General features: G+C 37.4%; 1 protein-coding gene and 1 long non-coding RNA gene across 3 annotated transcripts in view; both read left to right on the forward strand.

The window, feature by feature from the left end:
- Positions 1-392: 392 nt before the first annotated feature.
- On the forward strand, positions 393-34867 carry LOC101003017 (hyaluronidase PH-20). Of its 2 annotated transcripts, XM_009203805.4 has the most exons (6): positions 393-569; positions 22495-22579; positions 24657-24767; positions 28127-29286; positions 29756-29845; positions 34300-34867. In XM_009203805.4, exons 4-6 carry the CDS (start codon positions 28306-28308, stop codon positions 34786-34788), a joined length of 1560 nt encoding a protein of 519 aa, XP_009202069.3. In that variant the 5' UTR covers positions 393-569; positions 22495-22579; positions 24657-24767; positions 28127-28305; the 3' UTR covers positions 34789-34867. The 2 variants fall into 2 exon arrangements, with proteins under 2 accessions (XP_009202069.3, XP_009202070.3); XM_009203806.4 differs by lacking the exon at positions 22495-22579.
- A 34543-nt stretch (positions 34868-69410) lies between these two features.
- Positions 69411-72089, forward strand: part of LOC116272475 — a 13689-nt gene continuing 11010 nt past the window's right edge. Inside the window, exon 1 of the long non-coding RNA XR_004181155.1 lies at positions 69411-70449. This is a non-coding gene — a long non-coding RNA (uncharacterized LOC116272475). The remainder of the gene's footprint in view (positions 70450-72089) is intronic.

Genomic DNA, 72089 nt, shown 5'->3' on the forward strand with positions numbered 1-72089 from the left:
ACAGGAATAAAAACTAATTCAGGTTTGCTCATGCTATACAGATGTTGACATAAGCAATAATTATATTGTTTAGTTGACATGACCAAGGTTTGAGAAACTCGTGCAAGGGTGGTGTCAGGTTTGTGTGAAACCTATGAAGAAAAGAATGAGGTTAATATGAAAGAGGCAGCATTTGAAAGAAAGCCCATAGTGGAGGATCAGAGAGAGAATAGGATAGATTGAGACAAGTAATCTCCAGTGAGCTTCTCAATAAATGGGAGGTTTTGTTGAAAAAGATCCTCCCTTTACTCCCCCCACACACCAGGAAGGAGAGAAACTTAAAGGGGGAAAATAGATGAAAGCAAAGTTTTTTGATCTGTGATCTTGAGGAAAGCTGTTTGCTTTGTGGTGTCATCTTGCTTCTAGAGCCTTGACTCTGAAATCCTTACTATGAGGTCACCTGTAGGGATGGTCTTTCAGTTGTCCTGAGAGTGATGACTGGCTCTACCTTGATGTGGCTCACATGAATTCAGACAGTGTGATAGCAGTGTAGGTGGTTAGCAGTACTTCATAAAGTCCTTCCTAACAAGGTAATAGTACACACTTTTTCTAAAAATCTTGATGTATACCTGATCTCCTGGTTGAAAGAGATGGTTTAATGGATTTTTTCCTATAAGTTCTTTTTATGTCTAGATTTTTATGTTCCACTTGCCCTGATGATTGAGGATGGTATGAAGTAAGAAATTTTAATGAGTAATCCAGAGATTTGGGGAGTCAGTTGTTTATTTCTACTGAAAAATGAGTTTCTTGGTCTGATTCAATCTATAAAGAAATGCCAAGATGAGGAATAACCTCAGTTGTTAATTTCTTTACCACTATCATGGTGTCACTTGAACCTGGGAGACAGAGGTTGCAGTGAGCCGAGATTGCGCCACTGCACTCCTGCCTTGGTTACAGAATGAGACTCTGTCTCAAAAAAAAAAAAAAAGGTGTTACAATGGAGGAATTGGTTAATAGGGCCTGTGTACAGGTGGTCTGCTACTGTGTTGAGAGGTGCGGTGTCTTATTAAGTCATAAAAGAATGGACACAGAATGGGGGAATGGGGAATGTGGAGGTAAAGAAGGGAACCTAATATAAGAATACTGAATTTGCCAACTAAGGTACCAGTTGTGACTACTTCATGCAGGAATGGGGACATGCCTGATGCCATAGAGTCTAATTGACTTGAGAATGCGGGAGGAAAATAAAAACTCAGGACCCCAATTCACCATGCCAAAAGGAAAAAAAAATTAAACTGAAATGTGAGTTGCGCAAGAAACTGCCTTTTCTTTTGTTCCTAAGCAGATAGTTAGAGATAAAATGTTAAATAACTCAATAGGTAGTTACTCTGTGTTCACCTTATCTTATGTAAAGTGCAGATTTACTGAGCGCTGGATGAATACGTAATTGACTATTCCCTACCTACTTCTTTTCCCTTGCAACATGTGGATTATCATACCCTCCTTTTTTCCACAATGGCCTGCCTTTCCCCTTTAAATACTGAGGCCCTCAAATTCATTTTTGGAAAAAGGCGTGGACCACAGACTGTTTCTGTGATTCCATGTTTATTTCTTCTGGGCATATGCTTAACTTTGGCAAAATAACCTTCTAAATTGATTGAGACCTGTCTCTGATACTTTCTTGTTTACAAGAAATATAGTATAGGATACCTGTTGATGAAAAGAGTCAAACTGTAAAATATTTGAAGAGATTTATTCTGAGCCAAATATGAGTGATCATGGCCAGTGACACAGTCCTCAGGAGGTCCTGAGAACATGTGTCCAAGGTAGTTGGGGTGTAGCAGGACAAACCACAGACAAAACCCCCCAGACACTGAGTTAAAGAAGGAAGGGCTTTATTCAGCCAGGAGCTTTGGCAAGACTCATGTCTCCAAAAACTGAGCTCCCCGAGTGAGTAATTCCTATCTCTTTTAAGGGCTTACAACTCTAAGGGGGTCCACGTGAGGGGGTCATGATTGATTGAGCAAGCAGTGGGTATGTGACTGGGTGCTGAAACAGAACAGGACAGGGATTTTCACAGTGCTTTTTCACATAATGTCTGGAATCTATAGATAACATAACCAGTTAGGTCAGGGGTCAATCTTTAACCACCCAGGGCATGACGCCGGGCTGTCTGCCTGTGGATTTCATTTCTGCCTTTTAGTTTTTACTTTTTCTTTCTTTGGAGGCAGAAATTGGGCATAAGACAATATGAGGGGTGGTCTCCTCCCTTATTTATACAGCTTGGTTTTACGTATTTTAGGAAGGCATGAGACATTAATCAAATACGTTTAAGAAATACATTGGTTTGGTTTAGAAAGGCAGGACAACTCAAAGTGGGGGCTTCCAGCCTGTAGGTAAATTTAAATATTTTCTGGCTGACAATTGGTTGAGGTTGTCTGAAGACCTGGGATCGACAGAGAGGAATGTTCAGGTTAAAGATAAAGGATTATGGACACCAAGTTTTATTGTGCAGAGGAAGCTCTTAGATAGCAGATTTTAAAGAGACCAGGTTGTAAATAGTTTTTTTAATAGGACTTAAAAGTGTGCCTGGCTCTTAGTTGATTATCTCCTGGATCTGGGAAGGAAGAAAGGAAAACAAAAGGGAAAGGGATTCTCTATAGAATGTGGATTCTTCCCACAAGACACTTTGCAGGGCAATTTTAAGGTATGGCAAGGAAATATATCTTGGGGTTAAACATTTTTTTTCCTTGTCTCATAATGTTATGCCAGAGTCAGATTGAAAAGTAAGCCACAATATATATGGTCCAATAAAACCCAACTGATGAGAATTTACAGTTTGTAGGGCATGACTCCCTAGACCCCTTAGGTAGAAATTTGGGTAAGAAAAAAATCAGAGCTTAGTCCTCATATCCAAGAGGCAAGAGGTTGTTCTGAATACCCCAAACAATCCTATTCTTTTCATGGTAGTATAGGTGAAACAGTTTGCCAAAGTTGGGTAAGCCAAGAGCTGGCTATGTGAGAAGTGCTCATTTTCAGGCTTTGCAGTTCAATGGCTCCAAGAGCCAGGAAATGAACTCTGAAGTAGCATCGGGAGGAGGGCATCTATAGAGGTTTAGCATGGGCAGCAAAAGCAGGAATTCATTGGTGACAATAGTTAGCTGCCCCTAGGAATTTATGCAGCTGCTTTTTGTTTTCGGGAGAGAGATGGGCAAGGCTGATTCAAGGCATTTTGTGCTATTTTCAGTGCCCTGAGATATCTCATGTCCTAAGCAGGTAACAGTTGTTTGCATCCACTGATGTTTAGATATGAAGGATTTAAGGCCTCATTCAGCTAGTTATTTTAGGAGAATGAGGGAGTCTATAAGATCACTCTGTTTAGTTTGGCTATAAAGAAAGAGGTTATTAATGTATTGAAAAAGAGTGAAGCCTTGAGTAAAAGCTACAGGGTGGAGATTGGTTTTACGGACTTAGAAAAATATTGAGGGGAACTCATAATATCTATGAGGTATGCATCTATGTTGATTGTCTTCCTCTAAACATAAGTGCAAAGACAAATTTTGAGTCCCAGAGTAATGGAATTAAAAAGAAAGCTGACCAGAGGTTAATTACTATAAACCAGACTGCATCAGCAGGAATTGAGGTCAGAATAGTGGCTGGATTAGGAATTATGGGGTGATGGGGCATTATAAGAGTTTATGACTCTCAGATCTTGTACAAATCTAAGATGGGATTTGATTCCCATCTAAATCAAATTTTACTTTTATTATTGGCAAGATTAGGGTATTGCAGGGTAAGAAGGTATAAGAAAACCCTGCTATAAAATAGTCGATTATAGGTTCAATTCCTTATTTTTCATCTTGAAAGAGAGAGTATTGGGCTACTTATAGGAAAGGTTTATTACTCTTCCAGGTAACGCCCATTGACTGTGCACTCAGTAGCTATCCAATCTCATTTATATGTGAGGCCCAAATACTAAGTGGGATATCTTTTAGGACTGCATCCTCTTCAGAAGATTTTAAATTGATATGGGTTTCCATTAGGGAAGGTAGGAAGCTTGAGGTTTGGTCTGAAGGTAGGAAAATAAAAAACATCTTTATAATTATACTCTATGGTGGCGTTAAATTTACATAACAAACCTCTGCCTAAAAGGTTTGCCAGTAAGAAGTCAGAAACTAGAAAGGTGTGATGGATGTTAAGAGGGCCTACAAATATTGGGTGGCCTAAGATGTAGGCAATGAAACAGGCTTCCCTGGAGTTCCAACAGCTGAATAGAATTAGAGGTGATAGATAGAGATGAATACTTTGAGCCAGTAGTAGAGAAAGTCACGTCAGTGTCAATTTAAAAATTCAGTTCTTGATCTTCTATTTTAAGGATGGAGGATATGCTTCCTCTCTCAGAAAGAGGAAAATGGATCCTCTGAGGAAGTTGGGGTCAGGAGAGATTGTTTAAGCTTTCCTTTCTTTTAAGTGCAGGACAATTGTTTTTTTCAATGTCTGGCTTTGTATATAGTACCTGCAAACATCTTGAAATGAATAGGGGAGGCTCTGGGGCTGGTAAGAAAAATGGGTGGGACTTGAGTTGCCCCTAGAGTCATAGGTGTGTTTTTATAAAGACTAAATTTGCAAGGCAAGGACAGTTGATGTTAATTTTTCCCCCCTCCTCTTTTCCTGCAAGCCTTTTTTCAACAAATGGGGTAGAAGCTTCAATCATAATGTTGAAGAGATTGTCCTGCCCAGACAAAAAAGCTACTGTGGATTTGCTTCCTTATTCCAGACAGAGGATTTCCAATAAAGGTGGAAATAATAAGATTTTTCTGTTCTGGGGCTTTGAGGTTAAATGCAGCATGCCTTTGGAAAGTCTGTATACAACATTCCACAAAAATCTTGGCATCCTTTTCTTTCTGAGTGTACTTTTCAACCTTAGACCAATTCACTTTGGTGGGAAAGGTCTCTACAATCACTTTTATGAGGCCCTAAATATCAGCTGCCAGCTGAGTCATTTCCTCGTCATTTGCAGGCAGGCCTGGGAGAAGTTCTGGCTACCTGTTTTCTTTATGTGTGTTTGCTGCTGGGGAGAGGTAGTTGTCCCTAGGGGGTTGTCTGGCTTGTCTGGTAACCACAGTATCACCCTGGGTAGGAAGAGCCAATCAAAATCCCTAGGAGGGGAGTTGTATATTGTCACTAACTTTTCTAACTTCTCTCTAAGTTTGACAGGATCTTCTGAAAGGTGTGTATTTTGGGGGTGGGGTGGGGTGTGGTATAAAACGACTTTTTATTTTAAAAGATCTGCTGCTGTCCAGAGGACATGAATTCTTTGCTGTGGGCACTAAGGATACATCCACAAAAGGAATTTCATGGGAAGACTTGCAGCTGATGGGATCTGATTATATCGACCCAGAAAGTAGATGGAATTATAAGGGACAATGAAATGAGCCCTGCTGTGTATCCCTGAGGCCTCTGACAAAGTTATTTTCTGACTATCAGCATTTACATAAGTAACCTGTATTCCCTGGCCTGGAGATTAGGCCAGAGTGCTTTCTGCTATTCTTGCAGGGAAAAAGAATTTAAAGAAGGAAGCTGGGTGTTTAGGGACTTTTTTTTTTTTTTTCTTAGAAGTCAGAGGAGCTTCAGGGATTATAGGAATTTGCTTAGGAGTCTGGGCTGGATTTGAGGGAGAGAAACATAAGTCAGGGTCTGGAGATTCAAAATACCTTCTGGAAGGTTAGGGATATGGAATTGAGAATAAAGAAGAGCACAGTTGCAGGGGAAAGGAACATGTACAGTAGATGTGGATTTTTAACTTTTGTTCTAAGCCTAATTTCTGTTCTTAATCTTGAGGGAATCTCTAAGCCTAGCCATAATGCTCTTTTTTGTCCTACTTCCGATTTCAACTTCCCGTAGGTACCAAAAAATCATTTGTTTAGGATGAGATTTCTCTAAAAATCTTTTCTAAAAGTTTTTCTAAATCCATGAATTCATCATGTAGCCATTGCAAATAGGATCTCCAAGCATATATCCACTCTAACAGCAACTCAATCCAATAAATCTTTTCATGAAAAAACCTGGAGGTAACTTTCTAGGCTTAGAATACATTTTTATCATGAATTCAAGAGGTATCCCCAAGAGGTGCAGAAGATACACTCCCAAAAATAGCCTAAGAAAGCAAAAACCCTCATTGTCACAGGCAGTAAGAATAATGTTTGTGAAAATTAGTGTCTCTGGTGTGCTACACAAGTGAGATGCATCCAATTACAGACTCTCTAATCTGTGAGATTGGACAGGTGATGCTGGATGGGACTTCCCGCACTGGCAAAGCAATAAGGGTAGAGACAACAAAGACTCCGTATAGAGTGGGACCTTGAGAGCAAATGAGACATAGGATTTACTGGGGGAACTTACATACAAGGATGGTCTGGTCATGGAGAGCTGGACAGGACAACTGCTCCCATTTGTAAAAAGCATGCAGATTATGTAACATTTTTACTTAGCACCTGCCACCTAGCAAGCTCCATCTAACCCAAAGCAAAGGGCCTTGATTCCCTGTATAGCCTATATTCTAAGGGATGGGTCAGGGGTTCAGATGTCCTTCCTAGCTAAGGAGTGAAACTCTGGGTTGGCTACTCCTGGATTCTTAGACTACAAGGTCATTGTCAGGGTGTTCTTAAGTCATAACTTTCAAGTACATCTGTCATACTGACCCCTCATTAAAACAAACTCTCCTGAAAGCTGGCATGGTTGGACAATGAAAATGCTGCTTACACACTTCATGTTGTTGGGACTCAGAAAGTAATACCCCATAATGAAGGCCTCAGAAGCAAAAGTTTTTATCTGACCTTCTTCTGCCCTCCTGTCTCTCAGTCCCATTTGCCTCCAAGGCTAGCCATAAAAACTAGAATTTCTCTTCCCCTGAACAGGTCATAGATATCAGAACCCCTTTTACCCAAGTCAGCCATAAAACCTAAAAATATTACTCTAACTTTCCCTCTGTCTTTCTATATAAAAACTGGCCATAAAGGAATTATGTGACCTACCTTGTTTGACTGTAGGTCATAAGACCCCCATTCCAGAGAGATTCCTGTCCCTTACCTAGAAGGAAGGAATGCATGCACAGAGAGGCCAAGAAAAATCTAGACAGGTAGGCCTGGCTGGACTTCTCTCCCTCAGTCTATTAGCATTAGATCCTACCCTTTTTGTCCAGTCATATTACTATATGGCTGTTCATACTTTGCTGAACTGAAGCGTAAAAATAGACAATTTCCCCTCTATCCTTGGGACTCCATTCTGAAGGCTCCTGTATGTACACGTTAAATAGATTTGCATGCTTTTTTTCCAATTAATCTGCTTTTGTCCAATTGATTTTTCAGCATACCCTCCAATGTCTAGGGTTCCTAGCCTTATGGTAGCCACTTGATGCATCCCTGATAACCTGTACCCATCAGCTGGCAGAAACCAAAGAGCATATCCTCACTGGTTACAAGCCGAGATCTCAGAACATAAAAAGTGATGAAAGGAGAATCTCATCTTTTTTTAAAAATTGATGACCCACAGCAAAGTTTGTCCAAACACCTGCCCAATGAGGACAGTAAACCCATCAGTCTAAAAAGCCAGTTTTAACAACATGCCTTATAGGACATATGCCTGTGATTCTCTTCCATATGAAAAATTACACAAAAGACAGAGACATAGGAAAACAATGACCATCTCTGGGAGGGAAAGGATGAATTAAAACCAAGAGTACTTCAAATAAAAATCACAAGGAGTCCAGGTTGAAAATGTCCAGGTTGATGTGGTAAAAATGTTTACCTTTTGCTAACTTTGCTGGGTGCTCCCAAGATCTCAGTGGTAACCTCTGGAGTGTGCACGGTGTCCCAACCAATGATATCTCACTCTCATTGCCAGAACCCACTTGCATTCTGGGCTCCTCGGCTATGGGATCAGTCCAATCCCAAATTGGGGCAGCCACATCAAGTGGTATCTATGGCTAGGAGGGCTCAGCTAGTATGTGGAAGACCCTCACCTACTTCATTGTGCTCCCTTGGATGGGAGTGAAGATGATAATTGTCTTCTTGAAGTTGCATCATGGAGAGCACAGGAGACCTGAGTTGATTCCTTACCCCCATCTCTGCATTAGATCCAAGTCTTTTTCTTGAGGAGATGGTAACCATACTCTATTTCATAACCTTCATGTGAATCTGTTTCTAACTGCCTATGAAGATGAATAAAGAGAACCTGAACCATTACAAATCTACTGGGAACCACAGAACTGGTTTGAACCATTACTCTGCACATGGACCAGAAAAAGTGTACAAGACCCTAATCTCACCTTCTTTATTTGTATATAATGATGACCAGTAAACTGATTTGCCATCTCTTTGCTTGTGGCAAAATGTAGCTTAAAGAAATTAAATTTTGATTGGTCACACGCAAAAAAATCATAAGTATCTATATCCAAAGAACTAGTTGACACAAATGGTTTCTCCTGCTAATCTGAATTTGAAAAGGGAAAGACAAGGATAGTCTCTTGCCATTTTCTTTTGACCAGACTCTACAGGCAGAGATTAGGAGGTTGATGTGGTAAAAATGTTTACCTTTTGCTAACATTGCTGAGTGCTCCCAAGATCTCAATGGTAGCCTCTGGAGTGTGCAGGGTGTCCCAGCCAATGATATCCCATTCTCATTGCCAGAACTGTAGGGAAAGAAAAGTAACTTTCCTCTACTCCTGAAGTTCTGTGGGTGAGGCTCATGAATTGAACTGACAAAAACACAGATTAACAGGAGAATAGCAAACAATTTTAAAAATATTATTTATTATATATAATAAAGGTATTTCTTATTCTATCCTACCTATTTTATTCTATCCTATTCTACACTATTATAGTCTATTTTATGGGCTTTTTAAAAGTCTTATTACAAGCAATTAAATTTACTTCATGACTCACTAATAGGTTGTGACCTTCAATCTGGAAAAAATGCTAGGTATAGGCTTACTTAATATCACTTTCTTGTATTACTGTGTTCTCAATTACTCTCTGTTGTGCTTCAAATGAATTGCACTACTTAAGTGAAATTTAGTTGTGGCTTTGCTGTAAGACCAACGGGTTCATATGCTTGCTGCACAGTAACAGTGCAATACACTGAGACAGCAGTGTTTGCAGCAGAGAAAGAGTTTATTGATTGCAGGGCAGCCAGGTGAGGAGATGGGAGGAGACTCTCAAATCCATCTCTTCAAGGATTTCTGGGATGAGGTTTTTAAGGGGATTGTAGAGGACAATGGGCTGGAAGATTGGGGTTATTGATTGGTCGGGGTAAGAGGGATGAAGTCATTAGGATGTGAAAACTGTATTATTTGGAAAAAGGAGACGAGTTAGCTCCTCATGTGGTCCCTAGACCAACTGACATCAGTAGTTTCACTGGTATGCAGGACTTAAAATACATCTCAAAGGGAAAACTTACATTTAATAATGTTCAAGTTGTCATGTTAGAGCAGTTAGGGGGAACTACAATCTTTAACAGTCTATGTGATTCTGGAGCAACAGGGAAACACTGTTGGGAAGTGGGTCAGAGAGCAAGCTAACATAACGTTTAATGCTGAGTGTGCTGCAGGCTTGGTTTATCTTAGTTCTCCCCCTCCCTTCTTCCCTGATACATTTTATAAACTTTATGAGAATGCTTTCACTCTGTAATGCTCTTTCTAAATAGACTTTAGCCACAGATGGTCTCAGAGTGGAGGGGCTGACTGAATTCTGCTGTGGAAGTGTTGTTTTACCTTTCCAATTTCCCTTTTAATGAGAAGCATGTGATCTCTGTGGAGGCAAAACACCAGCAGTGTCTCAGTTTATTGGTGGAGATAAAGGGACAATTGTAAATACATCTTGCTCTGAGTTTCTACAATTCGAAATGAATTTTGCTATGTATAACCCTTCCTCTTCCCACCTCACCTTTCTTATTAACCACATTCTTTACAGAAGACTTAGATTATTGTTATTACCCCCAAGCATCTCTGTATTGTCTAAATCAGTATCCATGGCAAATATTTCTTTAATGTTCTTAGGGTAAGGGTTTACAATGTGTAAATTTTTATACAGATACCCCTATTTGAGTTATATATATATTGGTTTTTATGGCTCCCAAAATGTCAAAAAGAATCCTCTCCATACCTATTACAGTTATCTTTCTTGTAGTTTGGAATAAATGCAAATGAGCCATAATAAGCAAGATTTAATAATATTGGTAGTCCAGGGGAAATAACACTACACTTTAGATTTACATAGTTTCTTAAAAAAACACGTCAGGTCGGGTGCGGTGGCTTACGCCTGTAATCCCAGCACTTTGGAAGGCCCAGGCGGGCGGATCATGAGATCAGGAGATTGAGAGCATCCTGGGTAACACCATGAAACCCTGTCTCTACTAAAAATACAAAAAATTATCCGGGCATGGTGGTGGGTGTCTCTAGTCCCAGCTACTCGGGAGGCTGAGGCAGGAGAATGGCGAGAATCCGGGAGGGAGAGCTTGCAGTGAGCCGAGATCACGCCACTGCACTCCAGCCTGGGCGACAGAGTGAGACTCTGTCTCAAAAAAAAAAAACCATACACTTCATACGTATCATTTTACTCATTATCCCAACATTCCTGGAATTTAGACAGATTTAGGAATTACTGATGTATTTTTAAAGAGTTAAGTGATGCTTAAAGATTGAATAATTTGGATCTTTCAGCTGTTTCTTAATAGAACTACAAATGGAAATAAAGCCTCAATTCTTTTCTGGATCTGAGTTCCTTAGTCTTTTTAGACACGTGTTTCATCAGCTTCCACCTCCCATAGGCAAATGGAGGACAGTAAAGACAGAAAGTAAAAGGTAAAAAGTGGATGTGAGAAGACAGGAAAAAAAGTCATTGTCAAGAAAGACATTAATAAATGTTTCTAGCGTTGTTTTGTGGCACAAGTATATTCTAATCTTGTACTATATCACATTAGTTAGAAAGAATGGTGGCAATTGGTGCTGGGAAGATATTTGATTATGTAAGACTTTAGTCATAGTTTTGCTATCACAAAATGTGCTTTTTTTTTTTTTTTTTTTTCTTAAAGAGATGGAGTTTCACTGTGTTGCCCAGGCTAGAGTGCAGTGGCTGTTCACAGGCATGATATTGGCACAGTACAGCCTCAAACTCCTGGCCTCAAGTGATTCTCTGGCCTCAGCTTTCCAAGCAGCTGGAACTACAGACACATACCACCATGCCTGGCTGTACAAAATGTGCATTCTTAAGGTAGACTTCAGGACATAGCTTTTTAGGAAGATAAATAAAAAGCCACTTAACACTCTGACAAGATTTTTAAACAAGTCATCTATCCCAAGGAAAAATTCAGTCTGCATCCTAAGTGCTCCATGTAGAGGCCTGATATCTCTGTAGGCATCAGATACCTTAAATAGATAACAGGAAAAATACTTGTTGCATTATCTTTTGAAGATGAGCTAATATAGATTTATTGGCATTTACCTTCAGCATTGGTTAATATGCTTAGTTACAATTGATGAGATTGGGTCCCTATTACCTTTGGACAAAGGTGTTTTCTGTTTGTGTCTGACTATAGTGACTATTTGGATCTTTAATACAATCCCATATGCAGAAGATTTAGTAACTATGACTTTGGCAAATCATAGAAATAAATCCCAAAAGTCATCTGACTGGTCGAGAGAAGAGAAACACTGGTTATTGCTAATAGACAGTTAATTGCAAACCCATAGCCCTCATTATGGTTATTATACTTTTGTGAACATCATTGTGCAATGCACCAGTAGTAATAAAGGTGTTTGTCATTCTTCTTAAACTTTAGCCTAACTTGGTACCGAGCCTTTTGCCTTAGTGCTAGGCAGCTGAACCACTGTAATCATAGAACCGGGATTGGTCCTAGGTTTTTTTTTATAGTGGGATGTTGGGTTGACTGAAAGTCAAGTATCACTGATCTCAGCCTGGGGTTTGACAAGAGACATTTGACAGACAGCATCCTCAGCAAAGCTATTATGTTTTTAATTAGCATCTTGCATTTAGATGCTCTTCAAGTCTTTTTTGAGATGGAGTCTCGCTCTGTCGCCCAGGCTGGAGTGCAGTGGCGAGATCTCGGCTCACTGCAAACTCCGCCTCCCGGGTTCTTGCCATTCTCCTGCCTCAGCCTCCCAAGTATCTGGGACTACAGGTGCCCACCACCATGCCCGTCTAATTTTTTGTATTTTTAGTAGAGATGAGATTTCACCCTGTTAGCCAGGATGGTCTCCATCTCCTGATGTCGTGATCCGCCCGCCTCAGCCTCCCAAAATGCTGGGATTACAGGCGTGAGCCACCATGCCCGGCCTCAAGCCTTTATTCAATTACTTCATTTCAGTCATATTTGAGTGCGTCAGCCTTATGCTTGCCTGCGAAAGACATGCTAGTCTTCTGAATAATGCTTGTGTTCTGTGGCTTCTGGATGACATACTTGGTTTTTCTTTGAATATTTTGACTTTAAGTTTCATCATCAGCCATAATTTTACTTAAACTCAAAGGACATCAAATTCATTTAGTTAATTAACTAATTATGCACAAGAGGAGAGACAATGATATTCTGCTAATCAAACTCTAATCAGGCTCATTTGTGCATTATTTTTGTCTAAGTTTCAAACTCTGGGCTTGGGTGTCCTTCCATTTGGAGTCCAGTTCTAGCAAGAACCTGCAAGTCAGTTTAGCAGGAATTCCCCATCTTCTATTTCAGATTACTCTTGGGGGTTCCTCATCCTCCATCATCCCCCAGGAGATGTCTGATCACCCCCAGCAGCCTTCAGTAAGAATACTGTTAGGTTGTTTTCACCAGAACCTGCCTTACCTGAGATCTTTCCTCTTAGTAATTTTCTATCCTGCTGATCCCCACCCTGCCTTTTGGCTACAAATTATCGCTTTTCCTTGTTGTTTTTGGAATTGAGCCCAGGATTATACTGAGGTTTTGTTTCCCCTATTGCAATTGTTTTTTTCTGAATTAAATCTGTTTTTACTGCTGTAATTACTGCTTAGTTCTCTTTTTTTTGTTTTTCCTTTGGCTTCTGATTGGTGGATTTAGTTTGTGTTTGAACATCTTCATTTTAAAGTGTCACCATTGGTCATAATTTTGAGTCTAGTGAAATTTAAAGTATATCAAGTTCATTTATATAATTTACTAACTAACTCATTTAGCACGCATCGATTGAGTACCAATTGATGAGTGGCTCTGAAAGTTTAACAATAAACTAATCCTAATATTAAAGGTGTATTATATATATTCTTTAATAAGCTCTGAAACCTACAAAGATATTTTGGACATAAAATGTTATTCACATTTTTTCCCCAAGGGAATTATCTTCCAAGAATAAGATGAATTATTTTCTTATTTTTAATACAGCATAATTAGTATTGACTTATCATACTTTTTTTGTTTTTTTAATTTAAGAGATGGGACCTCACTCTGTCATCCAGGCTGGGGTGTGGTGGTGCAATCCCAACTCACTGCAGCTTTAAATTCCTGGCTTAGAATGATTCGCCAACCATAACCTCCCCAGTAGCTGGTACTACAGGTTCACACCACCATGCCCAGCTAACTTTTTTATTTTCTATTTTTTGTAAAGATGGGGGTCTTCCTATGTTGCCCAGACTGGCCTCAAACTCCTGGCCTCAAGTGATCCTTCCGCCTTGGCATCTCAAATCTCTGGAATTACAGCCATGAGCCATGGTGGTGCTTAGACCTATAATGCATTTTAAAAATGTGAAAGTACTAATATTTCTTATAATACATCAATAATACTGAGTCATTGCTGAAGGATTCAATATTTCCAATTCATGTTTAATCAGACTGTGATTTTTCTAGTCTCTTAGATATATTAATTCCTAATTACACCATTACAATAGGACAAGTTTGCTGTACAAATTGGACATGTGTGAATTATATCTCTATGTTTCCAAATAGTAATTAAATAAAATTTTATTTTGGGAACTGCTCTTGAAGGATTTCATCATTTTATTCTTCTTTTTCTCCCTCCCCTCTTTCTTCCCATCTTAAGGAAAAGAAGCAGGATTCTGTAAACCAAAAGGTATCTGAGACAGGTCTCAAAACATTTAGCAAGTTTATTTTTCTAAGGCTGTGGACACACCTGTGATGCAGCCTCAGGAGGTCCTGACGTGTTCCCAAGTTGGTCCGGGTACAGCTTGCTTTTACACATTTTAAGGAGAAGTGAGACATTACTCAGTATGTGTAAGATGTACATTGGTTTGGTCTGGCAGGGCGGGACCACTCGAGGTGGGAGCCACCAGGTCATAAGTAGATAAGAGACAAAAGGTGGCATTCTTTTGAGTCCTTGATCAGCTTTCCATTGAATATACAATTTAGTCTGACTCAGTGAATCTGCATTTTTACGTAAACAATAGGGCAGAGGAAGCAATCAGATATGCATGTCTCAGGTGAGCCTCAGTGGGATGACTTTGAATTCTGTCTGTCCTTTGTTCATGAGGAATTCCCTTGTGGGCAAATTGTGAGGGAAGTATGTAGCTTTTTATCTTTGTAGCTAGCTCATTTAGGAATAAAATGGGAAGCAGTTTGCCTGACATAGTTCCTAGGTTGACTTTTTCCTTGACTTAGTGATTTGGGCCTCCCAAGTTTTATTTTTCTTTCACATTTTCCCCTTTTCTTTTAAAAGTCTTTCAGAAAAAGCATTTTAGAAGAAAATGGGCCCCTCGTGTCAGGTTATGTCTCATCCCTTGTGGTTAGGACAGTTTATTCGTAGACAGGTAGGTCCCACGTTATTAGGAAAGCTCATTTTTAGCAAGTTGTGAAATCTCACGTTTTACAGAAAGAATATAGGGAGAGGAAGGGAGAAAAACAAAGAAGTGAGCAATACTGGAAAATTGATATAGGCATTATTACTCTGAACTTTGTGAATCAGTAGGCTGGTGTGAAAGTGGTTTATGTATGTAAATAGGTTCCTGTCATTTTCTTCTAAAGTTTAATTTGTCTAGCTTCAGTCTGCAGGACTTTAAGAAAGCACAGCTTAATTTTTAGTGATTTCAAATCAGGAAAAATGGGGAAAAAAAGGAATAGAAGAAAAAAGAGAATGGATTATTTTGTAGACCAGTAGTCAGGAAAAATTTTAGAATTCAGTCCAAACTGTAAGTTCAGTCCAAATAATAAAAATTGAAAAATATTTGGCAAGACTAGAATCTAACAACAGGTGTACTATAGTTATTTATTTACTGCCTGAGAGACCTTTTTTCTAAAGTGTAGCTTAAAACAAAGGTCTCTGAGATAGTTTGAAACATATTTTTTCTTTCTCCAGTCCTATTTTCACTAAAGACAAGTCATAAGAAAAATTCAGTTGCAAAGTAAGTTTTAGTCTTATTATATTTGGCCGTAAAGGCCTGACAGTATATGCATAAAATCGGCAAGAATAATTGTTTCTTTTTTTAAAAAATTGGCTTTGCTGAAACTTTATTCCATAGGGAATCTCAGATTTGACTTTAATGCCTTAAGCCCAGCCTGTGCCTGCAAATACCTGTATTAATGGAGTGAATTCCTCACCTCTAGGTCCCAAGGAATCTTGGGGCTCCTGGGACTGTCAGAAAGTGACATTCTTTACTTGCCATAGATCAGGAACCTGTACAGGGACTGCGTAGACAAGATAGAAGACCAGCTTTCTGAAGGGACTTTTATTGCTCTTTAATTCAACTTTGATTCCTTAAAGGAGTCTGTATCTGAAAGAATTCAATTCCAGTAAAAAAAACCTTGGTAAAATAACTAGTGTCTACAATTATGTCCTGTTACAAAAGAAAACAGATTCTTATTATACTTATGCAAATAACTATATTGCTATAAGTTAAGCATACTTGCAACTGGTTTCCAAATTTTGGAGAAATCACGTAGAGAGGAATATGCTCCAAATTTTGTTTATAGGCATGTACTTTACTCAATTACTAAAAGCTGTAAATATTTCAAAAGAAAAATTTTTCTTACCTCTGATAAATGAAGGATCAGTAACATTTTAAGCAAAAAGTAATAAAAGGATTTATTTCAGTCTTCCATGGGGTTTAGTCTATGCAGTTAACTCCTGTTCTGCTTGATATTCATGAACACTTCAACTTTCCTTAGGAATCTTGGAAGTTTTTCCTCTATTCTAGTGTCACAATCTTCAAAGTTATCAGAAATCTGCCTTCAAGAGCACCTGTCAGAATCCTGTGCTGGTTATAATGTCACCTTTTGAAAAAGATAAAAATAAAACTGGATGACAAAAGTCTTAGAACAGTCATAGTTAAATACACAATTTACAAGAAAATTGGTTACTTCTGTGAAATACAACAATTTCACATAATAATCATAATTATTACTGATAACATATGCTTAGATGTATTAGAAGCACAGGAATTTCATACAACTCCAGAACACACACTAATAACACATTTATATAAATATAATTCAAAGAAGGTTAAACATTGTTTCATATTTGACAATGCTTCCTGTATGATTTTATTATATCAAATAAACCAAATATCTCTTATAAACTTTAGGGAACTAATATCAATAAATTTACGAGGACCAAAATTAGAATTTGATTTTGGAAAGTTTTTCAAATATAAAATGTTTAGAACACTTGATATCACAAAATAGGATTACAGTCATTATAAAGTAAGTCATTTATTTAGCCAAAATGATAACTCAAAGATTAAAAAAACAAAAGCAGAAACCTTTGTCTTCGAGAGAGGAGATTTAATTTCCCAAACAATAAGCCTTAATGAAGACAGAAGGAGGTCAATTAAATATGTCTCTCAAATCTTATAAACTGCCTATAAAAATTTAATTATCTTGACCATAAGATATGATTTCCATAAGCCTTTTTGTAACCTTTATAATCTTTTATTAAGAAGTGGGTTAATGCTCCAAGAAAACCTTGTTGGCCAGGTGCTATGGCTCACACCTGTAATCCCAGCACTTTGGGAAGCCAAGGCGGGTGGATCACGAGGTCAGGAGATCAAGACCATCCTGGCTAACATGGTGCAACCCCATCTCTACTAAAAATACAAAAAATCAGCTGGGCATGGTGGCAGATGCCTGTAGTCCCAGCTACTCGGGAGGCTGAGGCAGGAGAATGGTGTGAACCCAGGAGGCGGAGCTTGCAGTGAGCCAAGATCACACCACTGCACTCCAGTCTGGGCGACAGAGTGAGACTCTGTCTCAAAAAAAATAAAAAAATAAAAAAATAAGAAAATCTTGTTAATCTAACACAGGGGTCCGTATTCTGGTCTTGCCTCAGCATGCCTTCAACATTAATGGTTAATTTATAGAGAAACTGAACTTATTTTCTCTCAAAATCAGCCCTTATGATCTCACATGCCTAGCTCTTCTGCTATAGTCCCTGGGACTTGAATTGAATAGTTTTAGTTTCTGGCCCTGTGTCTCATGAACACAGTTTATTTTGATTGGCATCTTCTACTGGGTCTGAAGATGAGGCTTTAACTGCTGTCAGTGTTTAAGATTTAGCAAGATTTGGGGTCCTTTTTTGAGTCAGAAGTCAAAGCCCTGTACTCAATGACACAAGGACTGTAAAAGCACATGCAGAAAGTTACAGGGATGTAATAACCTTAATTAAATAAAAATTTAATCTCAGTTTTTTCCTAAGCAAACCCAAACTTAATAATAATGACAGAGAAATTTTTTTGATAAAATGTAAAATCTGTTTGTTAGGCCCAGTTACCAAAAGGCAAAAAAAAAAAGACCTTCTGCAATGTGACTGCTGTTCATTTAGACAATCTTCATGTCAGATCTAATGAGAATGGTACTTGAATTAATTAGACATAGGAGGTGTGTCCTGAGCAGTTTAAAGCCAAGAGCACAGAATATTATGTTGGAAGAAAACATTTCCTTTAGACCTTCAAGATAAAACATTATTAGCATCAGGACAAAACAATTATGACCCAAAGAAAAAACTTACAGTAGTTGAAAATGAATTGAAGGACAGAATTATTATTTCAGTCCATTTAAAAGGGGAGAGAGACCTGAAAACACCGAGACGCAGTAAAAGTTGAACTTTGCATAAAAAAATTTATAAAGTCTTGTGATTTTATTGAGTAAAGCAGTACCTTAAGAAAATCTCATTATTCCAACCAATTATTTAGTGTGTAAGGTGGGGTTTTAAAAATATTAAATATAGACAACTTGATCATATAAAAGTTTTTTCTTTTCATAAACCCTCTTATTATGACTTACACAGACCATTCATGACATGCTTGAACATGGTTGTCCTGAACACCCTTCTTTCTTTAACAACCAGTCATTTTATTCTAGGACAAAAATTTAGTATATAAGATTGTTTTGCATGTAAAATTATTTTTCTTTAAGCTTTCTTACCAAAAATACTACTTTATTTCTTTAACTTTCTTTACATCTCTCTTTTTTCCAGGTTAGTTTTACCTCATTTTATACATAATCTTTAAAATAGCTTTGAATTAGACAAAAAGTATTCATCTTTGAACAAGAACACATTTTTTTTTTTTTTAGAAGGAATGTTTTCCTACTCTACATACTTTTTAATTGGAAAATACCCATTTAATAAAATATCTATTATTTAATTTAATATAACTTTAGGTTCTAAATTATGATATTTATCTACAAGTATTTATCCCATTACATCTACCCAATTATTTTATTTTAATAGTTTACCTGGGTTATTTATGAAAACTGTGATAGTAATCATTTAAGGTTATTTCCCTGTCATCATTTTACAGCATGTGAATTTCAGGAGTTTACCTAAGTAAGAACCTTAAGATTAAATATGTGGTAATTTTACTAAGTAATTCAAGATTTAGCTGTTTTCATTAAACCAATATTAGCATCTTATTTATAAAAAATTATAAAAGCAAAGATCATTCCATTTTGGGCTGAGTTTATCATTTAATTACCCTTATGCCAATGTTGACACCTTATGAAAGGGATAAGGGATAAGTATGAAATCTCTTGACCAATAAATGCAAACAAAAATATACACTGACAATTTTTAAGACATTTCTAATATTACTTACTAATAATTTTAAAACTAGCTTATGAAAGGTTTTACTTAAGTCATGTGAACTTGAAAAGCATTTGGACTTATTTTCTCATTTATAAGTACTCCTTAACTTTAAACCCAATTTGGTAACTTGTGGCCAAAAACGTAACAAAGTATGTGTACATACACACAAACACACTTACACACTCACACACACAAAGATCCTACAGCTTTTACTTCAGAAATCTAGCCATGAGATATTAATAGAAACCCATTGGTTTGCAAAACAATAACAAAAATGTTTGTATGTGAACAGTGGATTTTATCTCAGTAGGAAAGTAACAGCAGACAAAGCAGGCAGGAAAAAAAAAACAGAGATAGAGAATTTAGGAACTTTATAGCTGCAGGTTGACCTTAGGGCTCTGAATTTTCCTTGACATAATTTGCCTGTAAGTATAAAATGTGCACAAGAACAGTCCTAATGTGTAACCAGCTTGAGTATTAGAAAACCTAGCATGCCCTTCCATTTATACTGCCCCTTGCAAGTAGAGACATCATAAAACCAAACAGGGTGCCTGAGAGGAGGTCATCCTCCTTGTCTTTCCTTTCTTAGATGATTTGTTTCCCACATTTTTTCTTAAAAGGAGGAACTTAGCTGTGACCTAAGGTTTGGCATGGGGGAGTCCAAGTGTGCTGGTTGTAGGCGGGACTCCACATTGTACCACTGCTGAGTCGTTTCTGCCCTCTTATTGTTGTAGTTTCTGTCTTCAGAGGTCTAGCACCTCTGGGAGAGCTCGAAGTGTGAAGCGGTCAACTTCCATATGCACTTACTGGATGAGCCTTTTTAAACTAACTTTGTTGGTGGTTCCCTATAAGGCCACTACATGTCACAGGGGGTTAACCCCTAGACACTCCAACTTGGCCCCTGGTACCCAGGGGTGCTTTTTGGCTAGGAACTTGAGAGAGCAAAATGCCCTTTCTCTTCAGAGCTGAGAAAACTCAGTCTCTCATTTATCAATGACAATGACAGTTCAGGTTCTCACGGAAAAGCACAGTCAAGCCAATTTAGATTAATTTTGGGAGTAAAGGTAATGAAAAAGATTCTTCAGAATGCACCTCTGAATTAGAATTAGGATCCTAAACACCAACTTCCTAGGAGGAAAAAAAAAAAAATCAGTGAAGACCACTTCCTGTAACTGTCCTCAGCCAGCTTTAACTTTGTTAGCTTTTGTCCACCATTACACATGCCAAGGTCAAATCCTTTCACAGTACAAGGTAATCTTTGGTACCCTCCAAAGCCAAAGAGGTCAGGTAATGCAAATACAGGAAAGTAGACCTTTAGACCTAGGAAGAATCTGCCCATGACTTTTGAAACTCTACGAAGAAAGCAGAACACCCCAAAAAGGGGCAAGTGGTGCCCATGTTCTGAGTTCTTCTAGGGGTTTGAATCATTAGAAGCTTCTTTAGATTTTTCCTGGTATTGAAGATAGTGAAAGGAGAGGAAGGAATGGGGTGAAGAAAAGTAAACGAAAGAACAGTTGTTTTTTTAAGAAAGGGAACAAACACAGAAACCAAGCACTTTTTTCCCCCCTCTCTTTTGCAGTTATGAGGAATTTTAGCCAATCCATACAGGTCTTGTTCCCCATAATTTGGAATTCTCATTCAGATTTGACCAAGTCAGGTAGAGTTGGTCAACTCTGAGACCAGAGAGAAAGACCAGAACAAACAACAAAAAACCCCACAGTATCATTACTGAGCACTCTAATGGTAAGGAGAATTAAGACCAGCTGACTGTTAATCATAACTTTATCCAAGACAAAATCCCAATTCAGCTACTTACCTAGGAGTGGGTCTCAGGCTGAAGACAGCTCTCTACCATCCTAGAAGCAGGAAAAAATTCAAACTGGCCTTCCCTGTTGGAAAGCGAGCTCAAACTCCAGACATGAGTTACCTGCCTTCCATTGTCATGAAAGCAGAAAAACTTGCCTTCCTTGTTGGAAGAAAGTAAAACTCAGAAAAAGAGTTGTACAGCAAAATAAAGTTTAGATGTCAACCCAATTTTGGGTGATTGGGGATTCTCTGGAGGGAGGGAAGCTTCCAGGCCTCAGCAAATTGTCCTGTTGGTTGGAGCCATAAAAATTCAAGCTGGTACCAAGCCAGTTGGAGATTTGTCAAAGGTCAGGGGCCACCTCCATGTAGAGTCCCTTCCACTGATCACCAAATTGTAAACCAAAAGGTATCTGAGATATGTCATAATACATTTAGAAAGTCTATTTTGCAAAGGTTAAGGACATGCCTATGACATAGTTTCAGGAGGTCCTGACAAATGTCGCCAAGTTGGTTAGGGTACAGCTTGCTTTTATGCATTTTAAAGTGACATGAGACATCAGTCAATATGTGTAAGATGTACATGGGTTTGGTCCAGCAGGACAGGACAACTTGAAGTGGGGGGTTTCCAGATTGTAAGTAGATAAGAGACAAAAGGTTGCATTCTTTTGAGTCCTTGATCAGCCTTCCACTGAATACAAAATTTAGTCTGGTTCAGTGAATCTGCATTTTTATATAAACAATAAGGTAGAGGAAGCAATCAGATATGCATGTCTCAGGTGAGCCTCAGTGGGATGACTCTGAATTCTGTCTGTCCTTTGTCCAGGAAGCATTTTCTTGTGGGCAAATTGTGAGGTGGGTGTGTAGCTTTTTAAACTTTGTAGCTAGCTTATTTAGGAATAAAATGGGAAGCAGTTTTGCCTGACATGGTGCCTATGTTGACACTTCTCTTGGCTTAGTGATTTTGCGGTTCCGAGATTTATTTTCCTTTCAAAACTCTTAAAAGTAGTATTTTTCTATCATAAAAAAATGTCAAACTTGCTTTATCATTTTGAAAATGTTAATTTTAATTTATTTTATTAATTTTTAAAGGAGAAATTACTTTTTCTTTTATAATCAATGCTGTATTTTCTTGAAAACAGTTCCATGAAGTGTATGCTTCATTTGTATTACACTATAGAAATATATTATTAATTTAACCAAAGCTGAGCAATAAGTTCAGGTGCATGGCTCAAGACTGTAATCCCAGCACTTTGGGAGGCCGACGTGGTGAGATCACTTGAGCCCAGGAGTTCCAGACCAGCCTGGACGTCATGACAAAACTCCATCTCTATAAAAAATTTTAAAAATTAGCCAGGTTTGGTGGTGTGCACCTATAGTCCCAACTGCTTGGGAGGCTGAAGTGGGAGGATCACTTGAGCTTGGGAGTTGGAGGTTGTAGTGAGCTAAGATTGTGCCACTGCACTCCAGCCTTGGCAACAGACTGAGATTGTGTCTCAAAGATTGAATTTGCTGAGATTAAAACACCACACACACACGCACACACACAAACACACACACACAGACAGGTTTCCCTACCACATTACACAGTAACATTTCAAAAGATTAAATCTTCCTTTAATTGACTGGGCAAAGGGCTGTTTTTTCTCACCCAACAGGTTTAATACTGCAGAGCTAATAGATTGGAGTGACTTCTGACCTAATCACATCTTAAAGGAAAACTTTTCAGTTTTTACTTTAAAAGTAAGTTGCCTTTTGTTCTTTCTACTGCACAGCTTTGTAGCAAAAAGCAGGTATGGTTTTGTAAAAAAAAGATACAAAGTTCTGTAATGTGCCACATTTTAAGCAGTTTCTTTAACCTCAAGAATATCTGGCTTGTTCAAAACATATCTAGGTGACACTGAGAAAGTTAAGACGAGGCTGAAAGAACCAAAGGAGAGGAATAATTATGACAACAATAATAAAGAGGAAAGAAAAAAGAGTTGATGAAATGCCACCTACAATGGGATTAACTTCTCTTGTTGAATCAAGTTTATGATAATCTATTTCTGGTCAATTTATTTATAAAATACAATAGTTTAAGAAGTTTCCTAGAAAATAATCTTACACAAAAGCTCCTTTCATTCGTGAAAATACTTGTAAATATTTTTACTTTAGGAGAAAAAATACGCTTTTGGGGATATTATGCTGGTCTCTTAAAAGTTTCTTTAAAACTCTTAGCTTGGAGTCACTGTTACTTGTAACTGGATGTATTAGTCAGCCTTTGGGTTGGACTTATGAACTATGTACCTTGGAAATGCCACACATCCTACCAAATGCGATGAGGATACGAGGGCAATCAGCTTGGGACCTACCACTCATGTGGAAATTTGCTTTTCATTTTTCATGTTAAAGAATGATTCCCACAGTATGTACAGAAGTAATTTAGAACACTAAAGTTATCTCAGTATCCTCAGGCTTCCCGAGGCTGGAGGCCATTTTCAGTATTGTAACAAAGTTTGGTAGTTTTGAGTGAGGTCTGTAGAGAAATGGAAATTGACGAGGTGCCTTGTGCATGACTTAGATTTGGGACTCTCTTTGCTCCTCCCCCTTTGGTAATGTTATGGTTTGCTTTCACCAAAGTTATAGTCTTGCCTTTTTCAATATTTGTCCATATTTCTAAATTTTTAAAAATATTTATGATCATAATTTATATCCAAAATCTATAACAATTTTAATGGTAAGAGGATTGTGTCTAAATTCAGTTCTTAATTCCATTGAGATAATGTATACATAAACTCACAGGAAATGGGAATTCCAAAAGGTAGATTCTGAAGGCAGTGTCTTGACTGACATCTATATCCGTTATGATTCTCTAGAGAGAAAGCATTTGTCATGGAAATAAAGCGTTTGTTGTGGAAAAGAAAAGCAGAGGACTAAGCCAAGAAATTTGGCTCTTTTTTTTTTTTTTTCCTGTCTGATACTCTCCTCTCCTTACCTCAAAAATCCTAATCTTCCCAAAACATCATGTTGTATACCTTAAATATACACAGTAGCATTTATTCGAAAAAGAATTTCACAATCATCAACTCCTCTTCCTCTTACAAGAACAAGAATCCCCTGTACAAGCATCCTGGTAGATAATGTGTGGAGAGGTTTATGGTTATTTGTCTTTCCTCACTGAAGGGAAGCTGAGATTCAAATTTGTTCTGGCAAACTATTTTCTAACATTAAAATTTTATTCATTTCCACTTTTTATTTGAGAAACAGGATGATAGTTGGATGAAAGAAAATTAGAAGATCAGAAATATATAATGGACACTCAGAAAATACAAATATTCTTTCACAGTTTTGAATAGTTTTAATTCCTTAAGCATGCACATACATGTTTTTGCATACTTCAACAGTGTGTAGTTTTGTACTTTATTTCACTTCGTATTTTAGGCAAACATATTTACATGTTGTATCATTATCTTTGTAACTAGTTCTGATATCTGCATACATTCTTTCAGGTTGAAATACCATATTAAATCATTTCTTATCATTGGGTATTGAACTTGCTTTTTATTTTTTCTCATTTCATAGATGCTACAATACATAGTGGTGAATACTACATGTGTGAATAACTACACATAGCTACATAATTTTTATTACAAAATCATTTTGAACTTATCCTTAGACAAGGGATTCCTAGTTCAAAGGATTTAGCTAGCATGTGTTCCAGTGATAAAATGCCTTTACAACAGGAATAAGAGTTTAAGTAGAATTTTAGATATATTCAGAATTTAAAGTTTCTAAATCTATTTTGAGAGAAAATAATCTTTTTTATTTTTTTTCAAAGGGATGCTAATGACTAGCCAGTGCTCTAGGAAGACATTGAGACCAGCCAACTTCTTGTCTTGATACTACTGAAGAGACATTGGGTGGCTGGACTTTGAAAGCAGACTTCTGGGTAAGTGCTATTGTTTGGGTTTGGGGGATAGCAAAGACTTAGCAGAAGTGCTTTAAGAAGCAATTATCTACACAATGAGCAAGGAAGACACTTAAAAATGCAACTTTAATAGGTATAAATTGAATATAGAGCTTAGGAATACTAGTGGAAAGATAAGGTCAGGCATTATTACCTGGGGTTAAATTAGTTAAGATTTTCCAGGAAGATGAGGTTCTCTATTAGGGTATCTATGTATTTATTTTTATTTTTTTAATGGTATCTTTTTCATTAAAAGATATTTAAATTTAATTTTATTTTAGATTAAGGGTTACATGTTCAAGTGTGTAACATGAATATATTGCATAATGGTAGGATTGGGCTTCTAGTGTACCCATCACCCAGATTGTGACCAATGTAACCAACAGGTAATTTTTCAATCCTCATCCCCCTCCCAACCTGCTCCCTTTCAGAGTCCCCAATGTCTATTGTTTCCATCTTTATGTCCATGAGTACTCATTGTTTAGCTCTCACTTAAAAGTGAGAACATGCAGTTCTGTGTCTGAGTTGTTTCACTTAGGATAATGACTTCCAGCTCTATCCATGTTGCTTCAAAGAACATGATTTTATTTTTTTTATGGCTGAATAGTATTCCATAGTGTATATACACCTCATTTTCTTTTTCCAATCCACCAATGAGGAACACTTAGGTTGATTCCATGACTTTGCTCTTGTGAATAGTGCTACAATGAAGATTTGAATGAAGTTGTCTTTTTTATATAACGATTTCTTTTCCTTTGAGTAGATAGCCAGTAATAGCATTGTTAGGATGATTGGTAGTTCTATTTTTAGTCCTTTGAGAAATCTCCACGCTGTTTTCCATAGAGGTTGTACTAATTTACATTTGCACCAGAAGTGTATAAGTGTGTCCTTTTTTCTGCATCCATGACAACATTTTTTTTGACTTTTTAATAATAGCCATTCTGACTGGTGTAAGATGGTATCTCATTGCAGTTTTGACTTGCATTTCTCTGGTGGTTAGTGATGTTGAGCATTTTTCATACATTTATTGGCCTCTTGCATGTCTTCTTTTGAAAAATGTCTGTTAATGTCCTTTGTCCACTTTTTAATTGGGTTGTTTGTTTTCTTCTTCAATTTTGTTTGAGTTCCTTGTAGATTCTGTGTATTAATCCTTTGTCAGTGACATAATTTGCAAACATTTTGTCCCATTCTGTAGGTTTCTGTTTAGTCTGTTGATTATCCTCTTTGCTGTGAAGATGCTTTTTAGTTTAATAAAGTCCAGTTTGTTCCATTTTTGTTTTTGTTGCATTTACTTTTGGGGTCTTAGTCATAAATTCTTTGTCTAGGCCAATGTCAGGTTTTCTCTGTAAACAGGTAAAGTTCTCTATTAGATACTTTAAACAAAAAGATGTTATTCTTGATGCTAACTTCTAGGTTTATCCTCAATTTTGTGCCAATTCTCTGTTCCAAGGCTTTGCCTTAGATTTATGCTGAGGAAAAGATATTTCACTGATTAAAATTTTAAGCATAGAAGTGTCCATTCTTTTTTGAAGACTTCTATGGGTAGAGACATTCTCAACAGGCTCATTCTGCCCCATGTTTTTCATTTCTTTTTTTCTTCTTTTTTTCTTTTTTTTTTTGAGACAGAGTCTCATTCTGTCACCAAGGCTGAAGTGCAGTGGTGCTATCTCGGCTCACTGCAACCTCCGCCTCCTGGGTTGAAGTGGTTCTCCTGCCTCAGCCTCCTGACTAGCTGGGATTACAGGAGCCTACCACCACGCTTGCCTAATTTTTGTATTTTTAGTGGAGATGAGGTTTCACCATGTTGGTCAGGCTGGTCTCAAACTCTTGACCTCAGGTGATCCGCCCACCTTGGCCTCCCAAAGTGCTGGGATTACAGGCATGAGCCATTGAGCCCGGTCCCCCATCTTTTTCTTACATAAAATGAACACGTGTAAATAGATTTAAATGTTAATTTCAGTAGGATTAGCTTACTCCTTCCCTGAGATACAGGGAAAGTTAATCCTTTATTCCATTTTCTTTTCCCTGTCCCTGCCATTCAGGCATTAGTATTGATAGTTGGTATTTAAAAGCAATTCGTTTTTCCCCCTAATATTATTTTAGGTGAAGATTATCTAGGTCCTGAATAAAGAAATTTATGAGTATTTAAGCTACAAAAATCTTTAGGTACTTTGTATGTTCTAAACATGAAGGGAAAAATTCACTATCTTCAAAACATGAGACTATAATAGTCTTTATAATTTTATTTTATTCTGATATGGTGATCTCTTTAGAGTCATATATTTTTCAGCAAAGGAAATCACCGGATAATTTGCTATGGTAAGGACACATGTTCCTGGGAAGAATAGTATAATTCTTGTTATACTTTCATAAAGCAGTATACTACTAATCTAATTTAAAAGAAAGTTTCCAATTCCCTCCTAGAATCACAGAACATTTAAATATATCTTCTTGCAGGTAATTTTTGCAAATCCTAAATGCTGAGTATATACATAGTTTAATTTCTTGAGCCCAGACCATTTTATTGTACCACTTTTGTGGTTTAATACAGCCAGAGTATGTGCTATAACACCTTGCTTTGTCACAATCAGAATGACAAGACAATCTTACTTATCAAACACTATAAAAAGACCAAAATCTATATATTGCTTTTCTTAAGTTAGGCTAGAGCCAATCCTTTTAGTAGAAAATGGAAAGTAGTAAAATGTTTTATTAACTTTAGACATGAGAGTACATTATTGTAAGATGTGATTGAGGAGTGTACCAAGGAGCCTTTCAACTTGTTTGGTAGAAGTTTTTGGTTGATTCAATACATTCAGCCAAACTGTTGATTTACTACTTCTGGCAGAAGTGAGTTTGCTCCCCTTTGATAAAAAAAAATGTGAAAAAAGAGAAAAAAGAAGAAAGAAAGAGAAAGATGAAATTTCAGAATTCTATGAAAGGTTGTTTTCAGTATATGGAAGACAGCTAGCAAGTGGTCTTTCAGGAAGCAATAAACAGAATGAGAGGATCAACTTGGAATTTATTTTCCTCCAATGGGCTTTTGCTAAGGCATTGCTTGGTACAGCATTATGTACAGCCAGAAAGGCAAAAGGAAAATAGCTACAGTCTCCTTTCTGTAGGCCCAGTAGTGATTTGGAAAGATGAGAAAAATGTTAACTAGTATAGAGTTTGTATCATACATGAAAGGAAATAATTTCATAGATTCAAACACAGGAGTGGGTCCTCCATCTTCTAAGATGAAATTAAACCCCCTGCACTTAAAGTTGAGAACTTGGTGAAGCTTACATTCTTTATTATGAAATGCATCATAACAATGTATTCTGTATTTCTTTTTTCAGTTATAGGTGACGCAACTTGCAAAACAATCCTGAAACATGAGACAAGAATAATAATATTTAAATGTAACTTAATCATTATACCTCTTTATCTACCAAAGTGAATTCATTCCATTCCCTTTCATCTGTGCTCACACTTTGCATCAAATATTGGGTAAACCAACGTGTGTAGGAAGAAATAAATGTTTTCACAGTCATTACTCTTTACAATGGGAGTGCTAAAATTCAAGCACATCTTTTTCAGAAGCTTTGTTAAATCAAGTGGAGTATCACAGATAGTTTTCACCTTCCTTCTGATTCCGTGTTGCTTAACTCTGAATTTCAGAGCACCCCCTATTATTCCAAATGTGCCTTTCCTCTGGGCCTGGAATGCCCCAAGTGAATTTTGTCTTGGAAAATTTGATGAGCCACTAGATATGAGCCTCTTCACTTTAATGGGAAGCCCCCGAATAAACGTCACCGGGCAAGGTGTTACAATATTTTATGTTGATAGACTTGGCTACTATCCATATATAGACCTAACCACAGGAGTAACTGTGCATGGAGGAATCCCCCAGAAGGTTTCCTTGCAAGACCATCTGGACAAATCTAAGCAAGACATTCTTTTTTATATGCCAGTAGACAATTTGGGAATGGCTGTTATTGACTGGGAAGAATGGAGACCCACTTGGGCAAGAAACTGGAAACCTAAAGATGTTTACAGGAATAGGTCTATTGAATTGGTTCAGCAACAAAATGTACAGCTTAGTCTCCCACAGGCCACTGACAAAGCTAAACAAGAATTTGAAAAGGCAGGGAAGGATTTCATGCTAGAGACTATAAAATTGGGAAGATCACTTCGGCCAAATCACTTGTGGGGTTATTATCTTTTTCCGGATTGTTACAACCATCACTATAGGAAACCCGGTTACAATGGAAGTTGCTTCGATGTAGAAATAAAAAGAAATGATGATCTCAGCTGGTTATGGAATGAAAGCACTGCCCTTTACCCATCCATTTATCTGAACACTCAGCAGTCTGTTGTAGTTGCTACACTCTATGTGCGCAATCGAGTTCGGGAAGCCATCAGGGTTTCCAAAATACCTGATGCAAAAAATCCACTTCCGGTTTTTGTCTATGCCCGCCTAGTTTTTACTGATCAAGTTTTGAAATTCCTTTCTCGAGTAAGTAAATCAAGGTATGAGGGCTATGAAATGAAATTCACAAAATACGTTTATTGAAATTTAATATTATTTTCGAAGGGAGTGAAATCTAGTTTTTAATATTAGGAATGTATACACAAGTAGTTCTACATTATTTTATGAATGCAAAATAAGAATATGCTTAATCTTTAATGTAATGTCTTTATCTCTTAGTAGGCAGGGAGAATTAGGTAGTATAGACAGTGTATGAACTGAGTTTCTTTTTTTTTTTATTTCTTAGGCCTGCTGTCTTTTCAATAGAAGTGATTGAAACAGTAATAGTATCTTATTTGTTTTATAGTAAGGCAATGGCTGTGTAAGAGATAGAAATAATGGGGAAATATTAAAATTATTATTATTGGGTCAGCATGCTTAGCTTCGGTGTTACTGTCCTATGTATAGCACTTTCATTTCGTTTTTATCTGCTAACTCTTTCTGTCACACTTTCCAGGAAGAACTTGTGTCTACGCTTGGTGAAACTGTTGCTCTGGGTGCTTCTGGAATTGTAATATGGGGAAGCCTCAGTATAATGCGAAGTATGGTAAGTTGAATTGGTAGAAAATAGGTGAAAATATTTCTATGTTTAATGTTTTTGGGGATTGTTTTGGTATTGAATAAGAAAATAAGTAGTACTATGCTTAGCAGGCAGTAATAGGTGCTGAAGTATTACTGGCTGAATCAAAATACATTTGTGTGGTGGTTGTAAGGCAGAAAATAGTATACCCGTTTTCCAGTGGGGAAATAGAAATTCAGTGAATAATTGATTTTCTCTAGGCTACATGACTATTAAGTAACAAAAACAAGACTACAATCTTAATTTTCTGGCATGGTGTTTTGTATCAGAAGATAGGTCCTTGTTCCTTTATTTTCATTCTTGTTTAATTCTGTATATCAGATCTTTATCCCCCACCTCATCAACCTTCTTGACCTAAGAGGAAAGCTGTCCTATGGACATTGCTGAGTTGAAGCTGAATTTTTTCTTCTCTGTTGGATGTGGAAATACCAATGATGAACGTGCCATGAAGAATGCCAGATGAAGCTCATGGCCCAAGGGTCCTATCTTAGGATTTTAGCAAATAGTCTATACTCTAGTAGTCTAAGAAAGCCTTTGAGAAGCATTGTATTCATCTCTTATTGTTTGGACAGAATAGACATAGTCTTTATTTAAAAATACTTAACAGCAGTTACATTTATGAGAATTTTTTAAGGTACTCAGAGCCCATCTGCCTATTTTGTATAACTCTTTTGTCTCTAATTGGATCTCTAATATAAAGGAATAACAGGAAATGTAAGTTCAGAAAAAGGTATGTGACCCTTGGTAAAGTATTTTATGTGTCAGAAAATCATTGTAAAATGATAATTTTCTTAAGTAAATTCTTAATTTTTATTAGTTGTTTCCCCAAATCCATAAACTCCCTTCTCAAATGTCCTATTATTTAAAAACTTATACATATTTATAAATTCTCCATACTATTTTCTTTTCTTTTTTTAAAAAACTGAAAACTCCACTCTTACTCTGAGGAGGAGTGAATCAGGCATTCCTCAATGAATAGGATGACATGACATACTATTTAAGTATCACACTTGTTTTTTAGTGGCCCTTTAAGCTTAGATTCAAATTCTACTACTATGTCTCTCAAATCATCTTCAGTATTATCCATACCAGAGACAATCCTTCAACTTTTATATGATTATTTTCTTCTTAGTGGCATTGTCCCAAAATTGTCCCCTATAGATTCTGTTGTATATATTTCTGCTACCTTTCTCAACTTCTGATTATTTTAAATAATAGATCTATCATTACTTCCCCTTTTTTCTATGTCATTTGCAATCAATAGTCATGGATTACTTCTCATGTTTTCTCTGATTCATTGACAACTTAAGAAACTGATAATTGCAGGTTTACTTGCAGTTACTGGAATTGACAGAAAACAAATGCAAATGAGCCATTTCTTTTCATTCCATTTTATTAGATCTGGTGGTGTGACAGAGTCAGCCCTACTGGTCCCAACTGAGACCTAATTGGTAAATATTCAGGGATTTTGTGAGCCAGTTGTTAATCACTGCCATTATTAAAAATTAAATGATAAAAACTTACAATAAAAACTATGTTAAAAACAGGTGACACATTTCAATATATCAATTATTTTACCTCATTTTACCATGGTCCATGCTCTTGAGATTATTTACATCTTTCATACCTTTATAAATGGAAATACTATGTAATAATGTACTACTTCATGGCATGCTACCATAATGTGTAATGGTGGTATACTTGATTCCCAGATCTGCATTCAGTAATGTTTGGGAGGTAGCTTGAAATTGGCCATGGCAGGAGGATTTACACCATGGATATATATATATATAGATAGATAGATAGATAGATATAGATATAGATATACACACACACACACACACACAGACACAAAAATGATAAGAACCAAGTCTTACCTGTTAGAGAGCCACTTTTAATGTATTTCCATAGACTACAAAGTATGCAGGTTAATGATTCTCAAGTCATTCTCACCCTTTTACTCCTCTTTGTATAACCCTTGTCTCTGTGGAGTTGAGAAAGCAGCTGCAATGTTATTTGAACTTGGTATAAATTCTCATTTCCCTTGTATTGGGAACATAGTGTTGAAGAATATTGAGAAAGTCTATGTACTCTTGGAACTTATGAGTACTTAAAAAGTACACAAGTAAGAAACATTTTTGATATGGTAAGTGCTACACAGAGAATTAAAACAGAGATGTGGAGAACTTAACAAGGAAGGTATCAGAGAAGGGCGTTGTCTAATTTGAAGCTGCCATCTGAATGACAGGATGAAGTCAATTGTGGTAAAAATTAGAGGAAAGACCATTCCAAGCAGTGGGAACAGTAAGTGCAGTTTGAAATGAAACTGCCGTGCTAGTGAAATAGCTACTATGTCTAAGGTAGAATGGATATGGGAAGGTTGTACAAGAGGAGGAAAGGGTTATACCGTGTCACATTGTGCACAAGTCAAGAGAAGAAGTTGAATTTCATTCTAAACACCATTCAAAACTACTGGATTGTTAAGAAGATGGATGGTGTATTAGTTTTCTATTGCTTTCATAAAAATTACAACAAACTTAGTGGTTTAAAAAAATAGAAGAAATTTGTTATCTTATAGTTCTTAGATCAGAAGTCCAATATGAGTTTCAATGGACTAAAATCAAGGTGACAGCAGGGCTGAATTCCTTTCTAGGAGAAGATACTTGCTCATTTGGGTTGTTGGCAGATTCACTTCCTTGTGCTTGTAGCAATGAGATCCCCATTATCTGGCTGGCTATTGGCAAATGGCTATTTCCAGCTTTTAGAGGCCAGTACATTCCTTAGCTCAGGGCCCTCTTCTATCTTGAAAGTCAGCCAAGGTGCATTGAATCTCTCTTACACTTTGAATTTCTCCTTCCTTCACTTCATCTTTCTAACTCAGCTTGAAAACTTTCTACACTTTCAAAGAGTCATGTAGTTACATTGAGTCCATCTTGATAATTCAGGATAATCTCCCCTTCTCAAGATCCATTCCTTAATCACATCTGCAAAGTCTCTTTTGCCATGTAAGCTCACATTGTCACAGGTTCCAGGGAATTAGGATGCAGACAATTTTGGCAATCAGTTATTCTGCCAACAATAGATGACATCATCTCAAGGAAGATGAAAAGAAATATATTCAGATGGAAGCTGCCGAGATTCCTTCACATGCCTGCATATCTACCACCACCACTTCCTTTGACCTGAAAAAGGACTAGCACAACTACCTCATTCAATGGAACTGTTGAATATGAAAAAAAGTGATCAACTTCAATATTTCTTAGAGGATAGTGTCCAGGGTTTAGAACATGCCAGTCTCAAGATGAATCATTTTAGTTAGTCATCACTCATAGTCTGCCAAATCTGTAAAAGAGTTGTCATTATTCACCCATAACTTGACTATACATAACATTTAGTAGAAAGTATACTCAATTGAACCTGTTTAACGTATTTGAGCCAGCAATTTATAAGCCAAATTATAAGCCTTTTCCATGCTATTTAAACTTGTCTGGCAGGCGAGGCATGGTGGATCATGCCTGTAATCCCAACACTGTGGAAGGATGGGGTGGGAAGATTGCTTGAGCCCAGGAGTTCGAGACCAGCCTGGGCAACATAGTAAGACCTCACTTCTACCACAGAATAAAACCAAAATTAGACAGATTTGGTGGCATATGCCTATAGTTCCAGCTACTCAGGGGGCTGAGACAGGAGGACTGCTTGCATCCAGGAGATCAAAGGTGTAGTGAGCCAAGACTGCACCACTGTACTCCAGCCTGGGCGACAGAATGAGAATTTGTCTCAGGAAAAAAATTGTCTGACAAATGTAGTGTTTCTTACATTTATTTGTAATTTATTGAGGGTCAACTGAAGATATGGTATGCCCCTGTGTTCAGCACATTTATATGTATTGTTCTTTTAAAATCTATTTTCATAACAACTTTATGAGGTAAGCATCATAATTATCCTTATTTTCCAGATGATAAAGCTGAAGCATAATCAAGTTAATCAACTTGCCCAAAGTCACCCAGATAGGAAACTAAGACTTAGAAAGCTTAAGAAATTCCCAAGTTCCTACAGCTAGTCACTAATGGAACTGGGACTCCAATCAGGGCAAATGGATCCTAGAGACCATACTCTAACATACTGTAACAGCTGTAGGATTCTATCCCCGGATAATGTTATGAATTATGGAGGAAGAGCAAGGGTAAGGAATATTAAGCCTCAATTAGTCAGTAATTCAGTGGAATGAAGTGGCATGTGAAACTTGTAAGTCTTACAAAAAGCAATTGGAATAATCTTGTTGGTTAAGGTAAAAAAGAAATTATCTTCTACTTCTTGCTACCTCTGGTTTTGCATTCTTCTGTAAAAAATTGTGTAGTACAGTAAATTAATTCACATATCAACTAACTTGTCCTTTGATATTCTGTCTTATAATTTTACAGAAATCTTGCTTGCTCCTAGACACTTACATGGAGACTATACTGAATCCTTACATAATCAACGTCACACTAGCAGCCAAAATGTGTAGCCAAGTGCTTTGCCAGGAGCAAGGAGTGTGTATAAGGAAGGACTGGAATTCAAGTGACTATCTTCACCTCAACCCAGACAATTTTGATATTCGACTGGAGAAAGGTGGAAAGTTCACAGTACATGGAAAACCAACAGTTGAAGACCTGGAGGAATTTTCTGAAAAATTTTATTGCAGCTGTTATACCAACTTGAGTTGTAAGGAGAAAGCTGATGTAAAAGACACTGATGCTGTTGATGTATGTATTGCTGATGGTGTCTGTATAGATGCCTCTCTAAAGCCTCCCGTGGAGACAGAAGGATCTCCTCCAATTTTCTACAATACCTCATCCTCCACAGTCTCTACCACAATGTTCATTGTTAATATTTTGTTTGTTATCATTTCTTCTGTAGTGAGTTTGTGATTGCACAGGTTAGCTGAAATGAACAATATGTCCATCTTAAAGGGTGCTTTTTCAACTAATTAAATCTCTGAAAAGAACAGCTCTTGTTGAAAGATCATTTTTGGAAAGTTCTGTCTGAATAACTATACTTAGAAAATGATAATTTCCTTTGAACTTGACAAACACTGCTATATTTTATGAATTCTCAACCATGAGTTCAGGGATTTGTATTCCAGGAATCAATAGCTTATGTAAATACTCCAGTTTAGAGTACAGAAACTCCTATTATGCGTTTCACTTGCAAAGCTGCCAGAATTGTTTCAACACTATCATTCTGCACAAGACACTGACATTTTGATAAATAAAACTTGATATAGAGTGTTTAAGAACTTGAAAGTGAAAACCCTTTCAATACAACCCATCAATAAGACTTAGAGTGCTTGGATATTTATGTTTCTCCTCTGCTCATAATCAAGAGAGAGAGGGAGAAGGAAAAAGGATGGTGGAAAAGAAATCAAAAGGAGGGAAGAGATAAGAGAAAAGAATTAGTATTTTTTTGCTTTCTCTGGTGCCATTGAAGACTCTAATTTGCACAGGAATGAAAGGAATATCTTCAGTGTATACAATTAACCTTCGACTCTGTTAAAGCGCAGAGCAGTTGTATTTGAATTTCTTGCCTAGTCTGATCTGTACAAATATTACTATCTCCTCCTTCCTTTCCACATGCCTCCCTAGAAACAAAAAGAGATGAAACCACATATTCCAAATCCAGTTGTCTAGATACTCTCAAATGATGGCACAAGTTTTCAGGATCTTAGTTTTTTTGAGGCATTACATTTTTCATGAGAAAAAAGGAGAATGTTTTACTTGTTACAGATCTCATTTCTTTATGTTTAAGCTTTGTTTAATATCTGAATTGAGACTGAGCTCTAAAAAGCAATAAAAATAATTCAAATGATTATGCATTTTTTAAAAATTAAAAAAAATTATGCATTTTTAAGCTTGAAGTTTTTAAAACTGAACCACTTGTACAGTTTTTTACATTAGATTAGCTTAAAATCTTTTTTATTCTTTTTTCTCTTTTAATTTTAGTTGACATGTCCTAATTGTACATATTTATGGCATAGAGAGTGATATTTTGATACATGCATACAATGTGTAATGATCATGGTAATAAGGGTAACCAGCACCTCAAACATTTCTTTGTGTTGGGAACATGTAAGATTCTCTCTTCTAGCTTTTTGAACACACACAATGTTGTTGTTGATTATAGTCACCCTCCAGTGCTATAGAACACTAGGATTTATTCTTCCCCTCTAGCTGTTTTGTACCCATTATCTGGCCTCTCCCTATCCTTCTCTCCTCCCATCTTTCCTATCCTCTAATACTCATAACAATAATTCCGCTGTCTATGATTTCAATTTTTTTAGCTCCCACAGATGAGTGACAATGTGAGATACTTGTCTTTCCATGCCTGCCTTATTTCACATAAGATAATGGCCTCTAGTTCCATCTGTGTTGCTGCAACAAATGACAGGACTCCATTTTTCTTATGACTAATATTCCATTGTGTATATATACCACATTTTTTTTTAATCCATTCATCTGTTGATGGACATTTAGATTGACTCCATACCTTGGCCATTGTGAATAGTGCTGCAATAAACACGGGATGCAGATATCTCTCTGATATACTTATTTTTTTTCCTTTGGATAAATAGTGGGATTGCTGTATCCTATGTGTATTAGTCCATTTTCACATTGCTGATAAAGACATACCCAAGACTAGATAATTTATAAAGGAAAAGAAGTTTAATGGACTCTTAGTTCCATGTGGCTGGGGAGGCCTCACAATCGTGGTGAAAGGCGAAAACCATTTCTTACATGGTAGCAGCAAGAGACAGTGAGAGACAAGGGAAAGGGGAAACCTCTTATAAAATCATCAGATCTTGAGAGACTTATTCACTACCACACGAACAGTCCGGGGGATATCTGTCACCGTGATTTGGTTATCTCCCACTGGATCCCTCCCACAACATGTGGGAATTATGGGAGCTACAAATCAAGATGAGATTTGGGTGGGCTCACAGCCAAACCCTATCACTATACTAGTTCTATTTTTAGTTTTCTGAGAAATTCCCTATCTTCATAGTGTTTTTCATAATGGCTGGTCTAATTTACTTTCTCACCAAGAGTTCCCTTTTCCCACATCCTTGCCAGTGCTTGCTATTTTTTGTCTTTTGATAATAGCAATTCTAACTGGGGTGAAGGATATCTTATTGTGGTTTTGATTTGCATTCCCTGGTGATTAGTAAAGATGAGTATTTTTTTTCAAAGACCTCTTGTTCACTTGTATGTTTTGAGAGATGTCTACCCAGATCCTTCAGCAATTTTTTGATTAGGTTGTTTCTTGCTGTTGAATTATTTGGGTTCCTTGTATATTTTATATATTAGTCAATTGTCAGATGCATAGTTTACAAATATTTTCTCCCATTCTATAGATTTTTGCTTTATTCTGTTCATTGTTTTTCCTTTGCCATGTAGAAGCTTTTCAGTTTGTTATAGTCCCATTTGACTATTTTTGTTTTTGTCACCTGTACTTTTATAGTTTTACCCATAAAATCTTTGCCTTAACCAATGTCCTAAAGTGTTTTCTAAGTATTTTCTTCTAGTAGTTTTATAGTTTTGGGTCTTAATATTTAAGTCTTTAATCCATTTTGAGTTGTATTTTTTTTTTATTCTTATAAAGTCATTGCTGCTCTTTATGAAACAATACAAAGTGGAAAACTAAATGTTTCCTTCTCTCTTCCTTCTGCGAGTGACAACTCCTGGTTTCAGTTTTTTTGTATATAATTCCGGAAATTTGCTAATAATATGGAAGCAAATGTGTGCGTATATATACGCAAATAACAAATTGGGCTCTGGTGCCATAATTTTTGGTAACTTGCTTTTTCCATGTAGCAATATATTTTGGGTGTCTGTCCATATCAGTACATTTTTGTACTGACCACATCATGCTGTGATACCACTATATGACAATTTTAAAGGAAATTTCTTGTTGGTGAATATTTATTTTACGGAAATTTTTTCTCTGCCAAAAATTTTATAGTTAATATCATGTACATATATACCATGGCATACTTTTGCCAGGATTAAGTGGAATTGCTGATGTGAAGGGTACATACATTTTAATTTAGATAGATATTGTAAAATTATCTTTCAAAAACTTTTGTTCCAATTAATGATCTCACTAATAGAGATGAACAACACTGGCCTTTATAGAATTCTGCAGTCATTGTTCACCTGATGGGTGAAAATGACATCTTGTTTTAACTTGGTTTATAATCAGTAATGTTGACATTTTTTTCATAGTTTATTATGGGTATCTTTTATTTTTCTTTTCAGAGTAAACTTTGTTTTCTCATTTATACTTAAATTCTATTTTAGTAGACTGCTACCATTTCTAAAATGTAAGATACAACTTTTTAGATACCTGTAGATTATAGTATGAAAACAGAAACCAAAGTTTAGCATTAAAAAGAACATTTGATTTTTTATCCCTTTTTATTTTATATGTGGCATTTGTCTATGAGAATCATCATTATATTTTTAAAGTACGTCAGTTACAAGGAATTACAAATTCATCTATCTACTGACTCTTATTGCTTTTATAAGGGCATACGGCTATACAAAGTTTTGGCAAATTACTTTTTTATAAGAAATATCATTTAAACAAAATTCAAAAGTTAATGAGCTGTTAGTTTTTCATGGGAAGGCTAATTCTTGGCAGCAGGATATAGGGGGAAGAGCAAGCGAATCCCAGTTTAGCAATTTGCAAGCCGCTGACTTTGGGAAACTTAACTTCTCTGAGTTTCTTTCCTCAACTAGGTCAATTGTTTAGAAGACTAGAAAAAGTAAACAAAAGTTAGCTAGTACAGTGCTTGTTATAAGATTGGTAGGTGCCCAAAACATAGTAATGGTTATTTATTTGAAGAATGTATCTATCTTCCAAAATTTTTCCTCTATTAGATGATTTAAGGTTTACATTTGAAATATAAAATTGACAATATTTTTATTTCATAAGGTAGTATATTAAGTAAAATTTATTTATAACATCTTTAATTTGACTGAAAACTACAAATTATCTCATTTAAGCACTATGTGCCATTTTTTAAGTACTATATTACATGTACATGTCAATTATCAGAAAAATATTGGGACCTCCGTGAAGGTGTTTATCTTATGACTGATGTGTTACATCTGTAATTAGACTCTATAAACGTTTAAAACATTATGCTAATACAACTTTGTTCACTTACTTGCTGTCTAATCATTTCAATACAGGATATATTTAACAATAAACCTCAAAGTAGTAGGTAGAATATATCATTTTTATTGAAGCATATCACTTCTTTTATTCTAATTTGCTAATCCTAGATAACAGATATAAGGACAAGGATGGGTTTGGATAAATATACAATTATGTAATTTTTAGACTATATCATTATAAATGATTTTATTTTTCTCTGCTAGGTTTTAAATTTTTGACTTTTTAAAAATGTTTAGTTTAAGAGACAGGATATTTTGCCATTTGACTGTGTTGCTCAGGCTGGGATGCACCAGCATGGTGATAGCTCACTGTAACTTTGAACTCCTGAGCTCAAGTGATCCTCCCGCCTCAGCCTCCTTAGTAGCTGAGAGTGCAGGTGTGACCACAGCTGTGACCCATCACATGTGGCACTGCTAGGTTTTAATTAAAGACTGGAGGTAAAGATATTTCTGGGTTCAATATACTGTGCTTATAACTTTGTAAAAGTAGGAAAAACCATTAAAACTGCAATATGTATTATACAAATGTTTTTGAGGGCTGAGCAGGCAAAATTAAATATATAATTTTTGTATCCTGTAGAAACCTTAATTCCCGAATAGTTAGGGTTGCATAAAAGTAGGAAAAACCGTTAAAACTGCAATATGTATTATACAAATGTTTTTGAGGGCTGAGCAGGCAAAATTAAATATATAATTTTTGTATCCTGTAGAAACCTTAATTCCCGAATAGTTAGGGTTGCCTTTAGTGACGAATACTTTTAGTGATGTTCTGTTTCCACGTGATGCTGCCAATTAGTCTGACTGAAATTGTTAATCACCACTTTACAATTCTTCATAAATAAGAAGAGCTTCTGTTTATTATACAACAATCATATGCTTTACATACAACTTCTCATTTAATAATTTTTCTTCCAGTTGAAATAACTACACCTTAGATAAGTGACTTGCCCTGGGTCAGACAGCTAATAAGTCCTAGAGGCTGAAAGAAGATGGGAGTGGGTGACTTTGACTCCCAAGCCTGTGCATTCCACCATTAGACAATACTGCTCCTGCAAGGATGTGAAGTCAAGTAACATTATAACACAAAGGAACTAGTTCTTATTTCTTTTCACTCCAGGCTTCAGAGTAGCTTCTGACCATGGGTAAAACAAAAGAAACGAATTTTTCTTTTGTTGCATTCGCTTTTGGCGTTTGGGTCATGAAATCTTTGCCCTTGCCTATGCCCTGAATGCTATTGTCTGGATTTTCTTCTAGGGTTTTTATAATTTTGGGTTTTGCATGTAAGTCTTTAATTCATGTTGAGTTAATTTTTGTATAAGGTGTAAGGAAGGGAGTCCAGTTTCAATTTTCTGCATATGGCTACCCAGTTCTCCCAGCACCATTTAAGAAATAGGGAATCCTTTCCCCATTGCTTATTTTTGTAAGGTTTGGTGAAGATCAGATGGTTGAAGATGTGTGGTCTTATTTCTGAGTTCTCTATTCTGTTCCATTGATCTATGTGCTTGTTTTGTACCAGTACAATGCTATTTTGGTTACTGTAGCCTTGTGGTATAGTTTGAAATCAGATAGCATGTTGCCTCCAGCTTCACTCTTTTTGCTTAGGATGTCTTGCCTCTTTGGGGTCTTTTTCCATTCTTTGTGAATTTTAAAATAGTTTTTTTCTAATTCTGTGACAAATGTCAATGGTAGTTTAACTAGAATAGCATTGCATCTATAAGTTACTTTGGGTGATACAGCCATTTTAACAATATTGACAAATGGGATCTAATTAAACTAAAGAGCTTCTGAACACAAAAGACACTATTATCAAGTGAACAACCTACTAGAATGGGAGAAAATTTTTGTAATCTGACAAAGATTTAATGTCCAGTGTCTACAAGGAACTTACACAAATACACAAGAAAAAAACAAACAACCCCATTAAGAAGTGGGCAAACGATGTGAACAGATATTTCTCAAAAGAAGACATTCATGTGGCCAAGAAACAAATGAAAAAAAGCTCAACGTCACTGATCATTAGAGAAATGCAAATAAAAACCACAATGAGATACCATCTCACATCAATCAGAATGGCAATTATTAAAAAGTCAAGAAACAACAGAGGTTGGGCTGGGTGCGGTGGCTCACGCCTGTAATCCGAGCACTTTGGGAGGCAGAGGCAGGGGTATCACAAGGTCAGGAGATTGAGACCACCCTGGCTAACACGGTAAAATCCCGTCTCTACTAAAAATACAAAAAATTAGCCCCGTCTCTACGAAAAACACAAAAAATTAGCGGGACGAGGTGGCGGGTGCCTGTAGTCCCAGCTACTTGGGAGGCTGAGGCAGGAGAATGGCGTGAACCCGGGAGGCGGAGCTTGCAGTGAGCCGAGATCGCACCACTGCACTCCAGCCTGGGCAACAGAGCCAGACTCCATCTCAAAAAAAAAAAAAAAAAAAGAAAAGAAACAACAGATGCTGGTGAGGTTGCAGAGAAAAAGGAACACGTTTACACTGTTGGGGAGAGTGCAAATTAGTTCAACCACTGTGAAAGACAATGTGGCTATTCCTCAAAGATCTAGAAGCAGAAATGATATTTGACCCGACAATCCCATTACTGGGTATATATCCAGAGGAATATAAATCATTCTATTATAAAGACACATGCACATGTATGTTCATTGCAGCCTTATTCACAATAGCAAAGACGTAATCAACCTAAATGCCTATCAGTGGTAGACTAGATAAAGAAAATGTGGTACATGTACATCATGGAATACTATGCAGCCACAAAAAGGAATGAGATTATGTCCTTTGCAGGGACATGGACGGAGCTGGAAGTTGTTATCCTCAGCAAACTAACACAGTAACCGAAAACCAAACACCACATATTCTTACTTATAAATGGGAGCTGAACAATGAGAATACATGGACACATTGGGAAAAACACACACTGGAGCCTGTGTAGGGGGAGAGCATTAGGAAGAATAGCTAATGGATGCTGGGCTTAATACCTAAGTGACGATTGATCTGTGCGGCAAACGACCATGGCGCACATTTACCTACATAACAAACCTGCACATCCTGCACATACACCCTGAAACTTAAAGGTTGAAGAAAAAATAAATATTTTTTTTTTCTGGGTGCTGTATCATAGGGAATAGGTTATCAAGGGTCATCTGTTAATTTTTTACATGCTTTCAATATGGCTTTTATGGATTAAAGGAGACACTGGCAATTGAGAAAAGAGGAAGCTTAGGTTATTAGAAGGTTGCATCACTTTACAATTTCCTGGGCCTCATTTATAACACACAATAATAGCAGCAGGGGGCAGTAAGATAACGGCATCAAGTCCCCTGTGCTTCTTCAGCAGTAACATTTCTGTGTCCTTGAAGCCTTTTGGTTTCAACAAACAGAAATAATAGCTAGTCACAGTGCTAGTCACAGTATGTATCCTGAAGGAAATCAGTCAGCTTATATTTCAGATAAATCTGGTATTACAATGTAAAAACAGTATATGAATAATGTTACTGTTTGGTGATTGTCTGCAAGTTCTTCAGTGTCCTTGAAAGATAATTTTTTAAAATTACTTATAAAACTGATTTAAACTTTTTTCTACAAGTAAATTAATTTTGTGGTTATTTTGTCAGTGAGGGAATTGGTAGGGTAGGAAGTAAGTGATTATATATTCCCTGTGATTGTTTTATATATTCTTAGGAGTTATGCTGATAATTTTAAAACACAGACTCCAATATAGTATTTGTGAAACAGCACGGTGTCTGTGCATGTGTGTGTGCATGTGTGCACATGTGTGGGTGTATGTGTGTGTGTGTGAGAGATGGAGAGAGTGTAAGAGCCTCTGGAGATTGCTGAAATGCAAGAAGGAAGGGGGACATGGTGCAAGATGGGAGTTGGGGCTGGAAAGGTAGGTGTCAGATATGAAGTGTCTTCTGGATGCTGTTAGTGAAACAGCAATTAATCCTTTAGCCCAGATTGAAATGGTCAGATTTGTATTTTAAATCTGCAGAGAAAGTACGTTGTGGAGAAATTGGGTCTTTGAGTCTAGAGGCAGGAAAACTAGTTAGAAGGCTATTGCCATTATCTAGGCCAGAGAGGATAAAGTCTTGAATTAGGGAAGTATTAGGGATAGAGAGAAAAGGATAGAATTAGAAATCAATACTTGGATGATTGGATATGGGAGGGTCAAGGGAAAGCAAGGAACCTAATTTTTTGCAGGGCAGGTAAGCCCCCAAATTGGGTCTTAGCCTCGGAAGGTTCTTGGCTTTGCTCAGGAAAGAGTTCTAGAGTGACCCAGTGGCAGAAGAAAACAGCTTTATTGAGGTGGCAGTGTTAGAGCTTCATGACCGCTACTGCCGAGCAGGGCTTGAGAGTAGCTGCCAAGGGGCAGTTCTGCAGTCATATATACACCCACTTATAATTATATGCAAACTGAGAGCAGGTTATTCAGAAATTTCGAGAAAAGGTGTGGTAACTTCTGAGCTATTGCCATGGAAAGAGAAGGCAACTTCCAGGTGTTGCCATGGCAACAATAAACTGTCATGATACTGGCAGGTGTGTCTTATGGAGAATTGCTTTTGGTGCCTCTTTCATGTTTCAGCCAATCTTCAATCTGGTCTGGAGTAAAGTCTTGCCTCCTAACCTCAATCTGACACCAAGTTCCTTGCCAGGACAATGTCATCGAGTCCTGAAAAAGGAGCACAGGTGGAGAAGCAGGTTTGGGGGATTAGGTTTTGAGCATGTTGTATTTGAGGTGTCTGTAGGGTATCTTGATAATTTTTTTTTCAAAACCATGTGATTTCAAAGCTCAAGAAAGAGATAAAGGCTGTGTCTTTAACAATGGATAATAATAGAGATAGTATGTCTAATAGTTTGAAAATATGGTTTCTAGAGCCAGACTACCTGAGTTTGAGTTCTAGGCCCATTGTTCATTGGCTGTGTAAGCTTGAGCAGGTTACACAACTTGTCTGTGCCTTTGTTTCCTCATCTGTGTGGGAATGAAATTAATTGATATGTGTAAGTTCTTTGATCAGTACTTGGTACATAGTAAGCACCATATGCTTGTTTGTTGTATTGCTGTTATTTTTATTTTAGCTCTTATTTTTTGATTACTCGCTCTGGGCCAGGCCTGTGTTAAAAGATTATAGGCATTTTCTCATTAATCTCCATAATACCCTGTGATGGTGACACTGTTATTATCTGAAGAAATTGAGATTTTACTCTGACCAACTTTCCCAAAGTAACCCACTGGGAAACAAGGGCTAGGGTCAAGATGCAAACCAAGGTTGGAGTGCCCATTTTTAAAATGGGATTATTTGTTTTTTCACTGTTAAGTTGTTTGAGTTCCCTATATATTCAGGATATTAGTCCCTAGTCAGATGAACAGTTTACACATATTTTCTCCCACTCAGCAGGTTATCTCTTCACTCTGTTGATTGTTTACTTTGTTGTACAGAAGCCTTTCATTTAACATAGCTCCATTTGTCTATTTTTGGTTTTGTTGCTTGTGTTTTTGAGGTCTTAGCCATAAATTCTGTACCCAAGCCAATGTAGTGAAGCATTTCCCCTATGTTTTATGCCAGTAGTCTTATAGTTTGGGGTCTTATGTTTGAATCTTTAATATATCATGAGTTGATTTTTGTATATGTTGAGAGATAGGGGTACGTTCTCATTCTTCTTCATATGGATATCCAGTTCTCCCAGCACCATTTACTGAAAAGGGTGTCTTTTCCCCAATATATGTTCTTGGCGCCTTTGTTAAAAATCAATTGTCCATAGAAACATGGATTTACTTCTGGGTTCCCTATCCCGTTTTTTTGGTCTATGTGTCTGTTTTTGTAACAATACTATGCTCTCGCTTTTGGTTACTATAACCTTGTAGTATATTTTGAAGTCAGGTAGTGTGATGCCTCCAGCTTTGTTACTTTTGCTCAGGATTGTTTTGGCTATTTGGACTTTTTTTTTGAATTCACCCACATTTTATGATTGTTTCCTCTATTTATGTGAAAAATGACACTGGTACTTTGATAGGGATTTCATTGAATCTATAGATTGCTTCGGATAGTATATCTAATAGCTTTCATGTATGGTGAAGAAACTGAAAACTTGGAACCTCAGAGCTAGCTCTGTATTTTAAGAGAGGTTTCTTCTTTCCCTAGGGTGGTGGTCAGAGGAATTAATACATCATATCTTCTTCTGTGCCCCAGCTTAGTGCTTCCTCAAGTCCTTTAGTCTGGGTTCACTTTCTTTACCTGGAGTCTCCTGGGATTTATTCTGTATATCTCTATTAGTTTGCTAGTGATGCTATAACAGAGTGCCACAGACTAGATGGCTTAAACAACAGAAATTAATTTTCTTACAGTGGAGGCTGGAAGTCTGGGATCAAGGTATTAGCAGAATTGGTTTCTTCTGAGAGTCATGAGGGATAAACGTGTTTCAGGCCTCTTCCCTTGGCTTGTAGGTGACTATCTTCTCCTTGTGTCTTCCATATGTTTCTGTTTGTGACCATGTTTCTTCCCCTTTTAAGGACACCAGTTATGTTGGATTAGACAACACTCTAAAGACCTCATTTTCACTTAATTACCTCTGTAAAGATCCTGTCTTCAAATAAGGTCACATTTTAAGCTACTAGAGTTTAAGGCTGGGTGCAGTGGCTAATGCTTGTTATCCCAGAGTTTGGGAGGACAAGATGGGAGGATTGCTTGAGGCCAGGAGTTCAAGGCCTGCCTGAACAACACAGAGAGACCTCATCTCTACAAATACTACTATTACTACTACTACTACTACTACTACTACTACTACTACTACTACTAATGATAATGATAGTAAGCTACTAGGGTTTAAGAACTTCATCATATGAATTTTGAGAGGACACAGTTCAGTCCATAACAAAATCAGTACCTTTAGGATGTTTATTTTAATTGATAAAGACTTTGACTTTGATGAACCCAGTATACAAATGCCTGCACTACAAGTAAAGAAACATATTCTATTCCATAATTTTGTGGTAGCAAACAAAGGAAATACATTTTTGTTCTACATCTTCCCAGTCTGGTCTTCCTTTTCCAATTCATAAGATACTAAATAAAGAGGTTTTCTTCCTTGACTTTATAAGGAAGACAGTTTTGAACTCAGTTTTAAAATTAAAATCCATATATATTTCTGTTTACTCAGCTAACTCTGTCTCATGATCAATATCCTTTAGGAAATGAAAAAACCATGATTATCATCACTAACATCCTTGAGTATTAAGTGCGGTCACTCTCCTAGATTCTGTGGGGAGAAGGCAAGTTACAAAGATAGACTTTTCCTCAAGATAGTCAGATTTTCATGGTATTATCCTTAACCTTTTTAACATCATGGAGGCTTTGGAAATCTGATGAAGCCTATCGATTTTCTTCCAGAAGATTTTATATAAGATTATAAGAAAAATTACGTACACAGCTTATTTTATTGCATTGGATCAAAATGCTGTTTATAAAGAATTACACCTTTTCTGTCAATTTTAGCAAGGAAAAGTAATTTCAGGCAACATGCTTAAACATTGGGGAAAGAAAAAAAAGTCTATAACGTGCAAATAAAGTTAAAAATAAACTTTGGTTTTGCTAAAAAATAAATTTCAATGAGAAAGCATCTCTTCCTTATCTTTTTTTTTTTTTTTTTTTTTTTTTTTTTGAGATGGAGTTTCACTCTTGTTGCCCAGGCTGGAGTGCAATGGCGTGATCTCGGCTCAATGCAAACTCTGTCTCCCCGGCTCGAGGGATTCTCCTGCCTTAGCATCCCAAGTAGCTGGGATTAGAGGCATGCACCACAACGCCCAGCTAATTTTTGTATTTTTAGTAGATATGGGGCTTCACCATGTTGGCCAGGCTGGTCCTGAACTCCTGACCTCAAGTGATTCGTCCGCCTCGGCCCCCTGAAGTGCTGGGATTACAGCTATGAGCCACCACACCAGGCCTCTTCCTTATTTTGAATGAGAATCTGAAATTGGAGAATGGTTTTTGACATGGCAGTATGTGCACTTTCCTGCAGACTTTCTGTTTTGATGGTAACACATTCTAAAAAGCTGGGCTCAAAACAGCATGTTGTAGCAAATAGAATCAGTTCACGCTCACAGATGACACAATGGGCTTGTGACAAGGGGACGACAAAATATTTCAAGACTATCTGAATTAGATTTGCATCCTTTAATTTCCATTGGCTTCACATCACTGAGTTTCATTTTCAGCAAGGGGAGGTTGATGTCAACAAAGGAAGAATTAAGAGCCCGGGTTTCAATTTTAGGGTTATCTGAGCAGAAGTACTTTAAAAAGAGTTATGCTGAGTTTTGGGTTGTCTGCATATTTCTATATCATAGATTAAAAAAAAAAGTTCATGTTCTGTTTTCATTTTCTGACAAAACATATTCAAAAGGCAATGATTCAAGGCCCTAGCATTAGTGGACACTTCGCTATAGACAAGCAGGACCATAGAAAGCAGTGAGTCAGATCTACTGCGTGAAGATACTTCCTCCTCTAAAACTGTGAAACTCCAAGATGTGCTACCCTGCACCACAGGAGTTCTGTTTGTTCACAAAACGTCCAGTGAGGTTTATGTGTAACAGAAACTTATCAACATTCCGAAGATGTTGATGGATTTTAAATTTCAAAAAGGGCTTGTTAAATAGGAAATCATCTTTGAAGGCGTTAGCCGGCTGCATAAAGAATCTTCTAATTCCTTCATCACATGTCTCACAATATTAATTTTAAAACGTCAGTCGTCACGTAATTATTTTATTTTATTTATTTTTTGAGATGGGGTCTCAATCTGTACCCAGGCTGGAGTGCAGTGGCGTGATCTTGGCTCACTGCAACCTCTGCCTCCTGAGCTTAAAGGATCCTCCCATCTCAGCCTATGCAGAGGAGCTGAGACCACAGGCACGTGCCACCATACCCAGGTAACTCTTTGTATGTTTGGTAGAGATGGGATATCACCATGTTGCCTAGGCTGGTCTTGAACTCCTAACCTCAAGTAACCCTTGCGTCTCGGCCTCCCAAAGTGTTGGGATTACAGGAGTGACCCACCGTGGTTGGCCGATAATTTCATTTTAAATAAGCACTACTTTTACCTGCTTCTTCTGCTTCAAACCACACAGTAAATTATTTCTGGGGTACATGGCTTTTACCAATTACCTTGTTTCTATTTTGACACTATGCTGCTGCCTAGTGTCAAATCAGATCAAATTTTGGCGAAGTTTTTCCTTTTCAACTCCAGCCTTCCCTTCTTAAAACAGATCTATGCTAATATATTTTTGGAAGAAAAAGTATGAAATGACCCTTCAGCATTTTTGGCTTGATGCTCCTTCCATTAGCAAGAATGTTGTCATAAACAAAGCACTTGGGCTTTGGTGTTCTATCATATATAGTAGAAAGCAAAGGCAAAGGATATTTGATATTTTTTGTTAGGGTTTTTTTTTTTTTTTTTTTTTTTTTACATTTTTCTAACTTAAGCCAGTCCTAAAGTAAAGATAGGTGCTCATGATAATCATCACAGGACACAGATTCACTAATTCCTACCAATGGGAAGCTGTTGTGACATATCATGACAACACTGATGAGTATACAGTGCTTGTCTACAGGAGCAGCCCTTAATAGACATGAAAATAATGTGTACAGCAAGATAATTTTGCAAAATAGAATAAAAATCTCTGCTGCGTATCTGTGTGCATTTCTGTTTGTGACTGTATGTGTGCATGCAGGTACATAACCACATGCCTGATTCACAGACCTCCCTTCGATGCCCTTCTGCAGACATCAGGCTAAGATCCCTGCTGTAAGGGAGTGGACAGCCCCTTCAACTGACCCCAAATTAAATGTGATGACAAAGAGCCGTGCGAGCCCAATGAAAGGAGAAATCCCCTTTCCTGGTGGCCTTAGAAAAGGCTTCACAAGGACCCGGTAGATAACATTTGAGCTGCAACTTCAAGGTTGGGTAGAAGTTTATTAGGTCGAGAAGAGGAGAAAGGATGTTCCAGGCAGAAACTAAAAAGGGAGATGTCGTAATCTGGGAAATGTCGGGGAGTGTGGATGACGCTAAGAAACTAAAAGGTTATGTGGGAATGTTTAGATATCGAGACACAGCTGACTGCTCAGGCTTGAATTTTAACTCTGCTATTTATTTTTTTGACCCTGGACAAATTATTTAATCTCTTTTTTGCCTCTGTTTTCTCATTTTTAATATGGGAGAGCAGTTGGGGTCAACATGTGCTAGGCATCTTGTGTTTGCCCAGGTAGGATTTCTTTAATCCCTCCTTGCCACACTAAATGCATGAATGCCCTATGAATATGGACACAGCGACTCTCCTCTTTGTTAAGGGTGAGCAACAATAACAATAATAGTAGTAATTCTAGTAGATGAAATATAAGGAACCTCTACCTTATGCCAAGTATTCTAATTAGTGCTTTGCATGTATCTTCACATTTGTTCCTCATAATACTTGAGATAGAAGCTGTCATTATGTCCATGACGAGGAAATTAAGACTTAGATATGCTAAATGACATAGCCACAATTACACAGATAGCAGTGAGAGAGCTGGGGCTGAAATCAGATATTTTCCTCTCTGCTGTGTTTTAAATTTCCTCTGGTGGCTGATTTTCAATTGTATTCTGTGAACTTCATGCTCTGCCCCACAGGTTGATGCCTCCCTTGGATGGTCTGCTCACATCTGATTCGCTTCTTTCCATGCTTCTCAGATCATCCTCTCCTGCTGGCGGCCCACACCTCAGTCTGAGTGCAGGTAACACATGCCCCCACTTGACCTGGAATTGAGGGAAACAGCTTCAGCTACAGCCCAGGGGTATAAGAACCTGCTTGTCTGGGAGAAGAAATTTGAGGGAATAGTGAGCTATTGTCAGGCCTGAGTAAAATACTTTTGGCCATTGAAAGTAATGGCCAAAACCATAGTAACTTTTGCACAAACCCAGTAGTATCCCTGATAGGTCTGTGTGGCATGACAGTGTATTGTAACTGCCTTGGATTTCATATGTATGATCAGGAAACAAAATACAGAGAGGAAAGAAAAAGAACACCAAATAATAACACAAATTCTTTTAAAAGAGGCTTATAGCATCGGGGCATGGTTCTTTTCTGGGGTCCATACAAACACGTGCTGTTCCTTTTCACTCCTTCTGAGGAATTCTGTCAGGCTACAATCAATGGAGGAGCCTGTTCTGCCTGGGGGAAATTATTCCAGCTGGATCGAGCTTCATTTATCTGTTGTTTATATTTTTGAATTTCCTCCTTCATATCTTTTCCTGTAAAATTATCCATCTGGCTTAAGGTTATAGAAAGGGAGTGTTGATTTCTGCCATTTTTATTTATTTAGGTCGATTCTGTGAAGTAGCATGGTAAAGAGTAAACTGGGACAGAGCAGAAAATGGGGCTTGCCCCCTACTCTATTACTCTCAGGAAGATTAGGGCTAAGGGTGCAGTTGTCCACAGCCCTGTAAATCCCCTGGACTGCTTTCTGATTCTGATTCTCATTCTAAAACAATGTCTGAGGCTTCCTGCCACAGTGGATAGAATCCGTCCTCCTGCTTAAGATAGTTACGTTGAAAGTCACACAGATGGACTTTCCGGGTGGCATCATCTGCTTCTCTTAGTATCCCTCACCCACATTTTGATTATACAATATATTTTGAGCTAGATTGTTGTCACTTCAAAGGCATATTTGTAGATATAAATTAGCAAGGGATTTCATTCAGTCAAGTAACATAAGAGAAACTTTGGCCTGAAACCTCTCTCCAAGATTACCTTCTTTACCACAAAAAAGTATTACTACATATTCTTGCATGTATTAACCATTGGGTCTCCCACATGAAAGCCTCTAAATGAAGAAATCAGAATAAAGAAAATATATCTGAATCACTTTGAACACAAAAAGGGGTGCTATACAAATGGATACTTGCATTAGGGTTGCATTTGAAGTGATGGCTGGTCACACTGCAGTTTCATTTTAGTCCATTCCTACCTTGAGGAAGTTGCTCCTAAAAGCCAGACATGTTTACAAGGATCCCGGCAGCCAGGCTGTCAAGAACTTAGGTTTCCTAAGAATGGAGCAAGTTCTCAAAAGACCTCAGGAGGTTTTAATTAGTCCTCACAACTCTCCCATGAAGTAGGACATTTTTTACCCGCCTCCAAGCAAGCGGTAAAACATCTATTTGATTTAAGGTCACAGAGAGAGAGGGGGAGTGCCAGAGAAGACCAAAACAAGAACTGAGCCTGATGCGAAGCCTAGCTCTGTTAGCTCAACAAAGTCAAGGAGATGAGCACAGGGGCACTTGGCAGTGCAGTTGGTGTTTTTCACAGTGATGATGTTACAATTAAGCAGACAAGGATGCTAAATGTATGCCTTGTGCGTTTCCTTAGACTGAAGAGACTCAGAGAATGGGGTGGGATGAGGATGGGCCAGTGTAGGTGAAGAGGAAAAAGCAGAGATCAAAAGTCCTTGTGTCAGGATAAGTAGCAGGTAGAGAGAGAAACTGAGGCTGAATGTAGACGTGATGAGGATGGGGAGAGTGGGATAGAAAAATCCATCAGAAATAGATCTAGAAAGATGGTAGAAGAGATTTGATTGGCCTAGGAGTCAAGGTAGAAAGGTCGAAGTGGGTAGGTATGTGGCTTAAGATCATCCAGACTATGATGCTTAGAGACTACCATGCCAAGGGTAAGAGTGGGAAGTTATTCGCCAAAGACTTGGACTCACATTCTTTCCCTAATGTAGATGTGCTCTATCTATCATGAGGGTTTTGCTATTTTGTCTGTAGAAATATTTGCTGGCTTTCTTGGGGGTATAACGGAGTTTATAATTCTCAGTGTGGAGAAACTATAGAAAGATTCTATCTTCAGCCTACAAAAACTACCACTTTACCCCTTCTCAAATCTGATTTAATTCTCTAGCACCAATTTGATCTTCTCTTTAGTTGGGTCTAGATCTTGCTTGTGAAATCCTCTCCATCCTACCTGTCTTCTCCTCATTCTAACCATCATTCCCAGAGCTGTCCATGAAGCCTCTTTAGCCTGCCCCAGGCTTTACCTCAGGTATCTGCCTGTACTGACTGACTTGGTTCTACTCCCTAAGTCTTCCTTCCCCTCTTGTCCTTGGAGCATCTATCTTGAAGTGCTTGTCTCCTCCTTCTCTGTCTTTTATCTTAAACTCCAATCCCAATATTGTATTGCCTTTGTGTGTGAATTGTTAAATGAGTTTCCCCATCTTTCATATGGAAACCAGGTAAACCACCATCTTGCTTCTTGCCAATGGATTTGGTATCTGGGGTATGTGGGGATGGAAGAAGTGGACACACTCCCAAACCATTCTTTATTACACTCTCCCCACTAGTGCCATAAAACAGTTGCAACAAGTCTCACATCTCCAGAAAGATTATTTACAGTGTGACCACATAGCAAAAGTTTTCAATTCCTTTTTGAGTTAAGATAATAATAACAGTAAGAACAATAACAAAAAAACGAACTAATCTTTATTAAACATTTACCAAGCCCCAGACATTGTTCTAAGTGTTGCACATGCAGTCATGAGTCACTCAACAATGGGAATACATTTTGAGAAATGCATCACTAGGAGATTTCATCATTATGTGAACATCATAGGATGTACTTACACAAACCTAGATGGTATGTATATTTGCATTTACTTATTTAGAGACAAGACCTTGGTATGTCACCCAGGCTGGTGTGCAGTGGCACAATCATAGCTCACTGAAGCCTCAAACTCCTGGGCTCAAGCAATTCTCCTGCCTTAGCCTCCCAAGTAGCTAGGACTACAGGTGTGTGCCACCACCCCTGGCTAGAGACAGGGACTTGCTATTTTGCCCAGACTGGCCTTAAACTCCTGGCCTCAAGTGATCTTTTTGCCTCTGCCTTCCAAAGCTCTAAGGTTACAGATACGAGCCTTTGCACCCGGCTCATATTTATATTTACATGTTTTTTTCATATAAAAAACCAAATGTTCCAATGCCACTTCTGAATGTCAGTCATTTCCACACCTTGGTCTGCAATGCCAATATCAAGTGCTGTATATCAGGTTTCTATATATGCTCCATTACAATTTTGTGGAACCTCCTCATATACGCAGTCTTTCATTGACTGAAATGCAGTCATGTGACATATGACTATGCTTAACTTATTTAATCCTCACAACCATCCTATGAGGTTGGTATTATTATCAGCTGCAATTTAAAGCTGAGGAAACCAGGCCTACAGGGCATTAAGTAACTTGTCCATGATGGCCAAAATACCAAATGATGGTGAAAGTATAGAACAACCAGAACTCTCACACACTGTTGGTGGGAATTAAAAATGCTACCACCACTTTAGAAAACTGGCAGTTTCTTATGAAGTTGAACATATATCTACCATACAATTCAGCCTTTCCAATCCTAGGGATTTACAGAGGAAAAAGTGAAAAAACATGTTCCCACAAAGACTTGTTGTGAATGTTCATATTAATTTGTGTTATGTTATGCTTTATGCATAACAGCAAACAACTCTAAACAACCCAGATGTCCATTAACCGATGAATGTATAAGCAAGTTGTGGTACATCTGCACAACGGAATACTCTTCAGCATAAGAAAGAACAAACTTCTGATACATGTAATAACGTGGGTAAATATCCAAAGCACTATGGCAATCAAAGGAAGGCAGACACAAGAAATTATAGAATATGGGATTGTATTTATATGAAATTCTAGAAAAGGCATAACTCTAGTGACAGAAAGTAGGTGAGTGGTTTCCAGGTGTTGGGAGTCAGGAGGGGAAATTGACTATAGAGGGTAAGAAGGAGCTGTTTTTTTCTTAATTTTAGTGATGGTCACACAGCCGTACGCATTTAACAAAACTCATTGAATTATACATTTAGAATGGACGAATTTTCTTACCTGTAAAATAAAACTTAATAAATCTGCTTTTAAGGAGAAAAATAATGCACAGTTCACTTAAGAAATAAATCTAACTATTCCAGTCCCAGAGATAGAACCAACATCCTCTCAGACTCTAGGCAAATCACCTCAATATTTATGGCAACAATTTTCTTCTCTAACATGAGATTGCTAATAAAAGTCTTATCTAACACATGTAATTATTGTAAGGACAAATTAAGATAGTGAATACTAGATGAGAAAATAACTTAAGAATGAAAGAATGTCACTTTCTGGAATAGGACCTCAAGGTCTCCCAGAAAGTCCCCTCCTCTACCCTATTCTGTCATGAGGAGGCTCTGCTCAAGATAAAGCAGCCCTTTGGTAGCTATCACATGATACTGGAAAAGTGACCACGCCAACTCAAATTAACACTTTCTATTTTAAGATGTGTTTATGGAAAATGAAGCAATATGAGAAGAAGAGATAGACATACCTAATTCTAAATTGTTAAACTTATTCTTGCAGTGTAACTAACTAGCATTGTTTGTGGAACCAGATAGATGTAGATTTAAGATCTGGATGCACGCTTCTGAGCTGTGAACCCATCTCTAAGGTTTTTTCATTTGTACAATCAGGAAATTGTAATGAAGTTTACATGAGATAAAGCACAAAAGAACTTAGTGTGATGCCTTGCATAGAAGAAATATTTCATAATAATAATGATAAATTACTAATTACTGAATTTATTATTATTACTGGGAATATTGCAACCGATATTTCCAATTTAGTTTACGTATAGCTTCTGCTTTATCATTGCTAAAAATTTTTTTGAATCAAATTTCCGGTGTCTAGCTTGCTATTCCCATTTGACAAACAATAAGTGTTTTAAGATTAAAGATGTGTTTATTCTAGGAATAGGAGGATACCTGGAAATTACTATTGACTATTATTAGATAAGATACTCATTCTCCTTAGGCCTCAGTCTCCAGAGGGTAGAAGAAGTTGCAACCCACCTTCTAAATTTTGATGAGGATGTCATCCATATTTAGGAAGCTGCTAACCACATTCTAACCCCTGAGAAAATTGAGAAAATTACTCCACAGGAGGAACAGTCTTGATGACAGATGTGTTTCTTTCTCAGTGATCATTTCTAATTTGATAGTTTATTCATCGATCCTTTCTTTTGTCTGAGATCAATAGAACACTCCACAAAGCTGGGTTCCTTGTAGGCTTCCTAGAGCCCTGATGTCCCTATCTTCCTTCTATTTGCATACTTGTTCTCTCCACATAGTTGATGGCAACTCCTCTGATTGCTCAGGCCTAAGTCCTTGAAGTCACTCCTGACATCTCTCTGACACCACACGTTCAATTTATCAGAAGTCCTGTTGGCTCTGCCTTCAAAATATGTCCACAATCTGACCACTTCTCACCACCTCTGCTGCTGCTAACCTAGTGTGAGTCACTATGCTCTCCGGCCTGGTTGACTGCCACAGCCTCCTACCTGGTCTCCACGCCTCTAGTACTTCTATTTTGAAGATTTTTGTTTTCTTTCTTTGCCTGTAAAAATCAAGTAGATATAGTAGTGTGTTTTGGTCTATTCAGGCTGATCTGACAACATACCATAAATTGGGGTAGATTTTAAACAACAGAAATTTATGTCTCAGTTTTGGAGGCTGGGAAGTCCAAGATCAAGGTGTCTTGAGACTTGGGTGGGGACACAGTCAAACCATATCACTGTGCTATCCTGGAGAGGGTCCCCTTTTGGTTCATAGACAGCACCTTCTAATTGTGTCCTCACATGGAAGAAGGGGGCAAGGCAGCTCTCTGGGAGCTCTTTCATAAAGACATTAATTCTGTTCATGAGAGAAGTGCCCCAAAAGCCTACTTTCACCTTGGGGATTAGGACTTCAACATATGAATTTTGCGAGGACAGAAACACACAGACCATAGCAAGTATGTATTCTCTAGAAAAATGAGATTAAAAGGTTCCATAGTCTGTTAAGCATATGAACTACTGAATTTTTTACCTTTATGATCAGAGAAAACTACAGAATATAATTTCTATTGAAAGCCTAATATTAGAGAATTAACCAGGAAAAAAGCAACTCTGAAGAAAATTTGCAATTCACCAAATTGCTCCAGATTAATCTATGTTATAGAAGCAAACTAAATAAAAATAAGAATGATAGGCCAGGTGCAGTGACTCATATCTGTAATCACAGCACTTTGGGAGGTCAAGGTGGGAGGATCACTTAAGCCCAGAAGTTTGAAACTAGCCCGGGCAACATGGCAAGACTTATTTTTTAGAAAAAATTAAAAAAATTGGCCAGGTATGGTGGCACACACTTGTGGTCCCAGCTATTCAGGAGGCTGAGGTGGGAGGATCACTTGAGCCTGGGAGGTCAAGTTTGCAGTGAGCCGTGATTGCACCACTGCCCTCCAGCCTGGGTAATAGAATGAGACCCTATCTCAAAAAAGAAAATAATAATAATAAAGTTTAAAAATTAAAAATACCACCTGATAAACTTATTCATTACTTCAAAATAAAACAAATTTTATCTAGAATAAGATTAATATACTAATAAATATCCTCTGTAACCAGAAATGTGTACAGTCACCTTCAGTAATTGTTTTAGCTAAAATTTATTGATTGTTTTGGATCATTTACAGTTCACAACTCTATTAATTCACAATCAGTTCTACAATTCATGATGATTACTATAATGTTTTTTATTTTATTCTTTTTATAACAATAGTCTTATTGAAGTATAGCATACATAAAGTATACAGATTACACATCTGCAGGGTCAAGCATTTTTACATTGAAATCTTTTTGTGTTCTTTCCCAGTTACCACCCTCCCCGTCAAAGGCAATTACTGTCTGACTTCTATTACCCTAGATTTTTTGTTTTATAAATTGATATAGATAAAATCGTAATAGCATACACCCTTTTGTGCCTGCCTTTCCCCCTTCGACTTATTTTTATGAGGTTCGTTCATGCTGTTTTGATAGTAGTTTGTTCATCTTCATTGCTGTTTAATATTTGATTGCATACAAATACACACACACACATGTATATATGATTTATATAATAAACCACTCCTAGGCTATACCTAAGAGAAATGTATAGAATGTGCACAAAAGAAGAGGTTTAAGAGTGCCCATAGCAACACTAGTCCAAGTTAAATGTCTACTCAACATTTTCTCCCATTCTGGCAGCTTGCCTTTTTATCTCTTAATAGTCTATGTTAAAGAACAAAAGTTCTGCCATATGCAGTGGTACGTGCCTGTATTCCAGCTACTTGGGGTCTGAGGCAGGAGGATCACTTAAGGCCAGGAGTTTAAGATCAGCCTAGGCAACACAGGAAGATCCCCCTCTTTTTTCCTAAAAAGAAAGGAAGAGAAGTTCTTAATGTCAGTGTTGCCTGATTTAACAGTGTTTTTCTGTAAGGATAGTATATTTATGTCCTGCTTAAGAAATCTTTGTTTAAACCAAAGCCATTAATACTATCTAGAGGATAACTACGTGTATTAGTCCATTTTCATGTTTCTGATAAAGACATTCCTGAGACTGGGCAACTTACAAAAGAAAGAGATTTAATGGAGTTACAGTTCCACATGGCTGAGGAGGCCTCACAATCACGGTAGAAGGCAAGGAGGAGCAAGTTATGTCTTACATGGATGGCAGCAGGCAAAGAGAGAGAGAGCGCCCATGCAGGGAAACTCCTCCTTATAAAACCATCAGATCTCATTGTGACTTATTCACTACCACAAGAACAGCACAGGAAAGACCTGCCCCCATGACTCAATTACCTCCCACCAGGTCCTTTCCACAAAACATGGGAATTCAAGATGAGATTTGGGTGGGGACACAGCAAAACTATATCACTATGCTATTCTCAAGAAACTTTATTATTTTACCTCTCATGTTTACACCTGGAATATACCTAGAATTTTTTTTTTTTTAATCATGGAAGATACAGTGGAAATTAATTTATTTTCCTATATGGATATCCAATTTAATCAGTGCCACTTACTGATAAGACCATTGTTCTTCAGTATCATCTTAATCAACTGGTTTTAAATAACACTAACCACAGGAAGTAAAAGCTGAGAAAAATGTTCTTTTTCATCACTTATACTGTATCTTTTTGCTTATGTATCTGAAATCTATGGTAAAAGATTTCTCTAAAGTTTTTATTTTCTTTATTTTCTTCTAATGCAGACTAATCAGTCTTAAATTTTAATGATTCTTAAACCAAGGTGACAGCAAGGTCTGACTATGGTCTTGAGAAAGTGACTTTTATTGATTTTTGTTTTACTTTTGTTTCTTTTTGAGTAATTGTCAAGAAATAAAATGGATAAATGCTTAAGGTCAAATATTTTTCCTAAGATAGAGCATATTTTTGTTGAAAAAATCTGGACTTCTATATAAAGAAAAAAGAAGCAGCCTAGTCACCAAAATGTAGTTAGCACCATATATCTGGAAGATACTTAAGTTCATAGATTATTGAAATAATATAAACATAATTTTTAAAGTGTTGACTTCTAAGGTTCATGGAAATTGTACACTCTGCTTAGACGTCAAGAGATGTAACATAATGTGAAGAACACTGGACTCAGAGCCATGCTCCTGGGTTCTTCTTCCTGTTCTGTCACTAAACAGCTTTGTAACTCTTCTTCATTTTCTTCTTTTTTAAAATTAATTGGGCCAGATCGATAGTCCTGAATTCTTTTCCTGCTATGACTGTCACACATGGTTCATCATGCAGCCTACCCCTATGTGCCGGCATGGATCACAGTCTGACCCCTATTTCTTAGTTTCATTTCCAGCTTTACCTCTACCACAAGGAAGCTTTCCTGAAAGCAAGACAATAAAAGGTTCCTATGTAGCAATGCAGTGCCATTCTCTCTAATTGATTAATAATATTTTTGAGATGTTGTCTCTCTCTGTTGCCCAGGCTGGAGTGCTGTGGTGCGATCTTGGCTCACTGCAACCTCTGCCTTCCGGTTTCAAGTGATTCTCCTGCCTCAGCCTCCCAAGAAGCTGAGATTAAAGGTGCCCATCACCATGCCCCGCTAATTTTTGTATTTTTAGTAGAGACGGGATTTCACCATGAAGGCCAGGCTGGTCTTGACTGACCTTGTGATCTGCCTGCCTCAGTCTCCCAAAGTGCTGAGATTACAGGCAAGTTATTACTCCTAAAAGCTTTCTCTTGGCCACATTAAGCTGAGAGCTTAGAATTGTCTATAACTCCTCATGAGTCTTCTTTTTTTCCCCCTCAATTTTTGTTACCAAAAAGACCTAGATATTATTGGCTTTTCTTGCAACACAGAGATGTTTGCTGACTTTTCCAGCAGTCCTAAGGAAATGTGTAGTTTTCCCTAGGTATTCTCAACTAATTCCACCTTGTGACCAAAGGCATGTATTTATCTGCCACGTGATTAAAGGTTAAAGATAAGGTGTGACTATAAAACATAGTGAAATTAATTGACAACTTGTACCAACCATATGTCATTGAATCAAATATGCCATCAACTGTAAGATGAACCACATTTTAAGCACAGCAAAAGGAGATGCTCTCAATTAAACTGTACCACTACCAGTTGTAAACTATATCCCCATTTAGAAAGTATTAAAATGCATAAAAAGTGTCTTGGAATCTATGAAATACAGTAATAATTATTTCTCTATCAAAATAATTTGTTCCATCATATCCAAGAAAAAATTATAGATATGAGCATGGTAGTCCCCAAACCTGGCTCTTAAACAGAACCACCTGCGGATTTCTGGTTCCTCTTACCTGTTGTGTCAGAATACTGGGGTATGGGTCCAAGGAATGTATATGAAAATAAGCCAGTCGACAATTAAAAAAACACTCCCCACTTAGTTCTGATGGTCACTCATACTTGAAAACTATTGGAACAGAGGAAGTCCATCTCTGATAATTGGCTTTACATCTCTATTGCTCTGCCTCTGTTGCCTAATACCTAGAACCAGCAAAAGGGGAAGTTAGCAGAAGAGATACCTGGTATGCTGCTTTTTAAATCTTGCATAAGGAGAAAATGGATTGATGGAATAATGCTTTTCATATTTTTTTTTTTTTTTTTTTTTGAGACGGAGTCTCGCTCTGTTGCCCAGACTGGAGTGCAGTGGCCGGATCTCAGCTCACTGCAAGCTCCGCCTCCCGGGTTCACGCCATTCTCCCGCCTCAGCCTCCCGAGTAGCTGGGACCACAGGCGCCCGCCGCCTCGCCCGGCTAGTTTTTTGTATTTTTTAGTACAGACGGGGTTTCACCGTGTTATGGCCAGCATGGTCTCGATCTCCTGACCTCGTGATCCGCCCGTCTCGGCCTCCCAAAGTGCTGGGATTACAGGCTTGAGCCACCGCGCCCGGCCGCTTTTCATATTTTTTAAAAATTGGAAATGTGAATTCTATTAATGCTGAAATTGATTCTTGGCAAAAAGTATAAAACAAGTATTAAGCAGATAGTTTGGTATTTTAAAAAAGAATAAGTTAATTACAAGAACCATAAGATAGATTTGATAACAGCTAAATTAACCAATTATTTGTTTTTATTTTGCAGGTAAAATCACTAAGTTATCCAGGGGTGATATAAATATAGCGTATTTTAAGTGCTGCAAGACATTTGACAAGCCTCCTGTGATATCCTTGAGTACTCGATGATGAAATATGTACTAGTTAATAGTAAGCAATTTCAACTTTCAAGGCTGGGCAAATAAATAAAGCAAGGTTACATCCTTGGCCTTATTTATTAATAACACATGTTTGTCCAACTTGAATATGGCCAAGGCTGGGAGGGCTCACTAGTACTAAAATAATCCAAACAGAGTTTGACTATATGATCTTGACATGCTGGGATATTAGGGCAAAAACAAACCCTATGTAATTGAAAACTGTGAAGTCTCATATTTACGTTAAAAGTCTAACTCGAGGCCGGGGGCAGTGGCTCACGCCTGTAATCCGGGCACTTTGGGAGGCGGAGGGGGGCAGACCATGAGGTCAGGAAATCGAAACCATCCTGGCTAACACGGTTAAATCCCGTCTCTACTAAAAGTACAAAAAATTAGACAGGCGTGGTGACGAGTGCTTGTCCCAGCTACTCGGGAGGCGGAGGCAGGAGAATGGCGTGAACCTGGGAGGCGGAGCTTGCAGTGAGCCGAGATCGCGCCACTACACTCCAGCCTGGGCGACAGAGCGAGACTCCGTCTCAAAATAATAATAATAATAATAATAATAATTCGAAGAGTTTGGTACATGTACAGTTAAGATATCTGAAAAAGTCTTGAGCATTTTAGTTGATTTAAAGTTTACTGTAATTATAAGGTGTAATGTGATTGTTGAAAAGCTAAACATATTAGCATGCTACAAGGAAACTAGCCAGCTCCCTTAATAGAATAATTTTCCAATTCTCCAGGCTTGGTCATGGACAGAGAGTCTCCAGATAGGGAGGGGCAGCTGGACCTCACAGCTCTTCTCTTATCTTTTAAGAAACTTCATGGGCACCAACAAATTGCACCCTGTATATTCTTACTCTGGCACAACCATAATTTAAGCAGATAGGATGGTCTTATGACTATAATTTAACTAAAACCTTCAGGAAACTGGAGAGAATTTCTACATAAGGAACATCACATACAATTGGCCTCTGGGAATGGCTTTTCTTAAGAACAGAACCCTAGCCGTCCTCTGAGTCCACTGTGGGTGTGACCCCTGACCAGTGAGAGGGTTGTATCTCCTTGTTAACTACCTGGTCTGCCTCCTTGTGCAGTGTCTATTTTCCCCATCACCCAAGAGCCCTCCAAACACTTCTGAAGACTCAGAGTAGAGTGAAGAACATGATTCATTTTTTTTTTCCTCACTGTAGACTCTCTTCCAAATTATAATTCGATTCCCAGGACTTATCTTTTCCGTGGATAACTGGCACTGGGAGTGACTACTTCATCACAGTAAGACCCAATTTCTACTCATGCGATTGGCATTACAATACACTGTGGCCTCCTTAGGACAACTGTGTCATAATGCAATAGTCTAACATTAGCATGAGATATACAAATGTGGGCAGAGCAGGGATGTCTTCTCCTTCAAACCATATTATCAACACATTATAATTTAATTATATATTACGTATAATATAATATCTCTCATTCTGTGGTATACAAATTTTATACTAAAATGTTATATTCAATTCTGCATATCAAAACCCAGGAGAAACTTCGACAAACTGCTGTGGTTCCCAAAGTACATCTTAACTGTGGTTCCCAATCTGGTTCCCAAAGAGCCAGATTGAAACAAATTAGAAAAGAGAGCGGCCAGGCACAGTGGCTCACACCTGTAATCCCAGCACTTTGGGAGGCCAAGGTGGGAGGATCACAAGGTCAGGAGTTTGAGACCAGCCTGGCCAGCATGGTGAAACCCTGTCTGTACTGAAAGTATAAAAAGTTAGCCAGGCATGGTGGCACACACCTGTAATCCCAGCTACTTGGGAGGCTGAGGCAGGAGAATTGCTTGAACTCGGCAAGCAGAGTTTGCAGTGAGCCAAGATCACGCCACTGCACTCTAGGCTGGGTGACAAAAGAGTGAGACTCTGTCTCAAAAAGAAAAAGAAAAGAAAAAAGAAGCTTGGGAAATAGTACAGGAATAGTACAAGAGATATGATAGCTCTCCTCAAATTCCATTTAGATGAGGGAGCACTTGATATTTGGACAATGTAACTGTTAAAGTTTTTTTTCAACTCATTGTCCACTGATTCTCTGACTTGTTACATTTTTTCTAGATGGAAGTACTAAGACCAGTTAGTATAAATTTCAGGGAAGCAGACTTTGACTCAATATGATTAAAACCAAAAACCATCAAATACCTAGAACCACATCTATCAAATAGACCCTGTTATGATTTCTGTCCATTGTTTAAACTCTCTAAAAATTACCCTGGAATGAATGCTGGTAGGTGAGTGGTTAATAGCACTGTATCTGCTTGGTTCAAATCTTAGCTCCACCACTGTGAAGTTGTGACCTTTGTTATGTTTTTCAAACTGTGTTTCTCAGTTTCTTTAACTGTAAAACTGAGATAACAATAAGATTTTTAAGGACAAAATAACTTGTAATTTAAAAATTCTTGGAACAACAGATGGTAAATACTAAACACTTGATAATTGCTCAGTGTTGTTAGTTCTTTTCAAACACTAATGTTTTGCGATTCTAATCTTAGCTGTTTTTCAATGCGTCTGGCATTCTTTGTAGATAAGAAAGAGTCTATTAATACAAAACTCAGATAAGGAAAAGATTGAATTGTTGGGCTTCTCTGGTTGTATGCTATGGCTTAAAATTTTATTTAGTAGAAATATGGAATAGATATTAAAACACATAAGTTTATGCTGTTATAAAAACAATTTACCATTTGATGCTTGTATATGACTAACTTAAATTTGATTTAACATTAATTTAAAAATTAAGTATGAAAATAGTAGATACTGAAAAACATGTAAGCAGGGTAGAAGTATATAAGTAAATCAAAAAATTCTTTTGGACTACATTTTAAGCATATAAATAAACATATATAATTTTATTTAGCTCACCAAAAATAGAGTAATATTTACAAATTGCTTTGCAATTTCCTTTGGTACACTGTTACATTTTAAAGGAAAAATTCCCTTGGAGACACAGATTTTTAAAAATTCTGTAAAGATTCTTGATTTGCTTATATCTTGTAAAGTTGTGGGGACTGTTTTCTTCAGTGGAGTCTTGCTCTTTGGGGTCCATGGCTTCAGTCCAGTCAGGTCTACGTATCACAGATCAATTCAACTTAAAAAAAAATGAGTTACCTGCAGTCTTTCTAGAACAATTGTTTATAACACTTCTCCAGGAATGTATTTATGGGGATTTATTTCATTAGGAATAATTTATTTATTAACAATCCTTTATTAACTGTTTAAGTTGTTCCTTTCTTTTTTTTTTGAGACAGGATCTCACTCTGTCACCCAGGCTGGAGTGCAGCGGCATGGTCTCAGCTCACTGCAGCCTCTGCCTTTTGGCTCAAGCAATTCTCATGCCTCAGCCTCCTGAGTAGCTGGGATTACAGTCATGTGCCACCACGTCCTCTAAGTTTTGTATTTTTGGAGAGACAGGTTCTTGCTATGTTGCCCAGGCTTTTCTCAAACTCATGGCCTCAAGGGACCTGCTCACCTTGACCTCCCAAAGTGCTGGGATTGCAAGTGTGAGCCACCACAACTGGCCTTGTTTCATTTTTTATAGTTAAAAACAACACTTCATACAGTGTTCAAAAAGTCAGAAACATAGGACCAATTTATTTTCAAACAATGTATTAGTAACATTTTGATATAATATGCTCAATATATTTTCCTTCAACTTCCACATACCATTTCAGGTAACTGTCTCTAAAGCAATAAATCCAACAGATAATCTAAAGTGTGATATTAAAAATACATTGTATTCCCTGTGTTTCCAGACTTTTTGGACAAGATTTGGGATATTTTTACAACTACTTATTGTTTCCTTGAATAGGTAGATATTTAAGCTCTTAAGAATTGGGAAAAAATTCAGTGGGAAAAAAAAAGCATGGCTTCCAGACCTTACGCCCTACATAGAAGGTAACACTTGGAAAGTGATACATTAGCTCAGAGCCATGATCGACCTTTTCCTGTGTAGTTTCTAGCTTTGGTGTTATGTTTAATTATCTATTTTTTAGAATTAACCATTATATGTATGTGTGTGTGTGTGTACATATATATATATATATATATATATATATATATATATATAAAATTTTTCCGTAAGTTATTGGGGTACAGGTAGCATTTGGTTTCATGAGTAAGTTCTTTAATGGTTATTTGTGAGATTTTGGTGTATCCATCACCTGAGCAGTATATAATGCCCCGTATTTGTAGTCTTATCCCTCACTCCCCAGCCGCCATTCTTCCCTCCAAGTCCACAAAGTCCATTATCATTCTTATGCCTTTACGTCCTCATAGCTTAGCTCCCACATATCAGTGAGAACATATGATGTTTGGTTTTCCATTCCTGAGTTACTTCACTTAGAATCATAGTCTCTAATCTCATCTAGGTCATTGCAAATGCTGTTAATTCATTCCTTTTTATGGCTGAGTAGTATTCCATCATGTATATATACCACAGTTTCTTTATCCACTCATTTACTGATGGGCATTTGTGTTAGTTCCATGATTTTGCAATTGTGAATTGTGCTGTTATAAACATGGGTGTGGAGGTATCTTTTTCAAATAGTGACTTCTTTTCCTCTGGATAGATACCCAGTAGTGGGATTGCTGGATCAAATGGTAGTTCTACCTTAAGTTCTTTTAGGGATCTCCACACTGTTCTCCATAGTGGCTGTACTAGTTTACATTCCTGCCAGCAGTGTAGAAGTGTTTCCTGATCACTGCATCCATGGCAACATCTACTATTTTTTGATTTTTTGATTATGGCCATTCTTGCAGGAGTAAGGTGGTATCACATTGTGGTTTTGATTTGCATTTCCCTCATCATTAGTGATGTTGAGCATTTATTCATATGTTTGTCGGCCACTTGTATATCTTCTTTTGAGAATTATCTATTCATGTCCTTAGCCCACTTTTCGATGGGATTGTTTCCTTTTTTCTTCCTGATTTGTGAGAGTTAAACCATCTTTGCATCTCTGGTATGAAACCCACTTGATGATGGTGGATTATCTTTTTGATATGTTGTTGGATTCGGTCAGCTAGTATTTTGTTAAGGGTTTTAGCATCTATGTTCATCAAGGATATCAGTCTGTAGTTTTCTTTTTTGGTTGTGTCCGTCCCTGGTTTTGGTATTAGGGTGATACTGGCTTCATAGAATGAGTTAGGGAGGGTTCCTTCTTTCTGTATCTTGTGGAATAGTGTCAAAAGGATTGGTACCAATTCTTCTTTGAATGTCTGGTAGAATTCTGCTGTGAATCTGCCTGGTCCTGGACTTTTTTTTGTTGGTAATTTTAAAATTACCGTTTCAATCTTGCTGCTTGTTTTGGGTCTGTTCACGGTATCTAATTCTTCCTAATTTAAGCTAGGAGGGTTGTATTTTTCCAGGAATTTTTCCATCTCATCTAGGTTTTCTAGTTTATGTGAGTAAAGGTGTTCATAGTAGCCTTAAATGAACTTAATTTCCTTAAATCACCATTTCAATGGTGTCAGTAACATCTCCTGTTTCATTTCTTAGTGAGGTTATTTGGATTTTCTCTCTTTTCTTGGTTAATATTGCTAATGGTCTCTGCATGCTGCTCTGTCTGGAGCTGCAATCTAGTCCTGCCTCCCATCTGCCATGATCCCGAAATTGAAGTAGCATAAACACTTTTTATTTTAAGAATTGTGCATACATTTTACATTATTAAATTTATATTATCACTAGGTCTTATGAAATGTGGGATATTGGCCAAGAAAAAAAGGAATTCTGATATCTGGAAGGTGATATCTGGAAATGTTTGGAAGATTTGGAGAAAGCTAAACCTTAAAACTCAGAATCACTCACTTTTACTCCATGTCTTGAGGAAGTAATCCCTGCCCCTGACTTTCCTGAAAACAGTTGAGCATTTCCCTTTAAGAAAGTGTTACTTTTAATCGGTTATCAGAACACAAATTTACAAGATCTGAGGGATAACATGCAGATTTATATTATGAAAACAAAATGTTACAACCAGGATTGGCTAATTGATATATATATTTAAAAATTTTAGTATTGCATTTACTTATTCAGTGTAATAAATACTTATTAGTGGCTATGATGGCAAGGGACTGTGTTAGTTTCTGATCCTTAGACTTCAAAGAGAAAATGATATAGCAAGACAGTCAGAAAATAATTCAATAATTTTCCAGCCAATATAAAACGGCATTTGTGACAAGTGCTTCCAAGGACTGGCCTGCTGATCTATGAGTAGTTATAATAGGAGGTTTGACTTATTGGGGGAAGGCTTCCCTGATGGGTTAGAGTTAAAGTCATCTCTTGATATTCATAAGTAATCAGTTCCAAGACTCCCAAGGACACCAAAATTTGCGGATGCTCAAGTCCCTTATATAAAATGGCATAATATTTGCATGTAAGCAATGCACGCCCCCTTGTATACTTTAGAACATCTCTAGATTACTTAAAATACCTAATACAATGCCTACACATCACTTCATTCCTGTGTATTTGATGTAGTACTCAGTGTGCAGTACATTCAAGTTTTGTTTATGGAACTTTATGGAATTTTGTTTTCCAAATATTTTTGATCTGTGGTTAGTTGAATCTGTGGATCCAGAATTCACAGATAAAGGGTCAAGTGTAATCAGGTAAAAAGGCAAAGACAGCATTCCAGATAGGCAGAATAGCATGTACACACGTGCTGTGGTGGTGTTACTGGAAAGGGGTCCTGATCCAGACCCCAAGAGATGGTTCTTGGACCTCGCACAAGAAAGAATTTGGGGCAAGTTCATAGAGTAAAGTAAAAGCAAGTTTATTAGAGAAATAAATAAAAGAATGGTTACTCCATAGGCAAATCAGCAGTATGGGCTGCTTGACTGACTATACTGTGAAAGGAAAATAAATCTTGGGGTCTCCAAATTACTAAGCTAAAGGGAAAAGTCAAGCCGGGAACTGCTTAGGGTAAACCTGCTTCCCATTCTGTTCAAAGTCATCCCTCACTGAGATAAATGCATATCTGATTGCCTTTTTTGGCGAAGCTAATTGGAAACTCGAAAAGAATGCAACCATTTGTCTCTTAACTACCTGTGACTTGGAAGCCCCCTTCTAGCTTTGAGTTGTCCCGCCTTTCTGGACTGAACCAGTGTTCATCTTACATATGTTGATTGATGTCTCATGTCTCCCTAAAATATATAAAACCAAGTTGTGCTTTGGCCACCTTGGGCACCTGTCATCAGGAACTCTAGAGGCTATCACCGTCCTGCCTCCTCAACCTTAGCAAAACAAACTTTCTAAATTAACTGAGACCTGTCTCAGGTATTCAGGGTTCACCACATTTATAGTTATCCCTTGGTTATATGCTAAAAACAGTGGATTATTCATGAGTTTTCCAAGAAAGGGAAGAAGATTTCCTGGAACTGAGGGTTCCTTCTCCTTTTAGACTATATAGGGTAATTTCTGGACATAGCTATGGCCTTTATAAACTGTCATAGTGCTGGTGGGAGTGTTTCTGAGAAAGCTAATGCATTATAATTAGCATATAATGAATAGTGAGGATGACCAGCAGTCACTTTCATAGGTATCTTGGTTTTGATGAGTTTTGGCTGGCTTCTTTACACCATCCTGTTTTATCAGCAGGATCTTTGTGATCTGTGTCTTGTGCCAATCTCCTACCTCATCATGTGACTAAGAATGCTTAACCTCCTGGGAGGGCAGCTCAGGAGGTGTCAGCTTCATTTTACCCAGCCCTATTCAAGATGGAGTCACTCTGGTTCCAAAGCCTCTGACAGTGGTAGAGATAACACAGGTAGGAGGGATTTAAAGAACGTCACCGTAGCTAAGGTAGAGAATGGCATGGGGATCGAGCAAGGTCCAATATGGGACTAGATTTGTTAAGCAGCTTTACTTTCAGTGATACATCTTATTTCTTCTTCAAAAATTTTTTGAGGAATGTTTTTTAATACCTAACACAAAAAGCAATAATTAAAAAATTATGGTAGATATCTTCAAGTCAACTCTGTATTCAAAAATGTTCCTTCTTAGAAAGGAAACACCCTTTTCAACACCCTTGGCTTTTTAAAATTTCATTTTTATACTTATCAGAGTTTTAAAAGTCAGATAGTTTTAGAAGACTGAAAATATGGTAACTTGCTAGACTTCTCGACTGCTGCCTCCTAATTCCCACTTTCCGAGTCAATCATTTTAAATTATTTCAGAAGTTTCTTCAGGTGTTTGCCTCTGTTTTTCTATTATAATATGCTTATAATGCTATTTCTTATTTTTTCATTTTAGACATTATTCATTTATTTTCTACTATTTTGTGTATCATGAAAGATAAGGATTTAGCTCTCTCATCTCCTGCCTATCATCTCTATACTTTCCTACTTCCATCCTCCCAATATGGTTCTATCATATTATATTATAATATAAGCACTTAATATTCTTCTATAATATTTTCTATAATAATTATATTATATTATGTAATATATTAATTATATTATGCTATATTATAAAATTATTTTTAATAATTATAAGCACTTAGTCTTCAAATTTCAATTAGCACTTTAATTGTGGGGTTTCTTTTTATGTAGTTTTAAAAGTTATCTTTTTATTAAAAGTAAACTATCTTTTATCTTTTATTAATAATAATTATATTTTTATTTTAAAATAAATGCATTTAAAAATAGAGTGAACTTTAATTTTATAATAAATAAGATTACATATGTTCGTAGATTTCGCCAAAACCATGAAGGTGTTATGGATATAATACAAGTCTAAGAAACAGTATATCAGGTCAGTGTTTGGCAAATTATGGACCTTGGACCAAAACCAACTGGCTCCTGCTTTTGAAGTAACATATTATTGTAACACAGTCACATTCATTCAAAGTATTTTCTATGACTACTTTCTCCTACAGTGGCAGAGTGAAGTAGCTGAGACAGAGTCTGTATGGCCCCCAGAGCCTAAAATATTTACCATTTGGCCCTTTACAGAAAGTTTGCTGACCTCTCTACCAGGTTATACTATGAAGCATTTTAAAAAAAACCTTAATCATCAGTATAATCATGACTCTACAAGGCAAAGATATATTTAACAAATTTGTCCTACATTGTCCCTTTTCTACATTCAAGACGGTTTAGTGCCTTTCTACAGATCTGGAGCATTCCAGGACACCTAAGGCTGGAGGCCATGTGACAACACTGGGCTATTATGAGAGTTTCTTTGTTTACTGTTTGACAGGATAGATTCTGCCTTCTCAAATTCTGTTTGATCAGAAATGCTGTAGCATAATAAAGGGAGCAGATGAATGACTGAGGCCCTACAGCTCCACTAAAGATTAGAGTAAAATCTGCACTTCAAAAGATCCTGGTAAAGCAGGGAACGTCCTCAGCTTTCCATTTTAAGTGGGTATGAGACAAGGGGATGGGGATGAAAGAACTAGCAGCCATCATTCCCAGATGCCTGTTTGCAGAGCAGTGTGGGGATCACCTCATCTGTCCTTCAAGATTCTGCCATGCTCTGCCTTCATTTTCCTTCTCAAGTTAACATATATTCTGACTCTGTCTTTCATGCTTAGTATTCTTGCAAGAGAACAGAGCTCCTGATCACCTGTGTGCGTCCTTTGAGTGGATGGCAGCCACATCTCTGCATTACAGCTAGTTAGAATGATGAGTCCTTGCTATGCCCCAAGTACTGTTTCGGGTGTTTAATGTCTATTATCTCACTTCATCCTCACCATGACCCATCCGAGGTAAGTTCTATTATTGCTATTTTACAAAAGAGGACACTAACACACACAGAGATTTAGTAACTTGCCCCAAATCACATAGTTGTTACTTGGCAGAGTAAAGATTTGAATCCAGGATTTCACTCCACAGCCTGTTTTAAAATTATATGAATTTACCTCTTTTCCTATCTGGATGCCCTGATGAAAGGAGAGTGTAAAGCCACACTCCGGTGCTTAGGGGATGGAATCTCCCTTGAAAGGGATAAACATGCTTAATGTTAATCCCTAACGAGACCAGGGTTTGGGCAGGAAAGATTGGCGTTGGTTAGGCTGGAGAAGGAATTTCTGGCCCCACACTTGGCCTTTTCCTCTCTAGGCTAGACTTTTACTTTAGTTATTGAATGTGGGCTACCACAGTCAGCTCCTTTACATGGAAATAAGGCCTTGAGCACAAAGAGCATGAGGTATCCTGTATTGCAAATTAAATAGTTTCAAGTTACTTAGTGTATTAATTTCCCTTTTGTTAATCCCTGACAAAGTCTTATTTAAATATCCTGGCCTCATTTCACTTGGGTTAAGGGGTATCAAAGGGAAGAGAATGGTGCATACTGAACCAGAATACCTAAAGGGAGATGTCTCAGAGTCAGGGCATATGGTGCTTTAAAAAGAAAAAAAACCCAAACAAAAACAAAAACAAAAAAAACCTGGAAGATCTTCTAGGACATATTCGAAAGAAAGTTGCAGAGTCCAGTACAAGCTGTTGCAAATCTGCAAAAAGGAGGAACAGGAGAGCACAGTGCTAGGTGCTGCTGCTAGCCCTGCTGCAGGGAGGTCCAGGAAGATGAGACTGGTTGACCACTGATTTGGCAACTGGAGGTCATTTGTGGCAGTGAAAAGAGAAATTTCCTTGAGTGGTGGAGACAAAACTTTTCTTCAAGAGAAAAAGAACAGTGAGGAAGACTGTATGTGTGGAAATTTTCTTCACAGAGTTTTGCTATGAAGGCTAGCAGAGAAAAGCTGTAGGAGATTTGTGAAGACAGGGGAGCTTTATTTTGGGGTGTGTGTGTGTGTGTGTGTTTTAAGAAGGGAGGGAGCTATTAAAGTACAGTTGTTGGCTGATAAGAATGATCCAATGGAGAAGGAAATTTGATGATGCAGGCAGTAGTGAGATTAATGTAGGTACAAAATCCTTTAGTATGTAAGAAGTGATTGGATGCAATGTGCAAAGAGAGGTTGGACTTATGTTGGAACTCTGATGTTTACTCTTTAAGTAAGAGAAAAGCCAGGATACATGAATTTGTAGATGCAGTGAGGTTGAAAGTTTGGTGGTAGGTAGATGAGGCATCTTCTAGACTGTCATTCTTCTATTTACTATATGCATCTAATTGCTTCTATTTTCTCAGTGCATAAGAAGTAGGTCTTCATTTGTTGTGAGAAGGGGTTAGCAGTATCAGAGATCTGAGGGAAAAAGAGAAACTGAAATAGTAAGAGAACTACTTGACTAGGGAAAACTATTTGTATTGCCTGCCAGCATTGTGGCCCAGGCTGGTTTTAAACTTAATATAAGGTCTCTTAGCTCCATTCTATCTCTCATTAGCTGCTTAAGTGAAAGTATGAAATAAGCAGACTGTGGACTTTTGCACGTTTGAAATTTTGGAAATGAT

This window comes from Papio anubis, unplaced genomic scaffold (assembly GCF_008728515.1).
Source record: "Papio anubis isolate 15944 unplaced genomic scaffold, Panubis1.0 scaffold112, whole genome shotgun sequence".
NCBI classification, from domain to species: Eukaryota; Metazoa; Chordata; class Mammalia; order Primates; family Cercopithecidae; genus Papio; species Papio anubis.

Excerpts from the sequence above, each read along its gene's own strand:
- LOC101003017 (XM_009203805.4), top strand. The coding sequence starts at position 28,306 with ATGTTTTCACAGTCATTACTCTTTACAATGGGAGTGCTAAAATTCAAG. Across the intron at positions 29,287-29,755 it reads TTTTGAAATTCCTTTCTCGA|GAAGAACTTGTGTCTACGCT; the intron begins GTAAGTAAATCA and ends CACACTTTCCAG. Across the intron at positions 29,846-34,299 it reads TCAGTATAATGCGAAGTATG|AAATCTTGCTTGCTCCTAGA; the intron begins GTAAGTTGAATT and ends ATAATTTTACAG.